Here is a 72,089-nt window from a genome sequence, read left to right as displayed (position 1 = left end):
AGAGGCCTAATGAAAATGTACTAAACCTCATCGCTTATAGGGGTCAAAGTAAAGCAAACCAAAAAGTAACAAAAACGTAAAACATACCAGACATAAATTATTATAACAAAGTTGTTGTAGTTATCATAATACTACCATGCAAATTATGCTTGCAATAATACCGCATATGCACAGTAGTTAACCATCACTAATTAAAATATCCCATTATTAGTAATTATACTGAAAAGAAAAAAGGGGGAAGGAATTTTGTCATTTATGTGGCATTTCTCAGTTTTCTAAAGAATAAATAAACAGTCCCTCAGAAACTTTTTCTCATGTGTGATCAAATGATATTTACAAACATTTTCATAATATAGATCAAGTTGATAAGGTATAATTAGAAGTGTAATTAAAGGTAATAAACTTAATTTTTACAGAATATGTTCCTAGGGAAAAGATAAATATTTTTTTCTTCTCTTAGCTGAGTATGGGATGAATGAATAAGAGATTCTTAGGTCTGCTAATACATTTTATTATATTAAATTCAATTTAATTGTATTAAGTTTGAGTTTGAAACAAAGGTAATACACCCAGGTATATATACGGACACATATGAATATTCGTGTCCGCATGTGTGCGCCCGTACAAACTGCATATCTAGACATTGACATAGTGCATATCCGCACATCGGCACACACACATAAAGAAACATATATACATATATACTAGCAGAACCAGAGTGGCTGAAGAAAACCATATTCAAACTGTAGAATTTTATTCATCTAAGTCAGAGACCACTAATAAATTAGTAGAAAGGTATCTCGTTTTGAACGAAAAAAGGGGCATCAGTCTATCAATTCCTGTTCACCTATGGGGACATGCAAATTAATAAGCACATATATATTATAAGTATATGCTCCTTAACTATATATAAGCAAAATTAAAGGTAAAAATTGATCAATTAACCTTAACCTTAAGGTGAAGATTGAGAGTGAAGAAAAAGGATATGGATGAAGGGATAGTCAAGGGTAGAAAAAGAAGACAGAAACGGGGGGGCGGGGGCATTTTGAGTAATATCAAACAGGGCGGGCCAGAAACTATTTAGCGAGCCATGTGATTCATGGTTAATTTAAATGAACACACTATAGTTTATATATTCATTCAGGCCTTCAGGTGTCAAGGTCCCAAGATTGAAGGTCCAAAAACTCTCTCGCTTTTTCAGTTCATTGGTCAGATCACCACCCCTAATGCCAAGTTGTATCCTCTCCAAGCCAAAGGCTTTAAAATTCCTGAGATCTCCTTTGTGTGTATAATGGAAATGTCTGGCCACCGTGGTGAGTTGCCTACCCCTACTTATATCTAGAGCGGCATTCCGGATAGTACCAACGTGCTCCAGGATACGTTGTTTCACCATCCTAGTGGTCATACCCACGTATCGCATACCACATTCACAAGAAATGCAGTAAATCACTCCAGTTGTTCGGCAATTGATGTAAGCCCTAATTATATTATTATTGCCGTATTTGTCCACCACTTCTTTCATTCTAGACATGTATTGACAGGCCTTACAGGCACCACACGGGAAAGATCCAGCTATTGTTGGAGGTTTAGGAGCAGTACGAACAAAGTGGCTCTTCACCAGATGGTCCCGTAGATTAGGGGCACGCCGCCAACTCATTGAACACCAATGTGTTTTGACAAATCTTTGTCCGACAGTAATATATGCCAATGTTTCTGAATACATTTTCTTATCTGATCCCAGCCCTGGCTGAAGTTCATAACAAATCTCAATTTGTCATCCTTGTTGGTTGAAATGTCCTTACGATTAAAAATGAGTGCTTGTCTGTTGGTCTCATTTACCGATTTCTTGGCTCTTTTTATAGACCTATGACTATACCCTCTTTCTCTAAGTCTGTTGGTTAATTCTTCACTTTGCTGTTTAAATATCATGTTTTCAGAGCAATTCCTCCTCAATCTTAAGAACTCTCCCTTAGGTATATTTTCCACAGTCGGTGGAAAATGATGACTGGTTTGATGTAACAATGTGTTCGTAGCTGTGGTTTTCCTAAATAATTTTGTTTCCAACTTGTTTTGTGAGCCCTTGTATATTTTGACATCCAAAAATGAAATTTCTGAGCTGCTGATTTCCGAAGTTAATCTCAAATTGAGGCAATTAGTATTTAACACCATGATAAATTCCAACAAGAGATCCAGACCTCCATTCCATATCATGAAGATATCGTCAATATAGCGATACCACATAGATATATGTTGGGTATAGGTTTCATTCCCATCACAAAAAACATGCTCACGCTCCCACCATCCCAAAAAGAGATTTGCATAGGTTGGGGCGCAAGCCGCCTCCATAGCAGTCCACCTTACTTGCAGAAATTTTTTTCCATCAAAAGTAAAGACGTTGTTGTTTAATACGAAGTCCAATAGGTCAATTAGGAATTCCTGGAATGCATCGTAGTCACCCATGCTAAGAAAATGCTAAGAAAATACTTAATGGCTGATATACCAGTCGCATGGTCAATGCTGGTGTATAATGATTCCACATCAAGACCAACTAGTAGTTGATCATTATCCAAAGTGGTCTCATCGATCTTTCTAAGGATATCCCTAGTGTCCTGTATATAGGAGGGTAATCCAAGAACAAAGTTTCTCAAGTGCAGGTCAATGAACCGACTTGGTTTTTCAGATATGCTGTTTACTCCCGATACAATCGGCCTACCTGGGGGTTTATGTGGATTTTTGTGGATCTTGGGAAGCAGGTATAATGTAGGTATTGTTGGATTTTCCGTCCATAGATACTCAAATTCATGTTTAGTTATAACCCTGTTGTTTAAGGCCTCCTCTATGATGGTTTTAAATTTGGATTTGATGTATTATATGGGATTTAGTAGCATTTGCTTATAACAGTTCTCATTGTTGAGCTGTTTGTATGCCTCCTCCATATATTGCTCTTTAGGCCAGATCACTACATTGCCACCCTTATCCGAAGGTTTGATCACCACGTCATTCCAACTTTTAATACTACTTAGGGACTCCCTCTCATCCTTACTGAGATTGTTATTCGATTTTTGCAGAGAACGATTATGATATAGGTGATCAAATTCTTGTGATACAAGATTGAAAAAAACCTTTACCTCCGGGCAGATTGTCTCGGGTGGAAAGAATGTGGACTTTTTCTTACATGATGGTTTGTTCCTTGTCCTATCCACCTGTTCTCTGCCTTCAGATTCATCATAGAGCTCTTCAAGAGCAACTAATGCCTCTTGCTCTTGTTGGATGATATCATCTTCAGTCTTTTTTGCTGCAAAAATTTTTTTAAGTAATAATTTACGTTCAAAGAGCTTGAGATCCTTTTCTCATTGGAATCGATCAAATTTAGTGCTAGGGGAGAAGGATAGACCCCTACTTAATACATCTTTTTCAACTTCTGTTAGCAGCCGGTTGGATAGATTAACAATCTGCAAGACATCTTTTACTTCTCCTTCCGGGCACGGATTGGGTATCTGTTTGGAGATGGCGATCCCCATCTTTCCCTTCCTCTTCTTCTTTGACCTCCGCGTCTTCCTTTTGGGTCCTGGGGTCCTCCCTTCGCCCCACGAGTATTGCCTAAAAAAGTCTCAGAATTCACCACACCCTTTCTATTAAAAAATTGTGTATCATATGACTCGTCTCCTGAGGACTCAGCTTCTGATGACGTGTAACTATAATTTGCACGGGTATCTTTATTATAGACTCTCTTCTGTGTATTGGTCCACTTGAAATTTGACCATTAGCAAAGTCCTTCTTATCCCTAAGAAACTTATTCTTTTTGCGCTCTATTATTGCCTTTTCATAATTATCAAGGTCCTTTTTGTTTTGTTCAAATACCTTCTGGAATTGACCATCCAATTCCCATTGTTCCAAGGTTTTACCCAATGCCTCAATTTCCCTCTCACACTCATCCAACATCAAATTATCATGCTTTAGTAGGATATTAGTGAGTTCATGCGAGCATTTAATTAAACATGTTTCCCATTCCGTTTTTAATGCTTCTGTTGATAGAGGAAAAGCCGGGAAGACTTTGGGTCTTAGACCTCTCGGGTATATGCGTTGCTTCTGGTAGTTTTCCAATGTGGTCAAATCCCAACTTGTTCTCAGCTGTTTTTGCAGTACATATTTCAATTTGTTGAAATCATCCTCCCACTTGGGATTTGTATCTGTATTTTGAATATCACTAGGGAATATGCTGTTAACGTCTTCATTAATTTTGCGCCTTATTGTTAATTCATTTTTTAGGCTAAAACTAGTCATTTCAGATGTAATACCGTGCAGTTTTGTAATAAGTTTGTATCAGGTTATAAAGGAAGACACCCTAGACACAATTATTAATGACCCCGTCAAAATATTAGAATTAATGTTCTGTGCTGGATCTTCAGAGAGCTAATGTTCACTAGCAAATGATATACAAGAAACAGACAGTTGAGAAGATCCGCGACAAGATAAAACCCCTTTGTTACCATAAATATGGTTAAAGAATAAGAGATTTATAAAAAGGGGTCTATGAACCAGATACCTATATTTGTTGTGGAAATACGTCACAATCAGAGGTTGGTGTTGCTCCCCAGAGTCAGAAAGTCAAAATAGAAATAGAGAGGAAAGAAGACTCTATTTTGGGGGCACTCTTAGAAATACAGGACAGGGTTATTGTTGTCCTAGTTGTCATAAAACATAACCTTTATTTATTCATTTAAAATATAACAATGTGACAAACATAACATAAAAAATTACACATTGAACTAAATACTATAGTATTACTGCAACACAACTAATCATATGTGTTGATTAACCAAACAATTTTGTTTATTAATAATTAAATCAATCAATACCCCCTGTAGGTATGCCACTACCATATAACTTGTTGTGAACTTCACAAATGTGGCTGCTCCCTAGATTATTATTGGTGATGATAAGCGTATATAAGAATATATCCCTCACTGAAAAAAGGTTTTATTATAGTTTGTAGGGAATGACCGTCTCAGCATACATAGACAGTAAAAATCTGCTATCAGTGTCACATGACAGGTTTGACACCTTCAATATCTTAATCTTGTTAATACAATTGCTATGAAGTGGTGATAATCAAGGGAAAGGAGAGAACCTAGATCCAATTTGTCAGAGATTGTTAAGCATTTCAAGTAATCACTGTGTAACTTGTTATTTTCCCTTATCAGCATGTAAATACATGAGGAAGAAATTAGGCAAAGATCAGCAACTCATGTACAGTTACTTCTGCTGTCTATCCGTCATAAGTTAAGACAGGATTGTCGACACAGCGGCCGGTAGATGAGAGAGCAACGGTCTGAGCTCTTAGCTGATTAGAAGAAAGATAAAGGTCGTACTGCTTTCCCCGTTAGGATGTTCACAGTGTCCTGATATCAACAGACATTGCAGAACACTATGCCATGATTCAGGAATGAGTGTTAACCGAAAGAAAGTAGACCACAGTAATTGTTAATTAGTATGCTTTAATAGAGTTTTTGGATCCACATAGATTGCAGTTAGCGTGGATTTAACAGCATGTAAAGACACGAATATCAATTTAGAAAAAGATCAGCAACTCATATATAGTCACTTCTGCTGTCTATCCGTCATGAGTTTGGGACAGGATTGTCGACACAGCGGCCGGTAGATGAGAGAGCAACGGTATGAGCTAATAGCTGATTAGAAGAAAGATAGAGGCCGTGCTGCTTTCCCCGTTAGGATGTACACAGTGTCCTGATATCAAAAGACATTGCAGAACACTATGCCATGATTCAGAGATGAGTGTTGACCGAAAATTAGTGGATCACAGTGGTTGCTAATTAATATGCCGTTAATGGGGTTTTCTGGAACCGCATAAATTGCATAAATAATTAATATAATGCCAGGTAGTGTAGAGATACTTTATCACACCATATCATAACAATGACAGCTGGTCAGAAATAAAAATCAAAACATTTTTTTAAAGAGATATAATAAGCATAAGACCAGCATATATATTTTTTTACAACATAAGATAAGGATCTTGGTACACAAATATGCACACTTTATCGACCTCCGTTTAAACAGGGCTGCTCAACTATAGTGAGAATGTTTAAACTATTTTGTTTGAAACCAGTTAGTGTGGATCACAACATAACACGGCTAAATTCCTCCTTGTTATTTTGTTGTAGTGCTTATATGGTGATTGACATAATTGTATCGGATCCAAGTACCAAGTATAAACAATTAAACAATAACACAGAGTTATTTAAGAGAACTCTTGTTAGCAAGGAAAAATAGACAGTAATTACAGCAGACCTGTCCACGCCATAATAACTGTTTTCCCGTCTTGAATTAAAATCTCTGTACCAATACAGTGGACGGTGAACGAGTGCACAGGGGCAGATCAAGTATTGTCTATAGGGAGAAGAGTGAGAGTGGCCGTACTGCTGTACGCGTTAGAACGGCTGCAGCACCTTAGTGTCAGGAGACATTATAAGGACGCTGTACCGCAACCGTGAATGAGAGCCGGCCGAGGTGTTACCGTTTATGCAGTTGGGACGAACGGTCCTGGGTGGAGCTGAGGGTATCAATTGAGCCAGTGGTTAGGCAGGTTCTTGCGGCGGGATTGCCATGATAACGCGTTTCACCCGTGGGGCTTGTTCACATCACTGCACCGTCTGACATCTGTTATAGAGCGTGATGACAGTCACTATATTGACTAGTTCCTCCTATCATATTCCGGTTAGCTTGATTGGCGTTCACATTAACCAATATGAATTGCGGGGGGAGGAGATAAAGGATGGGTGTTTAATTCTCATGGCTTGTTCCACCACACGCCTAACAATTTACACCTGTAGCGAGACTCATCAAAATTAACCCCATAAAGAACATAAGTAGAGGTCTAATGAAAATGTACTAAACCTCATCGCTTATAGGGGTCAAAGTAAAGCAAACCAAAAAGTAACAAAAACGTAAAACATACCAGACATAAATTATTATAACAAAGTTGTTGTAGTTATCATAATACTACCATGCAAATTATGCTTGCAATAATACCGCATATGCACAGTAGTTAACCATCACTAATTAAAATATCCCATTATTAGTAATTATACTGAAAAGAAAAAAGGGGGAAGGAATTTTGTCATTTATGTGGCAATTCTCAGTTTTCTAAAGAATAAATAAACAGTCCCTCAGAAACTTTTTCTCATGTGTGATCAAATGATATTTACAAACATTTTCATAATATAGATCAAGTTGATAAGGTATAATTAGAAGTGTAATTAAAGGTAATAAACTTAATTTTTACAGAATATGTTCCTAGGGAAAAGATAAATATTTTTTTCTTCTCTTAGCTGAGTATGGGATGAATGAATAAGAGATTCTTAGGTCTGCTAATACATTTTATTATATTGAATTCAATTTAATTGTATTAAGTTTGAGTTTGAAACAAAGGTAATACACCCAGGTATATATACGGACACATATGAATATTCGTGTCCGCACGTGTGCGCCCGTGCAAACTGGCATTAGGGGTGGTGATCTGACCAATGAACTGTTAAAGCGAGAGAGTTTTTGGACCTTCAAACTTGGGACCTTGACACCTGAAGGCCTGAATGAATATATAAACTATAGTGTGTTCATTTAAATTAACCATGAATCACATGGCTCGCTAAATAGTTTCTGGCCCGCCCTGTTTGATATTACTCAAAATGCCCCCGCCCCCCCGTTTCTGTCTTCTTTTTCTACCCTTGACTATCCCTCCATCCATATCCTTTTTCTTCACTCTCAATCTTCGCCTTAAGGTTAAGGTTAATTGATCAATTTTTACCTTTAATTTTGCTTATATATAGTTAAGGAGCATATACTTATAATATATATGTGCTTATTAATTTGCATGTCCCCATAGGTGAACAGGAATTGATAGACTGATGCCCCTTTTTTCGTTCAAAACGAGATACCTTTCTACTAATTTATTAGTGGTCTCTGACTTAGATGAATAAAATTCTACAGTTTGAATATGGTTTTCTTCAGCCACTCTGGTTCTGCTAGTATATATGTATATATGTTTCTTTATGTGTGTGTGCCGATGTGCAGATATGCACTATGTCAATGTCTTGATATGCAGTTTGTACGGACGCACACGTGCGGACTCGAATATTCATATGTGTCCGTATATATACCTGGGTGTATTACCTTTGTTTCAAACTCAAACTTAATACAATTAAATTGAATTTAATATAATAAAATGTATTAGCAGACCTAAGAATCTCTTATTCATTCATCCCATACTCAGCTAAGAGAAGAAAAAAATATTTATCTTTTCCCTAGGAACATATTCTGTAAAAATTAAGGCCCTCATTCCGAGTCGTTCGCTCGTTCTTTTTTTTCGCATCGCAGTGAAAATCAGCTTAGAGCGCATGCGCAATGTTCGCACTGCGTCTGCGCAAAGTAATTCTGCTATGAAGAAAGGATTTTTACTCACGGCTTTTTGTTCGCACCGGCGATCGTAGTGTGATTGACAGGAAATGGGTGTTACTGGGCGGAAACACAGCGTTTTATGGGCGTGTGGCTGAAAACGCTACAGTTTCCGGCAAAAACGCAGGAGTGGCCGGAGAAACGGGGGAGTGTCTGGGCGAACGCTGGGTGTGTTTCTGACGTCAAACCAGGAACGACAAGCACTGAACTGATCGCACAGGCAGAGTAAGTCTGGAGCTACTCTAAAACTGCTAAGTATTTTTTGTTCGCAATATTGCATATACTTCGTTCGCACTTTTAAGATGCTAAGATACACTCCCAGTAGGCGTAGACTTAGCGTGTGTAACTCTGCTACATTCGCATTGCGACCGATCAACTCGGAATGAGGGCCTAAGTTGATTACCTTTAATTACACTTCTAATTATACCTTATCAACTTGATCTATATTATGAAAATGTTTGTAAATATCATTTGATCACACATGAGAAAAAGTTTCTGAGGGACTGTTTATTTATTCTTTAGAAAACTGAGAATTGCCACATAATTGACAAAATTCCTTCCCCCTTTTTTCTTTTCAGTATAATTACTAATAATGGGATATTTTAATTAGTGATGGTTAACTACTGTGCATATGCGGTATTATTGCAAGCATAATTTGCATGGTAGTATTATGATAACTACAACAACTTTGTTATAATAATTTATGTCTGGTATGTTTTACGTTTTTGTTACTTTTTGGTTTGCTTTACTTTGACCCCTATAAGCGATGAGGTTTAGTACATTTTCATTAGGCCTCTACTTATGTTCTTTATGGGGTTAATTTTGATGATTCTCGCTACAGGTGTAAATTGTTAGGCGTGTGGTGGAACAAGCCATGAGAATTAAACACCCATCCTTTATCTCCTCCCCCCGCAATTCATATTGGTTAATGTGAATGCCAATCAAGCTAACCGGAATATGATAGGAGGAACTAGTCAATATAGTGACTGTCATCACGCTCTATAACAGATGTCAGACGGTGCAGTGATGTGAACAAGCCCCACGGGTGAAACGCGTTATCATGGCAATCCCACCGCAAGAACCTGCCTAACCACTGGCTCAATCGATACCCTCAGCTCCACCCAGGACCGTTCGTCCCAACTGCATAAACGGTAACACCTCGGCCGGCTCTCATTCACGGTTGCGGTACAGCGTCCTTATAATGTCTCCTGACACTAAGGTGCTGCAGCCGTTCTAACGCGTACAGCAGTACGGCCACTCTCACTCTTCTCCCTATAGACAATACTTGATCTGCCCCTGTGCACTCGTTCACCGTCCACTGTATTGGTACAGAGATTTTAATTCAAGACGGGAAAACGGTTATTATGGAGTGGACAGGTCTGCTGTAATTACTGTCTATTTTTCCTTGCTAACAAGAGTTCTCTTAAATAACTCTGTGTTATTGTTTAATTGTTTATACTTGGTACTTGGATCCGATACAATTATGTCAATCACCATATAAGCACTACAACAAAATAACAAGCAGGAATTTAGCCGTGTTATGTTGTGATCCACACTAACTGGTTTCAAACAAAATAGTTTAAACATTCTCACTATAGTTGAGCAGCCCTGTTTAAACGGAGGTCGATAAAGTGTGCATATTTGTGTACCAAGATCCTTATCTTATGCTGTAAAAAAATATATATGCTGGTCTTATGCTTATTATATCTCTTTAAAAAAATGTTTTGATTTTTATTTCTGACCAGCTGTCATTGTTATGATATGGTGTGATAAAGTATCTCTACACTACCTGGCATTATATTAATTATTTATGCAATTTATGCGGTTCCAGAAAACCCCATTAACGGCATATTAATTAGCAACCACTGTGATCCACTAATTTTCGGTCAACACTCATCTCTGAATCATGGCATAGTGTTCTGCAATGTCTTTTGATATCAGGACACTGTGTACATCCTAACGGGGAAAGCAGTACGGCCTCTATCTTTCTTCTAATCAGCTATTAGCTCATACCGTTGCTCTCTCATCTACCGGCCGCTGTGTCGACAATCCTGTCCCAAACTCATGACGGATAGACAGCAGAAGTGACTATATATGAGTTGCTGATCTTTTTCTAAATTGATATTCGTGTCTTTACATGCTGTTAAATCCACGCTAACTGCAATCTATGTGGATCCAAAAACTCTATTAAAGCATACTAATTAACAATTACTGTGGTCTACTTTCTTTCGGTTAACACTCATTCCTGAATCATGGCATAGTGTTCTGCAATGTCTGTTGATATCAGGACACTGTGAACATCCTAACGGGGAAAGCAGTACGACCTTTATCTTTCTTCTAATCAGCTAAGAGCTCAGACCGTTGCTCTCTCATCTACCGGCCACTGTGTCGACAATCCTGTCCTAACTTATGACGGATAGACAGCAGAAGTAACTGTACATGAGTTGCTGATCTTTGCCTAATTTCTTCCTCATGTATTTACATGCTGATAAGGGAAAATAACAAGTTACACAGTGATTACTTGAAATGCTCAACAATCTCTGACAAATTGGATCTAGGTTCTCTCCTTTCCCTTGATTATCACCACTTCATAGCAATTGTATTAACAAGATTAAGATATTGAAGGTGTCAAACCTGTCATGTGACACTGATAGCAGATTTTTACTGTCTATGTATGCTGAGACGGTCATTCCCTACAAACTATAATAAAACCTTTTTTCAGTGAGGGATATATTCTTATATACTCTTATCATCACCAATAATAATCTAGGGAGCAGCCACATTTGTGAAGTTCACAACAAGTTATATGGTAGTGGCATACCTACAGGGGGTATTGATTGATTTAATTATTAATAAACAAAATTGTTTGGTTAATCAACACATATGATTAGTTGTGTTGCAGTAATACTATAGTATTTAGGCCCTCATTCCGAGTTGATCGCTCGCAAGGCGAATTTAGCAGAGTTGCTCACGCTAAGCCTCGCCTACTGGGAGTGTATCTTAGCTTCTTAAAAATGCGAACGAAGTATTCGCAATTTTGCGATTACAAATTGCTTAGCAGTTTCAGAGTAGCTTCACACTTACTTGGCATCTGCGATCAGTTCAGTGCTTGTCGTTCCTGGTTTGACGTCACAAACACACCCAGCGTTCACTCAGACACTCCCCCGTTTCTCCGGCCACTCCTGCGTTTTTTCCGGAAACGGTAGCGTTTTTATCCACACGCCCCTAAAACGCCATGTTTCCGCCCAGTAACACCCATTTCCTGTCAATCACACTACGATCGCCGGTGCGAAGAAAAAGCCCTGAGTAAAAATACTATCTTCATTGTTAAATTACTTGGCGCAGTCGCAGTGCGAACATTGCGCATGCGTACTAAGCAGAAAAACGCTGCGATGCGAAGAAATTTACTGAGCGATCAACTCGGAATGAGGGCTTTAGTTCACTGTGTAATTTTTTATGTTATGTTTGTCACATTGTTATATTTTAAATTAATAAATAAAGGTTATGTTTTATGACAACTAGGACAACAATAACCCTGTCCTGTATTTCTAAGAGTGCCCCCAAAATAGAGTCTTCTTTCCTCTCTATTTCTATCCCTCTTTAAGTTTACGCCATCCTCAGAATGTGTGCATTTCATACCTATGGAGGCTCTGGTTACTGACACTGCATTAGAAACAGGCAGTACGGATGGTGTAACGGATATCATTACTGCCTAAAGAGCACTGAGGTCATGGGTTTAATACCCACCATAGCTCTTCCTGTGTGGAGTTTGTATAGTCTCCCTGTGCTTGCATGGTTTCCTTTGGGTACTCCGGTTTCCTCCCACAATACAAAAATATACTGGTAGGTTAATTGGCTCCTGACAAAAAATAAACCCTAGTGTGTGTGTGTGTGTGTGTGTGTGTGTGTGTGTGTACTGTATGTACATGTGTTTAAGGCAGACTAGATGGGCCAAGTGGTTCTTATCTGTCATCAAATTCTGTGTCTGTGACTGTGTGTGTCCCATCGGCTGCTCTGCAAACTCCTTTATCTTTCTTCCAAAACTCAATGCCCTGTTCCAAATCTACGCACCAGCACCAGTTAAATTACTATATATGGAAAATCCAAAGACGGTGTTGCTCTGCGCCTCAGCAAGTCTACTCTTCATAAATTAGGCATAGTTTATGCAAAATGGGATCCAGTCACGTTGTCGATAGTTACCATGTCAACATTCATAATATTTATCTCACAATGCCAAAACTAGAAATGGTTCAACATGTCAACAGGCACCCTATTGATATCCTCAGAATGTTGACATGTTCAAAATGTATCCCTGTAAAATGTTGACATTTTCAGGACGCTGATGGTTGGGTTTTGGCACTGCCAGGGGAGTTAATACTATGCACTAGGGGAGGTTAGGCTTAGGCACTGGGGTGGGGTAGGGATAGGCATAAAAAACTTACCAAAACTGCCATTCCATGAGACCGCTGTGCTGCTAGTGACAGTCATATGACCTGGAATTCATGCCGGAGCCTCTGAAGCAGTTGGAACCAGGTAAGTGACCTTTGGGCCACCAGCAGTATTAAGTCAACATGCTATCATGTAAAAATGCCATCAGTGTGGACATTTATGTTGACATGGTCACTGTTAGCATACTTAGTACGTTGACATGCTTCATGTCAACATTTTGACCATGTTGACGTTCTCATGTTAATCTGATGCTCATTGACATGATACTGTAACTATTTACCTAACATACCACACCCATGATAAACTAAGGTTTAGGAAAACTGTATAAAATGAATGGAATTAGCTGAAATAAGGGATGTGTCTCTATATGAACCGTGCTTGGTATTGAGTAAGCATTGGTCATCAACCTCTCAATGATCTGAGTTTTATATTGCACACAGTAAATTTACTGTCTCCTCTCTGACCCGATATAAATCTACAGTACTAATCTTCAATAACTACTAAATCCTTGTGATAAACTCTTTGTGATAAACTTTAATATCAAATGAAAAACATTTGATTGTCGTTGTACAATCTTCAAACAAAATGTGTTTTCTGTACCAGCCAATTATAATACAAAACAAGTTTTCCTCAAGCTGTACTGAGAGAGGAGTACTATAAACGCCAAGACGCTCACACAAGGACAGAGAGGTAAGTCACATTTAGAGTTAGTTCTGTAGGGAGATTACAACACATATAGAGGGTCATTCCGAGTTGATCGCTAGCTGCCGATGTTCGCTGTATAGCGATCATTTAAAAAAACAGCAAAACTAGGCATGCGTATGGAGCGCAATGCGCACGTGCGGTGTATGTGTACAAAAAGCATCGTAGTTTTGCACTGCTTATAGTGACGATTACATTCATACAGCTGATCGCAAGGAGATTGACAGGAAGAGGGTGATTATGGGTGTCAACTAACCGTTTTCAGGGAGTGTTTGGAAAAACGCAGGCGGGTCCGGGCGTTTCCAGGGCGGGTATCTGACGTCAATTCCGGGACACTCATCGCTGCAATCATCGCATAGAATAAGTAACTACAGGGCTGGTCTTGTTCTGCACAAAATGTGTTTGTACTCACTCGGCTGCACAGGCATTCGCACACTTGCAAAGTAAAAATACACTCCCCCGTGGGTGGCGACTATGCGTTTGCACGGCTGCTAAAAGTAGCTAGTGAGCGATCAACTTGGAATGAAGGCCATAGAGCATAATTAAGAGTGAGGAATAATCTCAGCTACAGTAAAAGATTATATTTACACCTGGGAAATAGATTTTGCATTTATGGAGATGCAAATAAAATTGTCATTCCATTTATGCTTTTTCAATTTTAAAATGTTAACTCAGGAATGGTGAAATGCAATAAGATAAGAACACTCAACCAATGTCAATTTTGTGCTTTGTACATCTGTAGTATTTTATTTCACTTTACGTTTTCCACAACTTTATTTATACTAAAAGTATCTAAAGGTCAACTTTTCTGTGATCTTTAGTTTTGCATTGTTCACAATTTTTTTACTTTAGTTTTAAGATAGATATATTATGTTACTAAAACAGACTGGAAATTACATTTGTCTACAGTATACTGGAGGTATTTAAGTATCGGGTGGCATTCTGTATGCCGGCGGTCGGGCTCCCGGCGCTCAGTATACCGGCGCCGGGAGCCCGACCGCCGGCATACCGACACTTATTTTCCCTCGTGGGGGTCCACGACCCCCATAGAGGGAGAATAAAATAGTGTGGCGCGCGTAGCGCGCCACCGTGCCCGTAGCGTGGCGAGCGCAGCGAGCCCGCAAGGGGCTCATTTGCGCTCGCCACACTGTCGGTCAGCCGGCGGTCGGGCTCCCGGCGCCGGTATGCTGGGCGCCGGGAGCCCGACCGCCGGCCAGCCGTAGTGAACCCTAAGTATCATGTTACTAGAACAGACTGGAAATTACATTTGTCTACAGCAGGCATGTCCAAACTGTGGCCCTCCAGCTGTTGACAAACTACATATCCCAGCATGCCCTGACAGTTTTGCTGTCAGAGAATGCTAAAGCTGTGTCGGGGCATGCTGGGATGTGTAGTTTCTCAACAGCTGGAGGGCTGCAGTTTGGACATGCCTGGTCTACAGTATACTGGAGGTATTTAAGTATCTTTATCAGTCAATGCATATATATTCCAGAATTACATGCAGTCGTGACTAGATCTCCATTTCCTCAGAATGTTAAATTACTTACACAAAACAAAACTGCATTGAGTGTGAGAGTGTGGGAATAAGAGTACTCAGGACTCCCCTTTTTTTTAGACAAGTAAGACTCCACAATATAGAATAGGTTACAGTATCCAGTTGATACATTTACTGAACAGTAAAGATAGACAGTCCTCAAATGATCGACAGGGCCAAAAGGTTGTCAGGTAAAAGGTAGACACTGCATTAGGTCAACAGGTTCAGAAGGTTGACATGATATTGAACACACAACAGTTTTATTTGTATTTATGTTTAACACCGTGCTTGAACACATAACTGTTTTTTTAATACAGTGCATAAGCATACAACACATTGCCTCTCAGAGCCCACAGTCCAACACCAAGCCCACAGTCCCACACCCTACTCCTCTAGTCACTGCCACTGGTATGTGTCCTTCAACCAGGGGTGGATTTAGGGGTCACCCATAGAGACAACAGTAATGGCTTATTATTTTCATTGATTGGTTGTAAGCCCTCATTTGATGATTTTCAACTTAATATACAGATGGAGCAACGCTCATCTGAGGCGGCTCCATTGCAGGCGTGCATTCCCGGCGTGACTAGGCAATTCGTCCACCTAGTCACACTGGGAGTGTGCAGAGACCCTCCCATCCTAGTGAATGGGGTGCATCTCCATCTCGGCATGCATGCCCAGATGGAGATGCTCTCCCATTCACTAGAATGGGGTGCATCTCCATTGCGGGCGTGCAAGCCCACCCGGAAGGAGATGCTCTCGTCGTTGGGCTCGCCCGGAGCCAGGGTAGCATGGCTCCATCTATGATAATAATAATAAAGCAAAGAACTATGGCATTTTGTTTTATTTGGAATTATTTATGCATTTTTACTACGTAGGACAGTTTACAAGGGGAGTCCTACCCTAGGACAGTTTACAAGATGCCACATGGTACAGTAGGGTGGAAAGATTTTTGCAGTTACTGGCAAATTTCGGTCTAACAGTACTAAATCAAGTATCCAAGTGCCTCCACTCAACAAGTGCCACCCCTAGGCACCTGCCTCATGCGCCTAATGGGAAATTTACCAATGAGTCTCACACAGAACCCACAGTCCCACACATTCTTCCTCTGGCCACTGACACTGGTGTGTGTCCTGTCTCTCAGTCCCACACCCTCTTCCTCCAGCATCTTGTGTGAAATGGCACCCGAATCATGAGGAAGGAACATTATGCAAACCAAAATCTGTGAGATCCGATGCCGGGAAGATTACATTTTTCCTTGTTTTTGGATCCAAGTTTGGCCGGAAGACCCAAAGCTGGGGCTCAGTTTGACTCATATCCCCTAAGTTCGGGTGGTTTTGTCTTGTAGAAATCCAAACCTTCTCATCTGCACACAATATTCACAAACATAGAACTTGAATATTTAATATGAATGTACAGTATCATATGGCAAATTCATCCGCGACTTGATTACAAATGTGTACTGCTTAGTGTCATTTTTATTGTTTTTTTTTATTTTATGATTCCACTTACAGTGTAAAAGAGACCAAGTGGAATCCTGGTTTGGATAATAGAATGGTATATCAGAGTGAAAGGGAATATGACTATGATCACACGTAAGTATAGTATCACCTCTTGTTTCATATATAGCTATTTTATACAGTATCTACTATATTAAATACACTTTTCAGAAATAATTTTCAAAAATTACAATATTGTCCCCATCAAATGCACTAGCTGGGATTACACTCATTATGCAATTTTTGTTCTGCACTTCCATGTCACTCTGTGCCTGTATCCCGATTGGGTTAATTCAGAGTTGCAGTTGTGCTTTCAGATACAAGCACAGAGAAATACATTGAAGGTGTATTTGTCATTCCTGGGCAGTGACTGGGAGGTGTTCCATCTAATGGGTGTGTTATTGGAGTATCTCTGAAGAGTTTGTGTAGACAGACACTAAATCGCTGACATAGGCGGCCATACTCAGATGGAAAATCTGCACCTGCCGTAGGGCTCATGCAAGTCATGTCCCCGTGACCGATGATGAATCCAAAGTGCTATTTCACCATCAGTGGCATCTCAGTCCTTGCACACTTATTCACATGGATGTACATCAGGAAAGGGCTTTGTAGCAGCATTTGCATAATGTCGTAGATGTGCGACCGGAAGAAGATGCACTCAAAGATGCAGCTTCGTCCAACTCAGAATGAGCCACTGTAACATTATCAGCCCAACATCATATCTTAATTGTAGAAGTTTAAAAGATTATGACGTTGCCCAGATATTGGTCGAATAAGTATGTCTGCCTACAGTATTTATGTGTTTAAGTACACTACGCTAAAGAATCTATCAATGAAATTCTGTGAGCTAAGATGGCACATATACTATATGTGTAACAGAGAAAATGTGGGACTATTTCAATAGTGGATTATCATTTAAACTAGTAACAGTAAAAAACAGGTGTTAGAAGTTAACAATTCAGGTTTCTTGAAAACTGAGCACATCCAAACTTTGGGGATCTGAGTAGAACCGAGTCCATGCTCAGATCAATTTTGGAGATCCGAATAGACTAAGGGGGCAATTCAGATCTGATCGCTGCTGTGCGTTTTCGCACAGCATGCGATCAGATATGAACTGCGCATGTCTGTGAGCCGCAATGCGCCAGCACATTGTACAACATCACCGGGCAACAGTGGCTAGTAACGGGATGGTGCGAAAAATCTGAACGCACGGACATTCGCTAGCAGATTGACAGGAAGAGGCCATTCGTGGGTGGCAACTGACCGTTTTCAAGGAGTGTCTGGAAAAACGCAGGCAGGATCAGGTGTTGGAGGGAGGGTGTCTGACGTCAGTTCCGGCCCTGATCAACAGGAAACAATTGCAGCGGCTGAGTAAGTCCTGGGCTGCGCAGAGACTGCACAAACTTATGTTTGTGCAGCTCTGCTAATGAAGCGATCACACACTTGCACAGCTTTTTCCCCTCAACCTGTAGGCGGCGACTATCTGATCGCAGCCCAGCGATCAGATCTGAATAAGGGCCAAAATGCCGAGTTGGGTCTTCCTTCAAGTCCAGAACTCAGATTTTACAACTGAATCTCGAGGGTTGTGTTGCATGTAAGTGCGTCCTTCAGGATTTCAGATACCATTTCACTTAGGACAGTGTACTGTATGGTGAAGTGGTAAAATGAACTGGAAAATAATGTTACTGATGTTATTTATGCTACAGGAACAAAACGAGGTCCAAGATACATGGTTTTAGTTGTTTTTATTGATTTTTATAGAACCCAAAAGAAAAACCAAACCCAAAAACATACCCAAATTACTTGAGAGTGGGTTTGCAAATCCAAAACAAAAACACAACAATGAAATAATGAGAAAGGACTTACGTGCCATTTAAAACAGATGAGACACAGTTTGTAGATCCGAGATTAGAACTTGGTGGGATTACCTGAGCAGGACTCGATTTGACTCAAAACCCCAAAGTTCGGGTGTGTTCAGTTTTCAGGAAATCCAAACCACTTATCTGTATACGGAAGCACCAGGCACTTGACATCAAGTTTCAAATAAATTTACCAATGTTTTATTGATTTAATGAAGACATGAAATAGGACAATTATTTTGTGATATTTCTTTCATATGACTTTCTATTTATTAATAGGAATTACACTAAGTACAGACGTAAAGAAACGTACATAAGTGGTCTCTCATGATGTGAATATAGACATATGTGTTCTCATACATCTTACCTCAATACTTCATGCAGCAGGAAGTGCCTAGCGTGACTCAGCAGGCAGCTCTGCTAACGTCGGACTATGATATGACTATAAAATGATATGTGGCATGCCTATATTCTGTGTGTGACTGCTCCTGTATCTGCATATGAAATGCTACGTTACAGTGATTTCCATGAAAACACTGTAATCAGTGGCGTATCTATAATGGGTGCAGTGTGTGCAGTGCACACAGGCCCCTAGGTTCAGAGGGGGCCCACACTGCACACACTGCACCCATTTCTTCTATACTCACATTTCCGGCGTCCATCGGTGACTGTGTGTGGGACACCTCCTCTCCCATAGCCGTCACCGTCACTGCTAGCGCACTGAGCACTAGAGACTCCCGGCACAGTGCAAGAGTCAACAGCGCATGTGCAGGACTCCGAAAAATAAATGGCGCGGAGGCCATTTTTTGTCAGAGTCCTGCACATGTGCTGTAGACTATGGCACTGTGCCAGAGTTTCAGTGCTGAGAGCGCTAACAGCGGTGGTGATGGCTACAGGAGAGGAAGGGTCCCACACACGGAGTCCTCTCCTCCTTAGAAATGCCTCTGACTGTAATATACCATTTTGTACAGTATGTAGATATAGCTACATTGACGCACAGAATATAGGCATGCTGCATATCATTTGTAATCAGCATAAGCTTCTAGTGCATCTTAATCACATAGCAATGTGATTAAGATGCATTTAAATGGAACAGTTGCACAAAATGACGCTCAGCGCTACCGAGTCACATGATGGCATGACTAGAATGGCTGTATCACATGACTGCAGCAGATCTGTATGTTGCAATAAGTGGTGAAAGGGGTTGGTGTACAGTGGCATAACATACTCCCAAATCTATTAATGCTTTGATTGTAAAACTACTTATTCCATTCACTTACAACATCCACAGCGCTAATTTAAAATTTGTGTAAAACAAGAAATGCTTAAGGATTTTTTTTCAACTCACACAAATTTGTATTCATTATGGACATAGAAAAGAAAAAGTAGAGTAAATAGTTTCCTTATGCTGAATATGAGGAATGGAGCGGTTTCATCTTAGATTCACAATATTCCTAAGCTAGTGGTTCCTAAACTGGGTGTCATGGCACCCTGGGGTACTACAGAGCACTTGCAGGGGTTCCTTTGGTTGGTTGTCCAGGACCAACTTAAATTATTTATGGTCAATACAATAGGTAAAACCAGTTCTGGTTGCTGTTATTCAATGGAGTGGACAAACAGATTTGCAACCATGTTCACCACCACAGGACTCACTCTAAGAATGACCAATAAGTTAAATTTACTTAATGCAATATTTTTTGCTGAATTTCTTAATAAGAAACTTTGGGCCTAGGAGGTCCATGGAAAAAATGCTGATACTCTAGGGAACTGTGACTCAAAAAAGTTTGGGAACCACTGGCCTAAACCACTATTTTGTCAATATAGCTACAGTACATAGCAAAATCTCAAAAATCTATAGTACTTGTTCAATTATAGTAATGAAAGTAAATGTCAACTTACACTGTTGAGTAAATTTGTCCACTATTTTTGTAGGAATACTACTGGAGACAACTGGTTCAATTACAGCTATCCCGATGATGACTATTGGCTGTCTCCACGAGATACTTCCACTGTAATAAATATTATCAGAGCAATGTCCATCATATGGTACAGCTTAACTATATTTTTGGGGACAATTGGGAATGGTTTGGTCATCTGGATTGCCGGCTTCAAGATGAAGACAGTCAGTGCCGTGTGGTTCCTAAACTTGGCTTTTGCTGACTTTTTCACATGTATTTCTCTCCCTTTACGTATATCTGAGTGGGCTTTGTATTGGGACATTCCTTATGATCACTTCCTATGTAAGGCTGGTATAACAATTCTCTTCATAAACATGTTGAGCAGTGTCTATTTCATGACCGTCATCAGCATTGATCGACTTGTCTCCATTTGTTGGCCAGTTTGGACCAAATTACACAGAACGCCCAGGTTAGCCACCATGATAGCTGTACTGGTTTGGTTGCTGTGTCTACTTATTAGTATCCCTCATCTGGTGTTTAACCATGGGCTTGATGATGTCACTGAGTGTTTTCCTAAATATCAGAATACTAAAGAAGCCAAACTGGCAAAAAAGAAAAAGGCAATGTTTATCACAAGAAATATTTGTATGTTTGCATTCCCATTTGCCATCATTGTAATATCATATGGTCTGATTTTATTAAAGATAAGAGTAATTAGGAAATCAAATCGGTCTCACAGACCTTTCCGAGTTATCACTGCAGTCATAGTATGCTTCTTCGTCTGCTGGTTTCCATATAACACATGGCCATTAATAAATATAAAATACCAGCGAATTGATATTATCCTTACAGAAATATTCATCTGCTTGGCTTACTTCAGCAGCTGCATCAACCCCTTACTCTATGTCTTCTTTTCCCATGATTTCAAGAAAAACTTTCTAAAGTCCTTACCAGCCGTGTTGGAAAAGGCTTTTAATGAACGGTCTGACCTTAATTATATAGACAATACTGGCACCACGTCTCAAAGTTTAAATTTGGATTCATCACCTTTATAAAAAAAAAAATTTTGATGGAGAACATGAAAAGGCTTGCTGGATGATATTCTTAAAAAATAAGACATTCCCAAATGTTCTATATTGCTTATTAGAGATATCTTACAAAGCGACATAGTAGCGAATTGTACGTCAGTTTCTCTGCTGTACAAAGATTCTTACCTGACAATACCTATATATCATACATTAGACCAGCGACAGCCAGAATGTGGCTCTGCTAAAGTTAAAAGTCAGGACACACAAGTGTGTGTTGTATATCCCTGCAGGGATATGTGTTTATTCCATATTTTCTCTGTGATCCTTAACATTGCACCTATAAGTTATGAAGTTAACAGCAAACCCATGTTAATTTATAAGCAATGGCATTATAATTTACTAATATCACACCTAGGGGTCTATTTACTAAGACTTGGATGGAGATAAAGTGTACAGATATAAAGTACCAGACAATCAGCTCCTAATTGTCACTGCAACATATAAATGATTGGACTATTATGGTGTTTGCAAAACCCCCGTACCATATTATAGTAACTAACCCAATATTTGAGAATGGGGCTGCAGCTTATTTACAAGTGTCGTAATTGATTGTTCTAATCTTACTCACTTCTTAAATCTAACATGCATTGTGTAGAGTGCATTGAATGTTATACATTGGGACACCAACTGACCAAAAGGATGTGAATGAAAATGAACACCTGGGATTGTTTATTTAAATACTTATGAGAACTGCACCTCATATTTTTCAATTATTGGAACAACACTACAGATAAATAATTCAGAAAGAGCCACACTACTGAATATTGTCATTCTGTTCCACCTTCTCCAACAATGAAGTGCAGAATTAATTTTTTTATATGAACATCATCATTTATTTTTGTTAGAAACACCAATTACTTTAGTGGGATCAGAAAACACTTGTCAGGATAGTATAATCAAAACAAAATATTACTTACACAACATCCCCTGATTGCTTGGAAATATTAAGCCTAAAAACATATTCACTCCTAATAAGAATGAATCTGCAACATCTGACAGTTGACATTGAAAGGATACCGTTTCCATTAATATATGGCTACAACTTACTGGGGGGGGGTAGGGATGCAAATGGTGCAGTTGCCCCCACACCATAATTTATGATGGCAGGGCAAAGACTGTGTTTTGTAGTCTCCCCATGAGCTTCTACACAAAAGCATATGGGGATAAATGAAATGAAAATGTGGATGAAGCAATAATAGCTTTAATTGAACTCACCAAATGTTGTTGTTTCTGTTTACCAAAATTGAAGTTAACTTCATGTTTGTTCTGCAAACATTATCTTCTTGCAAAACTTTTTTTTCTCTTAGAAGCCCCACTCATTTTGCTATCACAATTACCAGTAAGCTTAAGCAGACACATGAGTACAGGAAGCTGCACTTCCCATTGACTGAAGATTGTCTTAGTATACAGTGCATCCGGAAAGTATTCACACCACTTTACTTTTTATTATTATTATTATCCTTTATATATGTGGCGCCACAAGGGTTCCGCAGCACCCAATTAAAGAGTACATAAACAAATAATCAAACAGGAAAACAGCAACTTACAGTTGATGACAGTATAGGACAAGTACAGGGTAAAAATAAACATAGCTACATCAGCAGATGATACTGGAATAAGTATCAGGTGGCAGAAGACTGCTGGATTTGGTGCAGTTGAAGATTATTAAAGTAAGAAAGGATAACACATGAGGGAAGAGGGCCCTGCTCATGAGAGCTTACATTCTATAGGGGAGGGGTAGACAGACAGGGGTGACACAGATGGGGTACATAGAGAGCGTAGGACAGAGGGTTAGGATGAGATTTGGCTGGGTTTGGAGAAGAAGTGGGTCTTGAGAGCCCGTTTGAAGTTTTGTAGAGAGGTGGAGAGTCTGAGGGGGAGAGGTAGGGAATTCCAGAGAAGTGGTGCAGCACGTGAGAAATCTTGGAGGTAGGAGTGGGTGGAAGTAATCCGTAGGCAGGAGAGTCGGCATGCATTAGCAGAGCAAAGAGGATGGGTGGGAGTGTAAAGGGAGATAAGGTCAGAGATGTAGATGGGAGAGGAGTGGGTGAGGGCTTTGTAAGCGAGTGTGAGAAGCTTGAAATGGATTCTGAAAGGGAAGGAGAGCCAGTGAAGGTCTAGTAGGAGAGGAGAGGTGGACGTAGTGTGTTTGGTGAGTAAGATGAGCCAGGCAGCAGCATTGAGGATAGATTGGAGTGGAGAGAGGTATTTGTCAGGAATGCCAGTCAGAAGGAGATTACAGTAGTCCAGTATGGAGATGACCAGTGAGTGGATAAGAGTCTTAGTAACATCCTGGGTCAGAAGGGGTCTGATCCTGGAAATAATTTTCAGATGAAATATGGCAGGTTTGTGAGAGGTGCTGAATGTGTGGTTTGAAGGAGAGTGAAGAGTCAAGGATTACTCCAAGACAGCGCACTTGGGGGCTAGAGATAGTAGTGCCATCAATAGATAATGAGATTGTAGGAGGTGAGGTTATGCGGGAGGGAGGGAAGATGATCAGCTCGGTCTTAGACTTCTACGTTTTGTTATGTTTTACAGCCTTATTCCAAAATGGAATAAATAATTTTTTTTGCCCTCAAAATTGTACACACAATACCCCATAATGACAATGTGAATTTTTTTATTTTTGCTAATTTATTAAAAATTAAAAACTAAGAAATCACATGTACATAAGTATTCACAACCTTTGCTCAATACGTTGTTCATGCACCTTTTGGCAGCAATAACAGCCTCAAGTATTTTTGAATATGATGCCACAAACTTGGCACACCCATCTTTGGGCAGTTTTGCCCATTCCTCTTTGCAGCACCTCTCAAGCTCCATCAGGTTGGATGGGAAGTGTCAAGGCACAGCCATTCTCAGATCTCTCCAGAGATGTTCCATCGGATTGAAGTCTGGGCTCTGGCTGGGCCACTCAAGCCAATCCTTTGATATCTTGGCTGTGTGCTTAGGGTCGTTTTCCTGCTGAAAGATGAACCATCGCCTCAGTCTGAGATCAGGAGCGCTGTGGAGCAGGATGTCTCTGTACATTGCTGCATTCATCTTTCCCTCTATCCTGACTAGTATCCCAGTTCCTGCTGCTGAAAAACCTCCCCACAGCATGATGCTGCCACCACCATGCTTCACTGTAGGGATGGTATTGGCCTGGTGATGAGTGGTGCCTGGTTTCCTCCAAAGGCTATGAATACTTATGTACATGTGATTTCTTCATTTTTTATTTTTAATAAATTTACATAAATCTAAAAAAAAAAAACTTTTTCACATTGTCATTGTGGGGTGTTTTGTGTAGAATTTTGAGGGGAAAATGAATTTATTCCATTATGGAATAAGGCTGTAACATAAAATGTGGCAAAAGTGAAGTGCTGTGAATACTTTCTGAATTCACTGTAATTACCAAATGTTCTTTAATATTCTTTCTTCATTTGATCCCACAAGTGAAGATGAAGTATCATCACTCTTCTCATCCTGCTTCTCTACTACCTCTCCTCTTGATCATTTACCCTCACAAATAAGTAAAGCTCTGTCTCTGGTGCTCATTCCTACCTTAACTAACATTTGTAATCTATCTCTCTCTCTACTGGTATTTTTCCTTCACTCTTAAAGCATGCAGTGATTACTCCCATTTAATAAAAACAAAATTCTGACCCTAATGCTCTCTCAAACTACTGCCCTATCTCTCAGCTCCCCTGTCTCTCTAAGCTTCTTGAGAGACTTGCCTACACTCGACTCACACACTTTCTTAACTCACACACTTTATTGGACCCACTTCAGTCAGGCTTCCATTCCCAACACTCCACAGAGACAGCATTGACTAAAGTGGTTAATGATTTGGTCACTACGAAGTCTAAAGGCCATTACTTACTACTTATTCTTCTTGATCTATCTGCTGCAATTTACACTGTTGACCACTCTCTTCTCATACAAACACTACAACCCCTAGGTCTTAAAGACACAGGCCTTTGTTGGTTCCTATCCTACCTATCTAATCACTCCTTCAGTGTTCGCTTCTCTGAATCTACCTCCTCTTTGCTATCTCTTTTAGTTGGAGTACCGCAAGGCTCAGTCTTGGGTCCTCTGTTTTTCTCTATCTATACCTCATCTCTTGGTAAACTAATCAGTTCTTTTGAATTTCAGTATCATCTGTACGCAGATGATACTCAAATCTACCTATCCTACCATGACTTGTCCCTATCTGTACTGGGCCGTGTCACTGAATGCCTTTCTGACATTTCATCCTGGATGACATCTCACCACCTCAAACTTAATATTTCAAAGACAGAGTTAATTATATTTCCATGGGACAATAATAGGTACCAACCTGATATCTCTATCACTTTTGAAAACTCGACTATCTACCCTACCTCACAAGCTCGCTGCCCAGGTGTCATCCTCGACTCTGATCTGTCCTTTGCTCCCCACATTCAATCTGTCTCAAGACCATGTTACATGCATCTAAAAAACATATCCAAAATACGACCATACCTTACACAAGACACTGCTAAAACTCTAATCCACGCTCTCATTATCTCCCGCATTGATTATTGCAATAGTCTCCTATCTGGTCTTCCCAAAACAAGACTCTTACCACTACAATCCATTCTGAATGCAGTGGCGAGGCTAATCTTCCTCGATAGATGTTCATCGTCTGCAGATCCACTCTGTCAGTCCCTCCATTGGTTACCTGTATTCTACCATATTTAATATAAAATACTTAAACTCACACACAAGGCCATTAACCAAACTACACCAACGTACATCACTTCGCTTATCTCAAAATATCTCCCAACCCGACCTCTGCGCTCTTCACAAGACCTGTGTCTCTCATCCACAATCATTACTCGCTCCCACTCATGATTGCAGGACTTTCATCGGGCTGCACCCAGTCTGTGGAATGCCCTACCATGCACAATAAGACTCTCCTATAGTCTTCAAGCGTTCCCTGAAAGCTCACCTCTTTAGGCAAGCATATCAAATTACAGAACCGCCCACATAACTTTCATAAACCTTCCTATAAAATTGCATCCACTCTGTACAGTCCACACATATCCTCACATGTCTTCTCATTCTTCACTTTCCCTTCCTCTCAAACTCGGTTCAGCAATGCTGTATGACCTTTGCAATCAGGCGGACAACTATGCAAAAGATACATGGCTATTTCCCTATAGATTGTAAGCTTGCGAGCAGGGCCTTCCTACCTCTATGACTGTTTGTTATTACCCAGTTTGTTATATCAGTGTTATTTCCAATTGTAAAGTGCAATGGAATTTGCTGCGCTATATAAGAAACTGTTAATAAATAAATAAATAATATACAGTAGATTGCCTTGGTATACGGATTGATTAATCGATTGATTGATTTAAAAAGCTCTAAGTGTTCCATTCATAAACATTTAATAAATAACCAGTAAGGTAGTGACTATAGATTTAAAAATACTCCCAATCAAATGAGATAGATTGGCAATGAAATCTGAATAAAACCTGGATTTTTCACTATGATTTTTTTTTTTTTTTTTTTAAGATGAGCAACATAATTTGTACTGATTGGTAGTTAATATTAATAATAATATTTAGATAATAATGCATAACTACATTTTTATAGTAAAATAAACAATTAAACGGGTTGGCCAACACCAGAAACAGTGACAAAAATTAACATAGAATTGGGAGTCTTTGTATATCTGCAGTTACTGTTGTAAAATGAAATACCAAACGTGAAAAAAGGGGCTCCAGGACCTAAAATAGTCCTTGGCATTTTGCCCCCCGAATCCCATTCCCCCATGAAGCTTTTCATCCATATGCCCCTGTTGGTTAATATCTCATTTTGAACACAAATAGATAGAATAGGAACAGTATAACAATACGATAATATTTACTGTAGATTCATTTTTGGTTTATCCCACAGGCATCAAACCCATGGGTGGGGATTATTAGATCTACACTAAAAAGGTCTACAGTCAATAGGTCTACAACTAATGGTAGACGTGCAATAGGTCGACAGAGTCAAAAGATCGACAGGGTGAAAAGGTCGACATATAATAAGTAGACAGTGGGGAAAGGTCGACAGGGTGAAAAGGTCGACATGGAAATGGTCAAAACAAAAAAGGTAGACACAATTTAGTTTTTTTTGGGTGGGGGGGGTTTGTCACTTTTCTGCCACAAAGAAGCCCCATTAACGTAAAGCATCCACCCGCATTGGCCAAGGTGCCTAACTCCACTACTGCAGTGTTAGGCACATGTTACTATTCCCAATCGTAGTCCACATGGATGGTAAAGAATGAAAAAGTTTTCAAAAAATAAATAGAAAAACTTGTATCTACCATATGTGTGTCAACCATTGTCATGTCAGCATTTTGACCCTGTAGACCTGTTGAATTGTCTTCCTTTTGTAAGTTGACATTTTGGTCCTGTCGACCTAATGTTTGTCTACCATTAGTGGTAGAACTATGGACTGTAGACCTTTTTTTAGTGTAGATCTCTAGACTGGATACCAAACCCTACACTGGTATTAATAATGGAATGTGCTCATCAATCTATTTAAAGACAGTAATGCACACATTTTGTTATACAAATATATGTTAATTGATGTACACATGAAAACATGTAATTTACATGAACACAGGTCATAATAAATAATTGAATTACTGTAGGTAGCTTAAAAAAATCATTTACAGTTTAAGTGGTGTGCAAAAGTGTCTTTTTAAACAAAAATTCTAACTGCTCTCATACTTTTCTAGATCTATATTTTTTAAATATTTAGCAAATTGATGTGTTGTGTATATAAACAATATTTTAAATATGTATTAAAAAAAGGTGAAGATGTGGCCAATTCACCATGTGTTGATCAAATCAATAATACCTTTGTACAGTAAGTGTTTTATTTTTACATAGCTTAGAGACACAGCTGTTTATAACCACAAAGGTGTTTTGTAATTCCCAACTATGGTTCTGGTGGTTGACAGGCCCAAGCTACACAGCATTATTAATAGTTCCTTGCTGTAAAAAACTAATAATATATATTTTTTTTATTATATCTGCATTAAAGTGTTTCTTTTTCTTGATTTGATTGAATGGAGAAACACAATCCTATGATTTAATATTGTAATTGATGTAAGAAAGTGTAATGATCCCAGGTTCATTTTGATGGTGAGCTGCTCCACTGTAGCATGGCGGTTGGCTCTCATGCACCTTTGTAGCTGACGTTCACCTCTCACATCAATGGCACGTGGTGCTCCGCAGTTTCCAAGTTGGTTATTAATGGTGCCAATTGTCCACTCATGATACACCTTCACCACAGCAGCATGTAGACAGTTCACAAACTGCGCTGTCAGAAATACTGCCACCCTGGGCCCAAAAGGCATAAATCATCCTTTTTTGCAATTCAGATAAATTACCCCTTTAACCCATGACAGCAACCAGTAATATGTGTGCAGACGGACTATCGCACACATTATATACCTACCAAGCCAGTGCACTATTTGTGACAAACTTCATGAGATGCCAAATTTAGGAGGTGGTCATAATAATGGACTCGACCGTGCATAAACAAAGACACAGACAACCAGAGTTGGACATATTTTAGGTCAAATTTATTTTGACATCAGCCACTTAAATTCTTGCAATTTTCTGAGTATTAAATTAAGTTAATTAAAATGAGTATGGTGGAAATCATCTAGAATACATAAAGACAGAATACAACAAGAACATGCATGCAAATCATCCGGTGGTATTCAACTCTCCTGAGAAGCACGCCTGGATGGGTCATTTTCCAGCTGGCCTATAATAAGTAAAGAGTGCACCCATCTAAACACCTAACCAATCGCAAAAACTTAAATTCTCTCCACCACAGCACAAACAAATAAGCTAGTAGTGAAATTCATATAGGCACTACACGGTGCCTGGGGCACTGGGTCCTGTGGCTTTTTATTAACTATCTTTCATGTCCAAAATGATTTGTCTGACCTGAAAATTTAATTGCACAGCGGAGTAACAGCTTCACATTGATTGTACCCATTTTACATTTCAGTATATGATGAGAAAGAACCCAAATGCACACTGTGACAATGAGGGACACTGTTCTATTATAGCCAATGGCATAACTACTGCCCCCACAGTCCTCGCGGTGGCTTGGGGGCGAGGGGCTGCGGGGGCGCTGCCACTGATTTAGAGCAGATTGACATGCAGACGAGCGTCCGCATGTCAATCTGTTGTCACTAACCCTCCCTGCTGTATGGAGGGACATGGAGGGCACAGCGCGCGCCTCTCCCATGTCCCTCCTGCATCTCTGGCGGGTCTAATAAAGGAAGTGCCGTTCGTGAGCTCTGATTGGCTCACGAACCAGCACTTCCTTTAACAGACCCGCAGGAGGGACACAGTAGAGGCGCGCGCTGTGCCCTCCATGTCTCTCCAAAACAAAACAGCGGGGGGCGGGCATTGTGGGGGAATATCTGGCACTGGGGGGGTATATGTGTACCTGGCACATGGGGGGTTTATATTTGGCACTGTGGGGGAGTATCTGGCACTGGGGGCATATGTGGTATTGCGGGGGTATATTTGGCACTGTGGGGGAATATCTGGCACTGGGGGCATATGTGGCACTGGCGGGGGTATATGTGTACCTGGCACATGGGGGGGTTATATTTGGCACTGTGGGGCAATATCTGGCACTGGGGGCATATGTGGCACTGGGGGGGTATATTTGGCACTGTGGGGGAATATCTGGCCCTAGGGGCATATGTGGCACTGGGGGGGGGGGTATATGTGTACCTGGCACATGAGGGGCCTATATTTGGCACTGGGGGCATGTGAGTACCTGCACCGTGGGGGAATATCTGGCACTGGGAGCACAGACTTAGCAACAAGCACTACCCCCTAGCAACAAGCATGACACCCAGTGCTTGAAACCCCTGGCAATGATCATGACACCCAGTGCATGAAACACCTGGCAATGAGCATGACACCCTGAGCATGAAAATCCCTTGCACCGTGCATGGAACCAAGAGCATGAAACCCCTGGCAATGAGCAGGTAATTTAAAAGTAATTAGAAGCCTTACTGTTGGACTTAATGTGTAATGGGCATTACGGTGTGTGGCATAATGTATCACGGACATTGCAGTGTGTGTCAGAATGTGTCACAGGCATTACGGTGTGTGGCATACTATATCACAGGCATTGTATGTGGTATAATGTCTCAGGGGCATTGCAGTGTGGCATAGGGTATAACGGGCATTGCGGTATGTGTCACAGGCATTACGGTGTGTGGTATACTATATCACGGGCATTGTGATATGTGGTATAATGTCTCAAGGTCATTGCAGTGTGTGGCATAATGTATCACGGACATTGCGGTATGTGTCATAATGTGTCAGGCATTACGTTGTGTTGTATACTATATCACGGGCATTGTGGTATGTGGTATAATGTCTCAGGGTCATTGCAGTGTGGCATAATGTATAACGGGCATTGCGGTGTGTGGCATAGGGTATAACGGGCATTACGGTATGTGTCAGGCATTACTATGTGTTGTATACTATATCACGGGCATTGTGGTATGTGGTATAATGTCTCAGGGTCATTGTGGTGTGTGTGTCATAATGTGTCACAGACATTGTATGTGCTATAATGTATCAGGGGCATTGCAGTGTGTAGCATAATGTATAACGGGCATTGCGATTCCTGTCATAATGTGTCACAGGCATTAAGGTGTGTGGCATAATGTGTCACAGGCATTACGGTGTGTGGCATAATGTGTCACAGGCATTACGGTTTGTGGCATAATGTGTCGGGGGCAATATGGTGTGTGCATATTGTGTCATGTGCATTATTGTGTGTGGCATAATGTCTAAGGGCCATTGCAGCATGTGGCATAATGTATACTGGGCATTACTATAAGGAGGAAAAATGACAAATAATGTAAGGGGCATGAATCAAGATTATTTTTCTTTCCTGTGGTGGCTAACGTCTGGGCGTGCAGGTTGCATAACTGGGGTATAAGGAATTATTTTCCTGCAGTGCAATGCCTCTTTATGAAGCCACGCCCCTACGGCGCACGCATTTTTATCACTTTAATAGTGCGAATGATGGGGGGAGGGGCGCCAAATAATTTTTTGGCTTGAGGGAGAAAAATTTCTAGTTACGCCACTGATTATAGCCATTTTCCTATATTTACACTAGCTCAATACTATAAGCCCTGTGAATTTTATTCTCACATCCAACACAGTGCATTGTTTTTTTTCCATTCATTTTTATTGATTCATAGAGAGTCAGTACAAATTACATAGCACAGTATAAGGAATTTCAAAGTTCAACATATCAAATCAACAAGAATATATAAAAGCCAATAACAGGAAGGTAGTAACAAGACTGGGAAAACCGGAATAATAAAAAATCGAGACTGGATGAAATATGTTTAACAAAATAGGCATTTAGAAAGGCGCACCCTTATCTATAACTGTTAGGTTATATCAAGTTGTCAGCTTAAAACTTTGTCTAAGTGAATTTTTAACATCAGGGGGAGTGTATGAAAATTAGGTAATCATGTGTCAAAAAACCTTTCCACCAAACCTTCCTTATTAATTGAAGTATCTGTCCAGTCCATATAAAAATAAATGGGACAGTCTAGGTGTAAACAAGGAAAGTAAAGGAATGGATGGTTCTATCCATTGAGAAAGAATTGTTTTTTTTTTTATTGCATAATGATAGCTTATTACCTTTAGATAACATAGAGAAAGGTAACCCTGGAAACAATTCCCAAAATATCCAAATTGGCAACAATGGGATATATATGTGTAAGGTATTGGTAATATAAAGGTGAATTTGGTTCCAAAAATCCGCTACCTTGGGACATAACCAGAGGCAATGAAATATATCTACCTCAGATGAACCACATTTGAAACAGTCGGAATTATCGGATTGTCCAGTTATACATTTTAATTTAGGGGTAGGATTTTATAGTTCATTTCTGAGTACGAGGTGGATATCAATTTCTTGTTGAAAATTCTGGTAGCTTTCACTGTTGGAGGTAGTGAAAGTTCTGGAAAAATAGGCTTCCATTGTTCTAGACCTCCTGTGACATTATACAAATCTAGAACAGGTCGAATATGAGCATAAATATTAGCGGACGAGAGAGGTACAGTAGGTCCGCTCCACAGCATAGCATGCAGTCTACTTTGTCTCTCTTAGTTAACTGTGAATGTTTAACAGTAGGATCTTTATTAACAATAAGTCCACCTTAGACACAGGGCAACAATATGCTGTATAAGAACCTATGGTATTAGACAAATTACTTAGAGATGAGAAAGGGTTCGGTGGTCGGGATGCTGGTGGTCACATGACCAACAATGGCATCCCGACACTGAAGATCCTGACATCTGAGGGTGTAAGTATTTTACCCTCCCCTACTCTAACCCTAACCCTCAGGGGGTGTCAGCTAGGGCCAACCATCCCCCCAGTGCCTAAACCTGACGCAAACCCAGATACTTACCTAAGGGATGTCAGCTGTCAGTGTTCTGGCACCGGTCTCCTAAGTGGTGTCAGTATTCCGGGGCCAGTTATATAACCACCGGCACCCCGACGCATCCCATGAAATACTACTTCTTTTCTTCGCTTAGTAAATATAGGGTTCTGACACAAATGCGTTTTAACAAATGAGGGGGCCCGTGTGCACCTCCGGGTTGGCCCCCTTCTCTGTACGTCACAGTAGTCACTCACATTGTGTTGGAGTCTACTGCGCAGGTCTCCAGAAACATGAGGCCCGCCATGTTTCGGAGACCAGTTTGGCTACTGCACATGCGCAGCGACCATTGTGGCGATGATTTTGACCGTGACTGCAGCTCCAGATGCTGGACTTCAGAAAGGTAAGTTTTAAAAATGGGTGCGGTGAGGGCCCCCCCTGGACCCAGGAGCCTGTGTGCACCATACACATTGCACCCATTATAGAAATGGGAGTCATTCTGAGTTGATCGCTCACTAGCAGTTTTTAGCAGCCGTGCAAACGCTATGCCGACGCCCACTGGGAGTGTATTTTAGCTTAGCAGAAATGCGAACGCATGTGCAGCCGAGCTCTGCAAAGAAACAGTTTGTGCAGCTTCTGAGTAGCTCTGAACCTTCTCAGCGCTTGCGATCACTTCAGCCTATTCATGTCTGGATTTGATGTCATACACCGCCCAGCGAACGCCCAGCCACGCCTGCATTTTTTCTGCCACGCCTGTATTTTTGCAAACACTCCCTGAAAATGGTCAGTTGACACCCAGAAATGCTCCCTTCCTGTCAATCTTTTGGCTCCCATCAGTGTGAAGGAAAACTTCGCTAGAACCTGAGCACAACCACAAGGAGCTTTATACCTGTATGTCAGCGTGCGCATTGCGACCCATACGCATGTGCATAAAGCCTTGTCGATCGGCCTGGGGGCTTAACCCTATATCTGCAGATATACGCAACTAAGATCTCCGTATTATCTGACTATTATTATATAGTAATATTATTCACTCGGTGTGCATTAGGGAACACAGTTTTTTTCCTACACAGAATTACCCCTCCCCTTTTAGCACCTGAGTGACATTACAATCTGATTGAGCAGCTTCCCACCTTGTGTATTGTATATAGAGAGGCACAAATGGGTCAGCATTAGGAAGGATTGCTGACTCTAGTAGTGCCATAGGGGAAGTCAGGGGTATCCCCAGGTAAGCTGGCTCTCAGATGCTGTAGGTGCCATTACCATGTGGCCTTACACTGGGAATTTAACCCAGATATATATATGTAATTATTTATGGGGTGGGTGTGGGGTGCAGTGGCCCCTGTGTCGGTATGGGTGGGCTGTTGCAGGTCGGCACACCCTAACACTTTATTAACACTTATTATTTTTCCTATCACTTTGTATATATTTTTTAATCACACCACTTACATAGCACTTCTGTGCTTCTTATTAACCCCTATTAATTTTCACCTGTGTGCTGACCTGGGGTGGCCGGCCTGTGCCGACATTGTGGGGTCCTGCACCCCAGGCCCATACCTAGTATTAGGGACCCCCAGTGACGGAGAAGCCTTGTCGATCGGCCTGGGGGCTTAACCCTATATCTGCAGATATACGCAACTAAGATCTCCGTATTATCTGACTATTATTATATAGTAATATTATTCACTCGGTGTGCATTAGGGAACACAGTTTTTTTCCTACACAGAATTACCCCTCCCCTTTTAGCACCTGAGTGACATTACAATCTGATTGAGCAGCTTCCCACCTTGTGCATGTGCATAAATGCCATTTTTTCACCTGATCGCTGTGCTGCGAAAATCGGCAGCGAACGATCAACTCAGAATGACCACCAATGTTCTGACACCATTTAGATCATGTATAAGTGCATTTTAGAACTGACTGACAGGCTGGTGCAACATAATATCCACTAAGATATACAGTACTTTCACTGACACATGTTACCAAACATCAGACATTGCTGTGAGAGAATATGGAAACACTTTTAGAATTGTAAATATTGTTTACACAACATTCTATTGATTATGTGAACATTCCGAGACCAGAAACCCCCCCCCCCCCTATCTATGAATTGAATATTTTAATGGAATCTCAATATAAGAGTCAATATAAATATTGCATTACCGATAGACAGTGTCTCAAGCAAAAATGCTACATGATCACCCAAATATCAATTTTACACCTAATAGTATAATATAATTAGAATTTAGTTATTATACTACGTCATAGAACAAAGTGATATGATATTAACTTTATAGTTCAACACTCTCACTATGAGGATTCATTATCATAACATTCAGCTGGGTTATTATGCAACTACCTGAGTCATATTGAATACAATTCCAGTCTAAATTATATGTTATATATAGCATGTTTATTATTATTATTATTATTATTATTATTATTATTTATTCACATCTTTTTCTTTCCCTCATTATTAACAATTTAGCTGGCTTATGAATTATTTTTAATAACAATGAAGATATTTTAATATTTTGTCACCTAGACTTCCATTATTTAGGATACATTACATTTAAATTACATTTGATCTAGTGAGTCCCACATATAGGAATATTTTTTTATTTCTCTTGTTTACATGTATTTTTAAAGCAGCAACCAGGTCTTGCACCTCCGGGTGCTCGCAGACTATTACATTTAACCTGTGGAATTGTTCCTAAAGAATCATGTAATTGAGCATCAAGTAACCATTGTGTACCATCGAGAACAATATGGTGTATGTAAGAAATTAATGCATATCACACAATAATGAAGAAAGCCAGATGTACTATATGCTGAAGGATGCGGGCCTAAACAATCAATGTTGGCCAGATTAGGGTGCACAGCAATTTATCTGAAGAATCGTTCTCCCACATTTGCCTTACAAGGTAAAACATCAATTGAAGTGTGGTCAGGATAAGGGCTAAGCGTAAAATATCTCAGAGTTTTTGGTAGTACCACCTACTGTCCTGTATGTACACAAACCAAAATACAAAAGACTCAAGATAGATTCAAAGTCCTGCTCGGTTATTGACATGGTAATAAATGAAGCAGTCTCTGGAAACCAAGTACTAGAAAGCTTGTCAAGTCATGAGATATCATATGTAAAGAAACAGCACATATAAAAGAACAGCTGGAACTCAAAGCACAAAACAAGTATATGTCACTGGAAATGCCAGCAGCTGGAGACATATCTAAGCAGAGACTACCAGTGTGGACATCCAACTGCAGAAAAGAACTTCTTTGAGATCAAATATTGGAAAACCATGAAAGAGATACGATGAGGAATTTGCGCATATTGTGTTTGGTGAGCCTCTAGATATCCGAGAATTGAAGCTAAGAGCTGACTGGTGTGATTGGAAGTCCAAAGTAGGCAAAAAAAAATGTCCACGAATTGAGTTTCGTAAGTATGGAAGATATCAACAGTATTGAGAGTAACAGCAGTAATGAGTTTGTGAAGAAAGAGACTGTTGATATGGATGCACAGTTAGTGAGAGGAGTCTTGCTGATGTCCATACCAAGAAATGTGGACAAGACTAATTTTACAGGTTGTTACAAGAAAGCAAAAAGTGAAAAATGTTTATGAAAATGGAGAAGCTTGTAGTGAGTAGGGGTGTGTAGGGGGGGGCGCTACTGCACAGACTACATGCTGGCTCCTTTTGGGAGGCTTCATTCCCTAACCAAGATGGCTGCCATTTAGTCTCCAGTGCATGCGCTGCGCCATCTTGCCACTATGTTAGAGTACCATAGTTGAATCCAGATGTTTTCCATTTAGCTTAGTTAGACCCTGTGATATACTGCATTCCATACTCCATTATTTTCCTTGTATTCTGCACCACTACCACATATTTAGGAAAAATATGCTGCTTCTCTGTAAAATTGTATCTCTTCACTTCAACAACCCAAGCGCTTCCCTGAAAATCTATGAATAATAGCAAATGCAAAATTAATGTTTGGGAAAACCGCATAAAATTAATTGAATTACGGTAGTTAAAAAATGTACTAAACTTACTATAATTCTGATGCCATAATATTCATTTAATACAGGACACCTCTGAATTACAGTATACAGGTTCTGTGGTTGATTAAAACCACGTCAAATGCAGACTTTAATATAGCCAGCCCCAGAAACTGTGTAATTCATAGGTGTCCCTGATTACGGAATATTATGGTAATCCTTACTACAGTATAAAATAGTGTTGGCTTCTGACTAATAGAAATGAGATTCTGAAGGCCTGCAAGTTAACTCACTTTCTGCTATCTGATGAGATACAAATCTATAGAGCTAATCTTTAAGAACAACTAAATCTGATAAACTATCAATCCCTTCCGAGGAACGCTCATAAAATAATAGAATAAAAACATGTTTTCTGTACCAGCAAATTACTGTAGAAAAAAAAACACTGGTCATTCTCATGTTGCCTAGAGAAAAGAGAGCTATGAAAGCTAAGAAGATCACGCAAAGACAGAGAGGTAAGAAGAAGGAACAGGGAACAAATTTACTCCAGGGCACACCAGGGAGCAGTGACCATACCAATATCATACTGACCAAGCTGGTCACTGCTCCCTGTTACAGACGGCATACTACATTGGCAGTAGTGAAGTGAATTAGAGCGGCTCGCTGTCAAAGCCGGTTCCTGGTGAGTGCACACATCAGGTTTATTTTGGATCCAGAGACTGCACTGTTGCACCAAATAATTACGTGGTCCATAATAATATTATCTGGCTTTAGCAACTGCTATATATCCATACATATGGTACATTTCCAGGATATATAAGAACAGCTGGACAGCAGCATTACTGGCCACGAAAGTGAAATATACAGTTAAGGTATTGAGCCCATTCTAGGCTCATGAGCGGCAACTAACAAAGAGACATAGATACAGTCAGTGCCGTAACTAGACATTTTGGCGCTGTGTGCAAGAAACAGCATCGGCGCCCCCACCCCTCAACATAAACCGGCGGCAGTGCGCGCCGTAGGCGTGCGCAATATAATATAGGGACAGGGGTGTGGCCACAAAATAATACCAATTCATATAATGGTGCACAGTAGTCTCCATTATTCAAATTACGCCACACAGTAGCGCCACTACACCAGGTAGAGCCGCTTTTTCACATTACGGCAGACAGATTCACATTTTTACACATTACGGCAGACAAAATCCCCTTTTAATACATTACAGCAGACAGCGTCCCCTTTTACGCATTACGGCAGACAGCGTCCCCCTTTTTACACATTACGGCAGACAACGTCCTCTCTTTACACATTGCGGCAGAAAGCGTCGCCTTTTTACACATTACGGCAGAGAGCGCCCTCTTTTTTACACATTACGGCAGACAGTGTCCCCCTTTTACACATTACGGCAGACAGCAGCCCCCTTTTTACACATTATGGCAGACAGCGTCCCATATAAACATACGTATATATATATATATATATATATATATATATATATACACACTCACACACACACACTTAACATACATAGACACACACAAAGCAACACAGAGAGCCAAAAATTCCAATTTTATAAACCGCAGTATAATAAAAAAAACTACATTTTAACAGCAGGATGATTTAAACAAAAAAATAAAAAAATACAGCTAGCTTACTTTTTTTTCTCTGCAGCTGGCAAGCTGCTTGTGGCACTCTGCTGGCTGGCTCCACAAACTCTTCTTTCCTGCAGCCTGCGTGCCCAGCCAATGACTGAGCCGCAGGCTGCACCTTAACACCATTGGACAGCTGAGCCGTCGCTCAGCTGTCCTGAACTTCTGTGCGGCGCTGGAGCCTCTGCTGTTCGGTTGCCAGGGCAACCTACAGAGAGCCGTCGGAGGAGCGCAGTGCCGGAGATCTGAAGCTCTGACCGCGACCGCCGCCTGCCCAATCACCCGCCGATCAGTGAGCCGCTTTCTCAGGGACGGGAAATGGGATTGCAGCCAGAGGGAATATGCGCTCTAACTAGGTGTGCGCTGTGGGCAATGCCCCTTCAGCACACACCTAGTTACGGCGCTGGATACAGTATATGGGCATGGACTGTTCTGTCATATATGAACTTTGAAAGCACTCTGGAGCACTATAGCGCATCAATAGAAATTGCAGTGTTTCTATAGCCCATAAAGTGCTAAATATGCATCTGAATGAATAATGTATGCTTATAAATGCATTTTATTTTATATAAAGAGTTTTTTAATACGCAATAAATGTGATTGGAATTTATGCGCTCTCTTAATATATACATTTGTGATACGAGTATAGTGTAACCTTAGGCTATCGAGTGGGAGCAGCTTGTTTCAATTGTATGGTGATCAGTATAGCATCTAGGTATTTAAAGATCGGGATACCTGTTGATGAACATATCATTTATTTATGTATTGACTGTTGCGCCTGGATTATTGTTCGTGCACAGACGCACGTAGAGGTGTCAGTTTTTAGATTACCCTCCCGAGCACCTGTGTGTGCACAAAAAAGTTTTATATTGATTACCATAAATACAGCTTCATTGATTTTGTAGTAGTCATATGTATATTAGTAATTGTCACCTATTAAATTAAAAAAATGGACAAGATCATAAGCATAAATATTCTCAGAAATAACAGCATCATATAATTGAGACATAAGGGAATTCCAAACACGTAGGTTTCTTCACAGTAAGGACAATACATGTTTGGAATGGGATCCGGTGTGAAGATCGACAATGTCTAGGTCGACAATGTTTAGGTCGACCACTATAGGTTGACAGTCACTAGGTCGGCAGATAGCTACTCCACAGGTGTGAAAGCATCGCTGCCGTGTGGGTGTGACCTGTGCTGTGTGGGTGTGGTTAGTGCCCTGTGAGTGTTACCTGTGCTGTGTGGGTGTGGTCAGTGCCCTGTGAGTGTTACCTGTGCTGTGTGGGTGTGGTCAGTGCCCTGTGAGTGTTACTTGTGATGTGTGGGTGTGGTTAGTACCATGTGGGAGTGACCTCTGCTGTGTAGGTGTGGTCAGTGGCCTGTGGGTGTGACCTGTGCTGTGTAGGTGTGGTCAGTGCCCTGTGAGTGTTACCTGTGCTGTGTAGGTGTGGTCAGTACCCTGTGAGTGTTACCTGTGCTGTGTGGGTGTGGTTAGTGCCCTGTGAGTGTTACCTGTGCTGTGTGGGTGTGGTCAGTGCCCTTTGAGTGTTAACTATGCTGTGTGGGTGTGGTTAGTACAATGTGGGTTGGACCTGTGCTGTGTATGTGTGGTCAGTGGCCTGTGGGTGTGACCTGTGCTGTGTAGGTGTGGTCAGTGGCCTGTGGGTGTGACCTGTGTTGTGTGGGTGTGGTCAGTACCCTGTAAGTGTTACCTGTGCTGTGTGGGTGTGGTTAGTACCATGTGGGAGTGACCTGTGCTGTGTATGTGTGGTCAGTGGCCTGTGGGTGTGACCTGTGTTGTGTGGGTGTGGTCAGTGGCCTGTGAGTGTTACCTGTGCTGTGTGGGTGTGGTTAGTACCATGTGGGTGAGACCTGTGCTGTGTAGTTGTGGTCAGTACCCTGTGAGTATGACCTGTGCTGTGTAGGTGTGGTCACTGCCCTGTCAGTGTTACCTGTGCTGTGTGGGAGTGGTTAGTGCCCTGTGAGTGTTACTTGTGATGTGTGGGTGTGGTTAGTACCATGTGGCTGTGACCTCCACTGTGTAGGTGTGGACAGTGGTCTGTGGGTGTGACCTGTGCTGTGTAGGTGTGGTCAGTGCCCTGTGAGTGTTACCTGTGCTGTGTGGGTGTGGTCAGTGCTCTTTGAGTGTTAACTGTGCTGTGTGGGTGTGGTTAGTACAATGTGGGTGGGACCTGTGTTGTGTATGTGTGGTCAGTGGCCTGTGGGTGTGAACTGTGCTGTGTAGGTGTGGTCAGTGCCCTGTGAGTGATACTTGTGCTGTGTGGGTGTGGTCAGTGCCCTGTGAGTGTTACCTGTGCTGTGTGGGTGTGGTTAGTACCATGTGGGTGTGACCTGTGCTGTGTAGGTGTGGTCAGTGGCCTGTGGGTGTGACATGTGTTGTGTGGGTGTGGTCAGTACCCTGTAAGTGTTACCTGTGCTGTGTGGGTGTGGTTAGTACCATGTGGGTGAGACCTGTGCTGTGTAGTTGTGGTCAGTGGCCTGTGAGTATGACCTGTGCTGTGTAGGTGTGGTCACTGCCCTGTCAGTGTTACCTGTGCTGTGTGGGAGTGGTTAGTGCCCTGTGAGTGTTACTTGTGATGTGTGGGTGTGGTTAGTACCATGTGGCTGTGACCTCCGCTGTGTAGGTGTGGACAGTGGTCTGTGGGTGTGACCTGTGCTGTGTGGGAGTGGTTAGTGCCCTGTGAGTGTTACTTGTGATGTGTGGGTGTGGTTAGTACCATCTGGCTGTGACCTCCGCTGTGTAGGTGTGGACAGTGGTCTGTGGGTGTGACCTGTGCTGTGTAGGAGTGGTCAGTGGCTTGTGGGTGTGACCTGTGCTGTGTAGGTGTGGTCAGTGCCCTGTGAGTGTTACCTGTGCTGTGTGGGTGTGGTTAGTGCCATGTGGGTGTGTACACCTTTACACTATCAGCTTAAATGTCTCTAACTATGTAAAATTATACAAAGTACATCATTTTGTGAGAATAGAAATACAATTTTAATAATTAAGATATATGGCCAACTGTGTGGCCAGCTGGGCAGCTGATGTTCAACATTCTGACAATATGACAGGCCCGATTTTATGCGGAGGCCTGGAGCTGAAGATCCATCTGCTGCTATTGTCAATCTGGCCCTGTTGGTTCGGGGTAGGAAATCACGTTTTGCCAAGACATTTTATTTAAATGATTTTTAATATGCATAAACTACGTAGTAAATAGTCTCTGAAAAGATTTAATCAAGATGGCCATAAACTGCATGATTGTGTGGCAGGCCAACCAACAGGGACAAGGGTGGACAGGATGAAAACCAAACAAAGATACAGACCATTTTTCAGCCCTGACCAATGGACAACACCATGCATGATATTTATTCATATACCGTAAGTCATTTAGATGAATATCTTACAGTGTATGGACAAATTCATTGTATCATTGTATATGATGAGTCCATACTTTGAACTGTTTACTTTTTTTTGCAAATATATCTATGATATAAAGTATACATTGTTCCTATTAGAGTTATAAAGTTTATTATAAATGCTATAATTCTGTTTACAGTGGAAAAGCAGTGATGAAGACCCCTTTCAACGATAATGGGACAATCACTCCTACTTTGGAGAATAGGACCTTATATAACATGACAGTGGATTATTCCTCCACGTATGTTTTTACATTTATTTCCTAATTATTACATACAGAATGTTTTTCCTTATTTTATGTAATCATCCTATTCAGGTGGCTGCTATTTGATATAGTAAAGGCAAAACAAGCATGCATTCACCCAAAAAAATATTTATGCTGTGAGAACATATTTTGCAGCATTGCAAATTATATTTTTCTAAATATAGATTATAAGCTTGCAAGCCGGGCCTTCTTACCACTACATCTGTCTGTTATTACACAGTTTTGTGTTATCACTGTTGTTACAATTGTAAAGCGCAATAGAATATGCCACGCTGTAGAGGAAACTGTTAAATAATTAAATAAAATATACAGTACACTAATACAGTGCAGTACAGTAACACAGTACACTAACACAGTACACTAATATAGTACCCTAATACAGTACACTAATACAGTATACTAACACAATACACTAATACAGTACACTAACATAGTACACTAACACAGTACACTAACACAGTACATTAATACAGAACACTAACACAGTACATTAATACAGAACACTAACACAGTACACTAACACAGTACACTAATATAGTACCCTAATACAGTACACTAATACAGTATACTAACACAGTACACTAATACAGTACACTAACATAGTACACTAACACAGTACATTAATACAGAACACTAACACAGTATACTAACACAGTACACTAATATAGTACACTAACAGTACACACAAATACAGTACACTGACAAAGTCCTCTAACACAGTACCCTAATACAGTACCCTAATACAGTACACTAATACAGAACACTAATACAGTATACTAACACAGTACACTAATACAGTACACTAACATATTACACTAACACAATACACTAATACAGTACACTAACACAGTACACTAATATAGTACACTAACACAGTACACACTAATACAGTACACTAACAGAGTACACTAACAGTACACACTAATACAGTACACTAATACAGTACACTAACACAGTACACTAATATAGTACACTAACACAGTACACTAATATAGTACACTAACACAGTACACTAACAGTACAGACTAATACAGTACACTAACGCAGTACACTAATACAGTACATTAACTTAGAACACTAATTCAGTACACTAATGCAGTAAAATAACACAATACACACTAATACAGTACACTAATACAGTACACTAAAGTGTAATGCAGAGGTGAGTGAAGTCCTGGTGAAGTAGAGCACAGGCTGCTTCTGAATTTTCTGTATTTCCTTGCCATTCCCTGAAATAACATTACACACTGTGGGCCTGATTCAGAGGTGGACACAGAAGTGCCCTCAGCTACATCTTTTGGTGGCCTCTTGTCAGTGACTTATGCAAATGCCACTACACAGTCCTTCCCATGTGTGCATCCATGCTTCTGAATGTGCAAGGGCTGAGGTGCCTACTTTCAGCATCTGTACAAGCAGTAATACCTGCCCTCTTTTAGATTTGGTTGGAGTTGCTAGCACTTCTGCTTCTTTGGAAGCAACAGTGGTAGAGCTGCATGGTAATGTAGCAGGAGGCTTCTATTACAAGTAGAAGCCTCCTGCTGCGGAAGTGATCTATTACAAGTAGAAGCCTCCTGCTGCAATAGTGATCTAAGCTTCATCCTAGGACACAGCTGCGGATCACTGTGACACCATCGGGTGGTTGTGGCACCCATGGGGTTACGTAAACTGCATGCTGCAGATCCTCATAAGAGGCCAGGAACTTCAGACCCCTTAAATGCAGTGACACACCTCCATTTTTACAGAGGCAGTTGCCACCTCCTTCCCCATACCCAACTAAAATAAGACTGTAAATCACTGAAATACAATTAGCTTACTATCATGGCCCCAGAATAAAAACTAGTTAAGTTGTGGTTACATATATATATATACTAGTGACTATGCCCTACAAGCCCTAGCTATCATCCGGCTGCTAGTCAGCATTAGAAGCCCCGCCCACCAGCTCCTACAGTCCTTTTATCGCTTACACATATACCAGACCAATCATTCCCATGTAGTGTAGCTGTGTGTGAAAACTTTCCTGTCTTCCCCTTGTCTTAGGGAGTATGTCCTATTCTGGACATTAGAAACTGGCAAAGTACCCTCTACCCACTAAGAATATTCCCCTTAGCTTTGCCATACTCGGTGAAGTGGAATCTTTACCCGGAAAATATTTTCCTTTTCCCAACTCCCATCTTAGCTTTGCCAACTTTACTAACTAGACAGCCATGGGAAATGCAGACTTTTGGGACAGGACATTGGCAGAGCCCCAGGCCTAAATTCCACTGCAGTATAAAATTGAAAGGTTGCAATGCCATGAACCAACGTGTAACCCTGGTATTTACCTCCTTATTCATATATATCCATGTCAGCAGGGTGTGGTTGGTGACGAAGGTGAATTCCCTGCCAACAAGATAGCACCGAAGACCTCTACTGCCCACTTAATTCCTGTTCTAATGTAGCATACATTTTTTTTTCTCGGGCGGATTTTACCACTGAGGAAAAGAATCGGTCTCATCCCCATTTGCAACAATACTGCTCCCGGACCTGTCCTAGAGACATCTGTTTGCAAAACAAACATTTCTCTGAAATAAGGTACCTGTAGCACTGGTGCCATACAAACTGTAAGGCTTCTTTCAAATCCCTCCATGCAGCATCTGAGGATTCTGACCAATCTAACCTGTCTGATTTTTTTTAAAGTAAGTCTGTCAAAGGAGCGGGCCGAGTAGCACAGTTTTGAATAAACCATTGATAGTAAACTAAACCCTTTCTGACTTAGGCCAGTCCCTCACAGCTTCAACCTTATCCATCTGTTTTGTGTTTCCCTGACCAATCATAAAGCCTAGTAACTTTGCCTCTTTCATGGTTATTACATATTTGACTTCAGAAAAGCCTCCACCTTGGGAAGATGGGATTCTGAGTCTTGACTATGGATGACTATGTCGTCAAGCTAAGCTATGGCATATTCTTGGTACAGTATTAGCAGTTTATCCATTGCCTGCTGAAATGTGTCTGGTGGCCTATGCAGGCTAAACGGTAATACCTTAAACTGGAACAGCTCTTCTGGTGTTGAAAAGGCTGTTTTGGATTTGGATGAGGCAGTGAGTGATATTTTCTAATACCTCTTTGTTAAATCCGGGTTAAGCAAATACTACTGGACAAATTATCCACCAGTTATCCATATGTGGCATCAAAGTCATTGCAGAAGCAAATGGCTACGGATAGCTTTGGCATGAGCACTGTCGGATTATTCCACTCGTTAGTGAATTCTTCCACTACCATGGGTTTCAACATGTTCTCCATCTCACACTTCACTGCAGCCTTTAACTAAAACTTCTGGTGAAGTAACAATATCATACTCAATTAACTTGGTACACTCTGGAATAGCCAAAAAAAATTTTCTTCCGAGTTACCATTTCCAATGCTTGTTATCTTTAAATGATGACAAGGGAGACTCTCTGGGAAGTAAACAGCTCTATGTTATCACCAGTCCAACCAGAGCTGTTTCTAGACAATTTGGACCCCGCTGCGAACATGTGCCCCCCAATAGACATACTAAAATGCACCCCACCATATACATAAAAAATATAAATTTTGCATGCACCTTCATGGCCTCGTTAACATGGGCATGGCCTCACTAAAATGGGTGTGGCCTCACAGGAAAAGACTACCTTACACCCCAGTTTTTGACCCTGTACCAACAGACCTTGGCCAACACAGGAAAGAAAAATATTCCACCATGTTTAGCCACACACATTAATGCCCCATGCACCATATTATTCCCACTGCACCATATTATGCCATATACCGCAATGCCCCTGATACATTATGCCCTACAGTAAGGCTTCTAATTACTTTTAAATTACCTGCTTGTTGCTAGGGGTTTCGTGCTCAGGGTTCCATGTTTATTGCCAGGGATTTCATGCTTTTGGATCCATACTCATTGCCAAGGGTTTCATGTTTTGGCTTTGGGTGTCATGCATGTTACCAGGGATGTGTAATGCTCATTGCCAGGGGTTTCATTCTCTGGCTCTGGGTGTCATGCTCAATACCAGGGTTGTGTAATGCTCCTTGCCAGGTGTTCTAATGCTCATTGCCATGGGTTTCATGCTTTGGCTCTGGGTGTCATGCTCTTTCCCTGGGGTGTGTAATGCACCTTGCCAGGGTTTATTATGCTGTGGGTGTAATGCTTGTTGCTAGGGGTAATACTCATTGCCAGGGGTGTATATTCGCTGGTGCCAGGCCACCAGCACTGCTATCCTGCTCCTTCTTCTCCCACCTATAGTACTCCGCTCAGAGGACGGAGTTTCACAAATTGACATGGTTGCATTGTGACATCAGGACACAACCACACAATTTTGCAAAACTCCAACCCCCTGAGCAGAGTACTATGGGAGGAGGGGGAGCAGGATAGAAGCGAGCGAATGCTGTGGTGTGTGCCTAGTGCAATTTCATGGCTCACCGGCCACTAGAATTGGCATTGGCCCCAACGTTAGTGCCCGAGTTTCCTCCACCCATATCTTTAACAGGATGACATGATAAACTTGCTCTACTCAACGTCTTCCTAGCTGCCATACTCGATAATTCAAAGGTCCTATGGCCATTATAACTTCATAAGGGCCTTGTCAATGTGCATGCAATTTACTTTCTTGAGTGGGCACCAGGACAAGCACCTTGTCACCTGTATTAAAGGTGCATATGGTGGCTTGGGTATTAAAACCCCTCTTTTGCCACACTTGTGCTTCCTTTAGGTGTTGCTTAAGCAATTAACCTTTAATCAGTCATGCGACTGGGCCACACAGTGTACCACATTTGGTTCCCTGTATGACTGCCGTTCCCACTCTTCTTTGAGAAAATCCAAGATTCCTCTAGGTTTTCTCCCAAATAAAAGCTCAAAGGGACTGAAATCTGTTGAAGCCTGAGGCACTTCCCATACTGCAAACATGAGGTAAGGCAACAGGATATCTCTATGCTTTTTCCACTGAGCCATGGCTTGCTTAATCATTTGCTTAAGGATCCTATTGAACTGTTCAACCAAGCAGTTAGTTTGCGGGCGATAGACAGAGGTCTATAGCCCCTGTACCCCTACCAACTTGCACAATTCCTTCATTAAGCTTGACATGAAAGGAGTGTCCTGATCCATTAGAATTTCCTTTGGGATACCTAGACAAGTGTACAACAATAGTAGTTATTTAGCTATTGTGTTTGACTCAATTATCTAAAGAGGAATTGCCTCAGGATATTGTGAGTTAATAACTACCAGAACATGTTGTTGTCCTCAAACTGACTGCCCTAACGGACCCACTACAGAGGGCTGACGAAGTCCATTGATGAAATGTTTCAGGGCGGAGCTCTGTGACATCACAATCTTCCGGCGCCCACGGTCCCGACATCAGTGGCTACTGTGATCTGACTTGCGGCGATCTCCATGGGCAGTTAGCGTCTGGTGTTTGGAGTCCGTGTCTCCCTGTAGTGGTGATCCTGGTTTGCCAGTTGGAAATTGTGTGATATCATGTGGTACTCAGCACACACTGGTTACATTTTGGTACAAGCAGTATAGATTTTTACCTTGTGCAGTGCTTTTTAATGCTTTAAAATTAAAATGACTATGCATTATGGACCCCCTCTTTTTGCTTTTTTCACAGATGTGTGTGTTTGTGTGTGTGTGTGTGTGTGTGTGTGTGTGTGTGTGTGCTGTCAATATATATATACAATACCGCTGGTCAGGATCTCAGAGGTCACAATGCAGATGCTAGAATCCAGACTAGCAGTGAAATACTGCAGCCAGAATACCGGCGCCACAGGCTTTTCTCCCTCTGTGGTTGTACACGACACACATAGAGGGAAAATATAACCTGGCTGCCAGCATACTGGTTACCGGGATCCTGCTGTCGGTGTGCTGACGGCTGGGATTCCAGCCACCGGCGTTTCATACAGAACCCCTGAAGAAAACCAACTGGGATTTGGTTGAAACGGCTGTCAGGTGGGCTGCTGCCACTGACCTTTTCTATAGACTATATGTGATTCTGCATTGCAATAAAACTACTAAACGTGAGTGCTGGTTCTGTGTTGCTTCTTTTGAAAAGTGATTTTGAATTGAACCTGGCACCACCATCATTATCCCTTTGTGTCTATGAGTGCAGTCTTGTCCATATATATATATATATATATATATATATACACACACACACTGCTCAAAAAAATAAAGGGAACACTCAAACGACACAATGTAACTCCAAGTTAATCACACTTCTGTGAAATCAAACTGTCCACTTAAGAAGCAACACTGATTGACAATCAATTTCACATGCTGTTGTGCAAATGGCATAGACAACAGGTGGAAATTATAGGCAATTAGCAAGACACCCCAATAAAGGAGTTGTTCTGCAGGTGGTGACCACAGACCACTTCTCAGCTCCTATGCTTTCTGGCTGATGTTTTGGTCACTTTTGAAAGCTGGCGGTGCTTTCACTCTAGTGGTAGCATGAGACGGAGTCTACAACCCACACAACTGGCTCAGGTAGTGCAGCTCATCCAGGATGGCATATCAATGCAAGCTGTGGCAAGAAGGTTTGCTGTGTCTGTCATCGTAGTGTCCAGAGCAGGAGACAGGCCAGTACATCAGGAAATGTGGAGGAGGCCGTAGGAGGGCAACAACCCAGCAGCAGTACCGCTACCTCCGCCTTTGTGCAAAGGGGAACAGGAAAAGCACTGCCAGAGCCCTGTAAAATTACCTCCAGCAAGCCACAGATGTGCAAGCCACAGGGCCCGACGTCCACAGGTGGGGGTTGTGCTTACAGCCCAACACCGTGCAGGATGTTTGGCATTTGCCAGAGAACACCAAGATTGGCAAATTTGCCACTGGCGCACTGTGCTCTTCACAGATGAAAGTAGGTTCTCACTGAGCACATGTAACAGACGTGACAGAGTCTGGAAACACCAAGGAGAACATTCTGCTGCCTGCAACATCCCCCAGCATGACCGGTTTGGCAGTGGTTCAGTAATAGTGTGGGGTGGCATTTCTTTGTGGGGCCCGCACAGTCCTCTATGTGCTTGCCAGAGGTAGCCTGACTGCCATTAGGTACCGAGATGAGATCCTCAGACCCCTTGTGAGACCATATGCTGGTGCGGTTGGCCCTGGGTTTCTCCTAATGCAAGACAATGCTAGACCTCATGTGGCTGGAGTGTGTCAGCATTCCTGCAAGAAGAAGGCATTGATGCTATGGACTGACCCACCCGTTCCCCAGACCTGAATCCAATTGAGCACATCTGGGACATCATGTCTCGCTCCATCCACCAATGCCACGTTGCACCACAGACTGTCCAGGAGTTGGCGGATGCTTTAGTCCAGGTCTGGGAGGAGATCCCTTAGGAGACCATCCACCACCTCATCAGGAGCATGCCCAGGCATTGTAGGGAGGTCATACAGGCACGTGGAGGCCACACACACTACAGAGCCTCATTTTGACTTGTTTTAAGGACATTACATCAAAGTTGTATAAGCCTGTAGTGTGTTTTTCCACTTTAATTTTGAGTGTGACTCCAAATCCAGACCTCCATGGGTTAATAAATTTGATTTCCATTGATCATTTTTCTGTGATTTTGTTGTCAACACATTCAACTATGTAAAGAACAAAGTATTTAATAAGAATATTTCATTCATTCAGATCTAGGATGTGTTATTTTAGTGTTCCCTTTATTTGTTTGAGCAGTGTATATACATGCAAAAAGCCTGGCACTCTTTCCAAAACAATAGCAACGTCCTGGTGCCTTTCCTAACCAGACATGGTAAATATATGAATAGCAAATGGATGGCACTCCATGGATGGAAATAAGACTCCAAACAAGTTCTATGTGGTCAATTTTTCAGGGACACTATTCCTGTTTATCAAGACATGAAAGATGCAAGTGTAACAAACATTTAAATAAACAAACCCACCCTCACCAGTGGGATACCATCCACGCGCCAGCTCCGGGCCACTTACGTCATCACTGCGCCACTGCAGGGACGCTCTGGCGTGGCTGGGTAGGCGTGACAGCTGGTATTCAGAGTCTCCTAGCAACCTCATATAAACAAAAACAATCCCGTGTACTAAATTAGAAATACTCAAAAGAATGTAAATCAGGAACAATGTATCAAAGCACCACATATATATATATATATATATATATATATAAATGGCAAATGGCATAAAAATCTGAAACAAAATGGATTAAGTAATCACAGCATACAAGTTAACCCTATATACAGAGAAAGGTCTATATATATATATATATATATATGTAGATGGAAAGATATGGTGAATAATAAAAGCAAAATAATACTATCAAAAGATAAATGCTACAATTATATCAACTAATGGCTTCTCATAAATAGAGAAAGGACAATATGAAAACTTATGGCCCATGAGGATTATAAAAAGCAATTGAGATTTAAGGTCTCGTTTAATCCAAAGGGTTGGACTGTTTGAATCCTTAGAACCTTTTTGAAGACTTATTTCATCCATGGAGTGCCATCCATTTGCTATTCATATATATATATATATATATATATATATATATATATATATAAATAGAGCAATAATGGAGGCACTCTCCAGATTTTCAAAATGTGCAAAAAATGTTGTAATTTATTATGATATACGTTACATAGTCCACTTGGATAGAATCCTCGATAGATTCTATCCAAGTGGACTATGTAACGTATATCATAATAAATGACAACATTTTTTGCACATTTTTAAAATCTGGAGAGTGCCTCCATTATTGCTCTATATTTACAATGCTTGGTCATTGGAGTGGACACCCCAGTCGTTGCCTTTTGAGGATTTGAGTGCGACCTTCTTTGGATATATATATATATATATATATATACTGTGTGTATCTATCTATCTATCTATCTATCTATCTATCTATCTATCTATCTATCATCTATCTATCTATCTATCTATCTATCTATATATATATATACTGTGTGTGTGTATATATATGTATACTGTATATATATATATATATATATATATATACTGTATGTATATAACTTTATAACTTTAATATACTAATGAGAAAATTGGTATTTTTATTTTTAGGGATTTCACTGAAGACACCAGGCTAAATTCCAACTTCACCTATGATGACAATGAACTTGACAATTTAATAGACTTTATAAGAACAATGTCCATCATATGGTACAGTGTGACTTTAATATTGGGGATAGTAGGAAACGGATTGGTCATCTGGATTGCCGGCTTCAGGATGAAGACAGTCAGTGCTGTGTGGTTCGTACACTTGGCTATTGCTGACTTTGTCACATGCATTTCTCTACCGTTACGTATTTCTGACTGGGCTTTGTATTGGCAAATTCCTTATGATAATTACCTATGTAGGGCTGGTATAACAATACTCTTCATAAACATGTTGAGCAGTGTCTATTTCATGACCGTCATCAGCATTGACCGATGTGTCTCCATTATTTTCCCAATTTGGACCAAATCACACAGGACACCTAGGTTAGCCACCATCATAGCTATACTGGTTTGGTTGTTGACCCTACTTTCGAGTATTCCTTATCTGGTTTTTAACCATGGGGTTGATGATGTCACTGAGTGTTTTCCCAAATATGATTTACCCATTGAATCCAATCTAATAATGAAGACAAATGCCATGTATATCACAAGAAATGTCTGCATGTTTTCATTCCCTTTCGTCATTATCCTAATATCTTATGGCTTAATTTTTATCAAGATAAGAAGAATAAAAAAATCAAAACGGTTTCAAAGACCATTCCGTGTTATCACCTCTGTCATAGTATGTTTCTTCATCTGCTGGTTTCCATATAACACCTGGCCATTAATATCTTTTGGTATAAGTTACTCAAGAACAGATATTGTCATTACAGAAGTTTCCATCTGCTTGGCTTACTTCAGCAGCTGCATCAACCCCTTACTCTATGTCTTCTTTTCCCATGATTTCAAGAAACGTTTTGTAAAGTCCATTCCAGCTATTTTGGAAACTGCTTTTAATGAGCGGTCTGATCTTAACTGCATGGACACTCCCGCTACTACATTTAAAGCTGCAAATTTGGATTCTTCATTATAGATATTTTCCTGAGCGTGCACACTAAAATGCTATATAGATGATAGTCTTAAAAAATATGTATATGTGTTGCATGTTACTTGGGGGGAGTTTTATCAAAGCTCGGAGAAAGATTACATAAACAGAAGCATTATCTCCCTTTACCTTATCTCTATCCAAGCTTGAGACATCTCCCCATAATATGAAACATAACTGTAATTCTATGTACCTCTTCAAGTCCCTTCCTGGAATTCTTCATCATTATTCTCACACAGCCGGCTTATAATGAACATTATAAAAGAAAATAGAAAAAATGTATTATTTAAAAATAATTAATGTCAGCATGATGGGTCAGGGTGGTATCAGCCCATGTATATTCACAGACAATTGCTGAGTATACATTACACCACTGTGACCATTAGCTGCTTTGTGCTGTAGTGTGGATTAAAATACACTTGATTGGTGCACAGAAATATTGATAGTTGCATATGGTATTAAGAAAACAATCAAATAATACAGACATTTAGCGGCATATTCATCAATATTCCCCTAAGGCCACCTAATAGCCCTGTCACGCTGCAATCCTGGGTCCAGCCCAGATCACTTTACATGGATTTCAAGCTGTGTCACAGTCACTTGAACCCCATTCACACCACCATATCCCGGGGGTTGTCCTCTGCCGGCACTTGGAGATGACATTGTCCTCTGCTGGAGCTTAGAGATGACATCATCTCCAGGAGCCGGTGAGCCAGATCTCCATATTTATTGAACAGGACCCAGATCGGATGACCTGGGCAACTCGATCACAATGCCCTCTAACAACAGGATACCTGAGTTGGATTCCCCTGGACACAGTATGACCCATTCACACTGAGAAGCAGCCCAGATTAACCTGTCAATAACCTGGGTTTTTGTGGTTTTGTGAAAGGGGTATTATACTGTACTTTAATATCCAATTCAATGCAAACTGAAGCATCAGACACTATATTACCAAACAATTTAAGTAATGCTCCAGTGCCGGGACAGGTTCTTCAAAAATCAGCCATCCCATTGGGTCATATCCCTACTTTTTCTATCACCAATTACTATCAGCAGAATTTAATTTCATCCAAATATTAAAATTGTACATTAATGAAAGTTTCCTTACCAGCTTCATGAATAAGATTATTTTAAACCCTCATGACCAGACCAAGTTTCACCCATTCCTGTGTTGAATAAATTGGTAATAACTTTAAATCATTCCTGTTTACTTATTTAAATGTTACTGTTTTTTCTCAGAACGAACAGTGCTTTCTATCTGTATCACACAAAGGCCTTAGCTTCTGTTGTGACATTGATGGGATATGAATATATATTTTCTAGATACAGTAGGAAATTTTTCAAATATCTTTTAATCACATACAGATGTAGCCAACATTAAAAGGAAACCGTGCACATTACAGTTTAATTGTACTGTGTCATTCATTTTGTATTAAGTTACGGTAATCTCCAGTGGCTGGAAAAAGTTGAATTTCCAGACTTAGTTTCATGTTAGATTGAACAAAAATGCATAAATATGGCACAAATGTACATGCAAAACTGTGTCTGCCCACTTGCGGCTGGATAAATTATACTTCAATCATGAAAATGTCTACCATGTATAGTTGATGCGGTACTGGGAGAAGCTATTGATGGTGCCTATCACATGTTTCCTCCAGCTACATTTTTATACCAATATCAAGTTCAACCCATTCATTTCAATGCACAGTATGATCTTTGGTGGTGGACAACAGTAGAGCATAAGGATTGAGAATAGGAGTAATGTAAAGTTATAGGAAAATCCAGGTGTTGGCAGGATGGAGGAATGTAGCTCAACTCTAAATTGTAGCTGCATTGTAACTTAACTCTGTAGCTCAGTAGTTTGTCCAATGAACATTTGTCTAGTTTAGGTTAAATTTCCTGTTTTCCCAAATTCTAGGCACTTAATGCTTTGGAAAACACATACATCAATTTTTTTTTTTTTTTTAATAAAGTGTCACAGTACATTCACATTGGTAAATTTCAGTTGAGGTTTTGTGGTTCCTTAAGTAATTATAAATGAATGTTTTCTTGGTTATATTCTCTGTACACTATACAATAATGTTGAAAAACAATTTTAGATCCTCGCAGTACTGCCATTGTGTTACTTCTCACACTTCTTATTGTGTTGTGCTGTTCTTCATATTTGTTGCTCTGTATCATCCAATTGCCATTTTCTGTTATATAAAGTAGTAGTCTATTATGTTTGTATGTGATGTTACAAATAAAAATAAAAAACTGCCTATATACTGTATCATTCTAGCAATTTGTGCCCAAAATATTTTACGTTAAAAATTACATCATTTATCAGCCGGTGTTGACAGCTCCGCCCCAACTTGCAAATAATATAATTTTTATTTAGGAGTTGAGATACATATTATTTTATTTTATTTTTTTAAAGCAACAAAAGTGGCCAAAATTTCCCCTGGAAAATTACAATAAGATAAACAAGCAATAAAATAAAAAAGGGGATAAAACAGACAGGCATAAAACAAATAACAGAATAATTATACAAGATCAGATTATACGGATCAGTAGCTCTACAGTTAGAAGGTCTACAATCATTAGGTCAAAATCATACGGTCGACAGTGAAAAAGTCGACATGGCTAAAAGGTCAACATGGTCATTAGGTTGACCGATGAAAGGTTGACACATGAAATGGTTAACACTGAAAATTGTCAACAAAGAAAAAAGTTGACACAACAATTTTGTTGTTTTTTCTGGTGTCGTTTTTGCTGTCTAAGCACTTGGACCCCCAATTAGTGCTCCGTGTCCCCTTGCATGGCTCACTTTGCTTGCCATGCTTCGGGCATGGTGCCTCGCCCTGCTAACGCTGTGCCTGGCACAGGCTACTGTTTCTTGTCAATGTCCACATGTATGGCAAAGTATAAAAAATTTGAAAAAAGTGAAAATAAAAATCTAAATTTGTGTGATGACCATTGGCCTGTCAACCATTTGAACCTGTCAACCTTTTGTACCTGTCAACCAATAGCACTGTCGACCTTTCATAGGGTGACCTAATGACCGTGTCAACCTTTAGTCCATGTTGACCTAATGCTTGTCGACCGTATGGTGTCGACTAATTGACTGTCTAACTGACACTGTAGACTTATTGACCACATACCAATGAAATACAGGTATTAACAGAAGTACTCATTGACCCTGTAACTCTGGGGGTGCATTGAAGACAGGAATAGTGCAGGGAGAGAACCAAGAGGGTGGAGGTCCTTGTCCATGAGAGCTTATAGTCTGACATAGTCATCGTGCAGTAGTAGTCTAATGAAAATCTGAATATGTAACCATAGTGCGGTGTTAATTTCTGTTTTTAAAACAATCACTTTTTTTCTGTATGTACTAGGAGTGTGCAATAACTTTCTGGATTTGCAGTGCATATGTAGAATAGGTACAATCTGACTGGATGGTTGTGAACTGTAATCTCTGAGACTAAAGTTCTTGTGAAATGTCAAATCACAGAACTGCATTTAGACCATACATACCTACTCTCTCAGATCCTGCGGGAGACGCCCATTTTTTTGGGTAGCCCCCAGTAGCCCTGGAAGAGTGGGCACACCTCCTACATTATACCCACTTCTAAGGGAAGTTGGTAGTACGGGTATATAGTGATACATGAAGAGAAACCATGATCCAGCAGAGGGGACAGGTCCTAATGTTGCTATTATATGCTAATCACATCATTTTAGCCCCAGCCCTATGCAAATAATAGCCAATCCCGGCATTTTTCCTGTGATGGGGCGGGGACTAATGTCACTACTATTCCAGCCCCACCCCCATCACTGCCCATCTGCTTCTGCTCTCCGGGCATCTCCTGGAGAGAGAATATGAGATATAGGCAAGTATGAGCAGCACTGTACACCAAAGAAATCAGCACTTCCTTCACAAACTTGTTATGGTGCTCAACAGATGCTTCTGGAGAGCCATGATCTTCTACGACTACAAGAGTGGTCTGCAACAGCAGGAGAGTTTTAAACAACTCCAAGTTGCTTTTGGAGAGGAAGCACTGTCCTGAGCAACTGTGTTTGACTGGTTTGCAGAAAATGTTAACATGGGAGATGGTCCCTGGAAGATGAGGAGTGCTGTGGATGACATGTGTCCTCCATTACCAAGGACAATGTTGCTACCATGTGGGCCACAGTTGAGGTGGATGCCAGGGTGAACAAAGCTATGGGCTTACCCATTGTGTCCAGTTAACCTCATCATCTAGTATAATCTTCCGCTAAACTATGCTGAAGGAGTCTATTTGCTTTTTAAATGTACATACACATACACAATTTTTTTATCAGCATAACATTTTCCAAACACTTTTTTCACTCCAATAACACTCCTAACACACAGTAACTAACACTCATTAACACTTTAATTGCTATATATAACTGGTGTGGTGCCTTGGGGTGGTTTGGTTGGGCTGACTTGTGGGTGTCCCAAACCCTTAACTTGAACCCTTAGAATGTTAGGGACTTAATTCTATAATAAGGTTACCTGGAGACGGTGGTTAAGCCCATAACTTTGTCAAGATTATGCAAGAACCCTCTCTCTTTTGTTAAAAAATCCCAACAACGCCTGTTTTTATTGAGGAAAATGCATATGGCGGGAATACGTAAGGAGATTTTAGTAAACTTTTATTCAGCAATTTTAGAGAGTGTCCTCACATATGGGATTATGGTATGGTTTGGAAACTGTACTGCTGTAGAACGTAAGTCCCTTCAGAGAGTGGTTAAAACTGCAAGTAGAGTAATTGGAGTCAGCCTGCCCTGTATTCAGGATATATATGAAAAAAGGCTCCTCACTAAGGTGAGAAGTATTTTGGGAGATCTATCTCATCCAAATGGGGGGATGTTTTCTGTGTTGTCATCTAATAGGCGTTACCGTTCTATTCTTTGTCGGACAAACCGGTTAAGGGGTAGTTTTTTCCCAAAAGCAATAAACATGTTAAACCAGATAGGACCGAGATAAATTGACAATTGGGAATATCTTGGGTTCAGGAGTGCTCTCTTCGTTCTGTTCTTATGGTCTCTGTATATGCTTGCTTTTTAGTTTCGTTGATTGTTCATTGAACTATTGATGACAATAAAGTATTATTATTATTATTATTATTATTTTACTTGATATATAGTTGCAAATTTACAATTCTCATCAGTAATGTTTGGAAAGTGCACCTGCATTCTTTCTTTCTATGTCTGATCATTTACCTGCAGCCTTCTCTTGGGTGATGATTACATGTTGAACATATGGAACATGGTTCTTTGAGATGAACAGCATCTACCTTTCCAAGATGGCCCCTGTAAATGAATCTGCACATATGCAGATAATGTAATCTTGTTTACTGTGGTTGTGTGCTGCTGTGGTACACACACATGTATCCTACTCAGCTCTGAAGGGATCCTGACATACCTCTGCATCTTATGATCCTGCCTACATACATGATTGGCTGGTCATCTGTATGCTCTGCACCACCTCCATTGTATTCAGCACCTCAATGTTGCTATCTGTGTATCAGAACTGTGAGTATGACTGTACCATCACTGAGTACTGCACATAAAGACTATTGATGGTTATGTCTTTCTGCCTGGTGTGTCTACCAAACAATTATGAGGTTGGGTATGAAATCCCGGCGGATGGGATGCCGGGTGTCAATATCCCGACACCGGCATCCCACCCACCAGAATGCCGGCAGCGGGGTGAGCATTACGAGTCCCCTTGCGGGCTCACTGCATTCACCACGCTGCATACTCAGTGGCTCGCTGCTCTCACCACGGGATCTATTCCCACTTTATGGGATGTGGTGGGAATAGCCATGGCGATCACCGTCAGCATTTTGGCTTCATGTAATATTTCAGTTTGTACTGTGTCAGAACTGGGTTTATAAGTTTATCTATAGTAGTTATATTTTGTTTTCATTTCACTTTGAATGATGTGTAATGAATTTTATAAGTAAAACTGATGTTGGGAAACCTCTGCACCCCAGCACTGAACACAGACAAGGCAGTAAATAAGTATAATCAGTATTATTATTGAATACCAAAATTCATTTTCTTAATTTTGTTTCACATAATGGGTCGGGGCCATTGTCATGGACACCCATGAGTGGGAATAGCCATGGCAATTGCTGCTAGCATTTCGGCTGTTGGGATTTCGACGTCAGTATCCCGAAACGCTGGGATCCCGACCGCTGGGATAGTAACTACATTCCCTATTATGTGCTTGTGTCTACTACTAACATCTAGTATACACATATCAACAGTATGCAGTGATGATGATGATAATGATGATGATGATGATGATGATGATCAGAGCTGCCTACAAAGGACTGGACCCAGGTAATCCATACCCACTCCACCTCCATATGCACCCCTGCTGATGAGAATAATGACAATGATCAGAACTATACTATGTGAAGTTGCCACTGTCTATTCACATTGCTTCATGTAATATTTCAGTTTGCCCTGTGTCAGAACAGGGTGTATAGGTAAAAACACTATGGGGGTCATTCCAAGTTGTTCGCTCGTTATTTTTTTCTCACAGCGGAGCGATTAGTCGCTAATGTGCATGCGCAATGTCCGCAGTGCGACTGCGCCAAGTAAATTTGCTATGCAGTTAGGTAATTTACTCACGGCATTACAAGGTTTTTTCTTCGTTCTGATGATCGGAATGTGATTGACAGGAAGTGGGTGTTTCTGGGCGGAAACTGGCCGTTTTATGGGTGTGTGTGAAAAAACGCTACCGTTTCTGGGAAAAACGCGGGAGTGGCTGTAGAAACGTAGGAGTGTCTGGGCGAAAGGCTGAGTGTGTTTGTGACGTCAAACCAGGAACGACAAGCACTGAACTGATCGCAGATGCCGAGTAAGTGTGGAGCTACTCAGAAACTGCTAAGAAGTGTCTATTCGCAATTTTGATGATCTTTCGTTCGCAATTTTGATAAGCTAAGATACACTCCCAGTAGGCGGCGGCTTAGCGTGTGCAATGCTGCTAAAAGCAGCTTGCGAGCGAACAACTCGGAATGAGGGCCTATATACAGTAGTTATATTTTGTTTTCATTTCACTTTCAATGATGACTAATGAATTTAATAAGTAAAACTGCACCCCAGCACTGAACGCAGACAAGGCGGTAAAGAAGTATAATCAGTATTATCAGTGAAGACAATAATTTCTTCATTATGTTTCACATAATAAACTAGCTCATTTGTTCTACAGGATTATAGCTGCGCAGGAGACAGAAAGTAAAACATGTCCGCGATCTCACATAATGGGCATTTTTATACTTTTAAAAAAAGAAAGTAAAAAATAGTTATCTCATAGTCTGTTTTTGCATTGTTAGACTCTTATCTTTCTGTAGCCTTTGTGGGGTGTGGAGAATGAAGAGATTGGGTGTAAAATACACTGTATGACTTTTGTGACACTTAATCCAATATACTGTATAACCGCTACTAGAGAATTGTAATCTGAACCATCAGGAGACACATATCTTTTAACTGAAATAAAGATCGAAATCATCATACTGTAGGGCAATATGTAACAAATATACATGTTCTGTATATGAACCTTTCATCAAACTTTCAGAAATGTATCAACATGTTGCTAATGGAACCTTCCATCTTATAATGTCTAACTCAAATTAAAAGAAAACTGATGCCAGACTTATCATATGTGTACTAGGGGTTTCACTATCTATTTGCTATTAACTATTTTGCCTTTAAATGTATAGAGAAAACTGTCTTAATGCTTTAGTACTGTATATGTAAGAAAAGCAAGGCAGTTCTGCAATATCAAATTATATTCTTAATAGGTTATAAATTGTTTGCAATGTGGTCAGAAGTTGCATGAAAGAACAATATTATTCGAAAGTACTTCTAATGAGTTATTACGCGTTAATAAGTATCAGTTATTATTTATATTACAGTATTAGTTGCAAAAAGAACATTAAAATGATCAACTAACCAGCCTAAATATGGAGACATTAAGGAAGCATTACATTTGGTAGGTAGTCCTGGGTCAAGAACAAATTAAATAGACATTTCTGTATCTTACTTAATTCACCAATTATCACCAGCACTGTACATTGTTATTATGCTGAAGTGATGACTGCATCATGGTGCTTCACAATAATTTTAATAAAGTCTTTTCTCAGCAACGACCACAGACAACATGGTAAAAAAAAAGTATTTGGTTTCCCCCAGAACCCTGAATGATAACAGTAACCAGATATAAATCCCATATAATAATAGAATTCAGAGATCTTCGTTACACATATTTGCGCAAATGTGTGGTTAAGCCCCAAAGCCAAATAAAGGCATCTCTGTATATTTGCGGTCCCTAGCGCTATATCTAGGTGTAGGGTGTGGCACCCCAAATAACCAGCATAAGCCAAAAAGCCAGCATAGCATACCAGTGAAAAAAACTATAGTGTTACTAAATTAGTATTTAGGAAGCCGAAGCCATAGAGTGGGTGATACAAACATGAAATGTAATTAAAATAGAGAAATAGTGTTAAAAAATTAATAAGTGAAAAGTGTTAATAGAATGTAAAGGTATGCCACACTAAAGCCATCCAGCTCAGCCAGTCCAGAGGCACCACACCTCACACCTCCATTACCCCAATCTGGGTCTAATATTAACCAGCAAGGAGCCACATGGTAATGGCTCCTTACTACAATATGTCTAAGCTAAGAGCTACCTACCTTGGAGCAACCCCATAATGCTCCATGTGGCATGTCAGGGCCTGCACCTCCTCCCAATGCAGGAACCTCTCTGCCTTAGCTGAGACATATTCATTCAGGGTGCTGGGGGAAACCAAATGCCTTTTTTTAAGGTTCAAATAAGGTTTGAGATTAAAATATGGTAAAAAAAAGGGGGGTAGTCTAGATAGGCCAAGTAGTTCTTATTTGCCATCAAATTCTGTGTTTCTATGTAACCCAGGGTGAAAAATTTGTGAAAAACACAGGATTTTTATATTTTTTCTTTCTGAAAGTGGTATTATTAGTATTATTGTACTATACCATTTTCATTGTGTTTTAGATTTAGTATGTTGTTGCATTACATTTTTCATAAGTTTTATTTAAAATGTCTGTTTCTTTATTTCTTCATGCAGTACTTGGTTGTTATAAGGAGTAGCTTTCATTGACGTTTCTATTTATTTTGGTATGATTTTTATATATATTTTTTTCATTACGCTATAAACTATGTTAAAAAAATCTTCACAATGCGGAACATTTTGGTATATAGCCTCCAACTCTATCTGGGGCAAATCCCACATTTTCATCATCCCTTCATTCTAACAACAACTACAGTGCAAAAAAAGGAACTACAGGAGAACAATCATTAACAGCAAGACTACATCAATGATTAACATACAGGTTTTGGATACCTGCGCTCACCCTCTATTTGGTGTTTGTATGTGAGAAATGATGTATCTCTATGATCTGTAAATACCTTTATAAGTCACAATGCTTAGTATAACAGATGATACAATAATTCATATATAATTGATGATATTGTGATTACACATAAATGCCCTTATTTGCAAATAGTAACATGCATATTGTGTGAACATCCGATGTATAGGGAAATTAAACACAAGATGAAATAAAATATGGTATTGCCGCTTGATGAATATCCTAAAAAAAAAAAAAAAAGTCTTGTGAGAAAAAGTGTATCTTTATTCCAGATATATAGGAGTCAGTCTTTATCTGAAGGGATTTCCTTTCCCCTCAGTGTGAGTCTAAACAGTGTGCCCAGAGGCGGTTCTTTTGTCGATAATTGATAGTAGGCGGAGGTCGTGTTCTGGGAGGCCGGCGTCCCGGCCTGCCAGGTGCAACTTAACCTCACATAAAAGTAAAAAAGTCTGGCACACTACTGTTTGAAATGAACAGATGCACTAAGTGAAGCATTTCCATGGAAACATCAATCACCCATTTGGAACCACACCCACCACAATATCAATCACCCATTTGGAATCACACCCACCGCATCCGATTGGTCAGAAAGACCAATAAAAGAACCCCATGGGACAGCACTCTGAATCCTTGAAGAAGGCCAGTTGCGGACGAAACGCGTTGGAAACAGATCCATGCAGACACCTCAAGCTTGCCAGCACATCACCGCAAACTACATCCACAAGACTCCTCGCCGGCCGGCGAGTGGAGCGGCTGTTGAGACCGCACAGGACATAGGAAGAAGCGGAGCGTTGCGGCAACGCAACTTCCGGTTGTTCAGTGTGGCATCCGGCGGGACCCGGCAGCCTAGCAGCAGAGCCAGGAAGGCTTCCAGCCCTGTCTGCTGAGGAGCACCACCGGGGACGGATACAGCGGAAACAGCGCAAGTGGCCACATCATCACTCACCACAGAGTGAACAAAGAGAACTAAACATCACATCGTGAGGGTAAGTTGCACCTGGCAGGCCGGGACGCCGGCCTCCCAGAACACGACCTCCACCTACTATCAATTATTGACAAAAGCACCGCCTCTGCGCACACTGTTTAGACTCACACTGAGGGGAAAGGAAATCCCTTCAGATAAAGACTGGCTCCTTACTACAATATATCTGGAACAAAGACACTCCTTTTCTCACAAGCTTTCTTTTTTTTTTTTTTAGGATATTCATCAAGCGGCAATACCATATTTTATTTCATCTTGTGTTTAATTTCCCTATACATCGGATGTTCACACAATATGTATGTTACTATTTGCAAATAAGGGCATTTATGTGTAATCACAATATCAATTATATATGAATTATTGTACCATCTGTTATACTAAGCATTGTGACTTATAAAGGTATTTACAGATCATAGAGATACATCATTTCTCACATACAAACACCAAATAGAGGGTGAGCGCAGGTATCCAAAACCTGTACGATAACACTAGCCCTAGAGTCTGGACAATTCTCCGGATACCAGCAGCCCCCTTGAACAAGATACACATACTGTGCGCTCCACGCAAACCCCTTGATTCCTTAAGCTTTTTTTAACTTGTATGCTGCCAGCTATTACATAGTTCTGGGTATGGACAAAAAAAATTAGCTACTATTTAAAATTGCAAAAATTTGGGGCATGTGTTGCATCTTATTTATCTTTCTCTCCTTACATAATAAGTTCACTTCTTGAATTCGGGTTGGGATTGCAATGCCGGCGGACGATATGCCAGCGGGTCAGAATACTGACCGCGGCATCCCGATGATCATAATCCCCTAATGGCTCCCTAACCCTTCCTTGCAGCAGCCTAACCCTCCCCCTGCCCCAGCCTAACCCTAACCCTCCCCATGGTGTCTAAAACTAAACTATGGTAACAGTCTGTATACTGAAATGCTTTGATTCCAGTGTGTTTCTGGAAATGCAGAGTAAATTTGTTTGAGCCGGCAAACTGCCACATGCAACCTTCCCAAGTACACTGATAACTAATGCAGCAACATTAGCATAGAGGCACAAACACAACTGCAGCAAAACATGCAAGGCAAGCCACAATTGCCTCCAATTTACAGGGAGTATACCTCCACCCCCAGACCCCATCCTCTCAACAGACCCAACCCTTTTAGGGCTGCATCCAGAAATGTTTACAGGGCCAGTGTAACCCACTCCCTGGCACCCTAACCATAACCCAAACCCTAATCCGCACCCTAACCCTAACTTCCCGCAGCCTAAACCTCCCCTCAGTCTAACCCTCTCCTCCTGCAGCCTAACCCTCCCCTCCCGCAGCCTAACCCTAGCCTTCCCTCCCCACAGCCTAACCCTCCCTCCACTCAGCCTAACCCTAACCCTCCCCTCCCGCAGCCTAACCCTAACCATCCTTCCCCTCAGCCTGACCCTTCCTCCGCTCAGCCTAACACTAACCCTCCCGCAGCCTAACCCTCCCTTCCTGCAGCCTAACCCTCCCTTCCTACAGTCTAATTCTAACCCTCCTTGCAGCCAAATGCTAACCCCCCCACAGCCTAACCCTAACCCTCCCCCTGCCCCCGCAGCCTAACCCTTCTCAGCATACTTACATTCAGGATTCCGGCACCGGCATTCTGACGGTGTCAGGATTCTGGTGCTGGTCTCCTGATGGCCGGCATCTGTATGTTGTGTTGACAACTACATCTTGCTGATATTATGTTTATCCTTACTACTACCCCCAACCAGTACCTACCACTATTATGATCACATAGATTACAGATAATTTCTATTGAAGTGTTGTTCCCTACACATCTGGTGTGCAGTGGGGGTGAGAGCTTTTTTTATGTATGGCATCCTGTCTGTTCCCAGAATTGGCTTAAGCTTTTTTTAACTTGCATGCTGCCAGCTATTACATAGTTCTGGGTATAGACAAAAAAAATTAGTTACTATTTATAATTGCAAATATTTGGTGCTTGTGTTGCATCTTATTTATTTTTCTCTCCTTACATAATAAGTACACTTCTTGAATTCGGGATGGGATTGCAATGCCGGCGGACGGTATGCCAGCGGGTCAGAATACTGACCGCGGCATCCCGATGATCATAATCCCGACAGGGGAAGGTAAGTATACTCACCTTCCACTAATGGCTCCCTAACCCTTCCTTGCAGCAGCCTAACCCTCCCCCTGCCCCAGCCTAACCCTAACCCTTCCCGTGGGGCATAAAACTAAGCTATGGTCACAGTCTGTATACTAAAATGCTTTGATTCCAGTGTGTTTCTGGAAATGCAGAGTAAACTTGTTTGAGCCGCAAACTGCCACATGCAACCTTTCCAAGTACACTGATAACTAATACAGCAACATTACTATAGAGGCACAAACACAACTGCAGCAAAACATGCAAGGCAAGCCGCAACTGCCTCCGAAGTATACTGCAACCCCCAGACCCCATCCTCTCAACAGACCCACCCCTTTTAGAGCTGCTTCCAGAAATGTTTACAGGGCCAGTGTAACCCACTCACTGCCACCCGCTACAGTAGGCATAATGTGTATACGGTGCACTACTAGCTGTTGGCATTATGTGTATAAACGGCACTACTACTGTGAGCATTATGTGTATAAGCGGCACTACTACTGTGAGCATTATGTACAAGGGGCACTACTGTGGCATCTACTGTATAAGTTGTTATGTGAATTAGATTGTGCTACTGTGAGGAGTAAATTGAAATGTCTGTGTTATTGTGTGGATAAGTCCCTTCCTTGTGAGACCACATCATTTTTTGCAGCACATTATCCCTTTGCAAAGTATGGGAGGGAGGGCACAAACACCCTAGCACCGCCCTGATTGTACTAGAACATGAATGTCATGTGATACATACAAATCTATTTCCTATCTTATTATTTAATATTTAGAGCACCTTCTACTGATGGCTTACGGTCATTAGGTCGACAAGACTTCGGTCGACAGTCATTAGGTTTACCACTTTGGTTGACATGCACTAGGTTGACAGGGTCATTAGGTCGACATGGTCATTGGGTCGACATGAACAAGGTCGACGTGGAAAAAGGTCGACATGAGTTTTCACTTTTTTTTCCTTAATTTTTAGAACTTTTGGAGTACAATTAGCAATGGTAACCTGTGAAAAGTGCAGCGGTAGCGGAGAGGACACGGTGCACTGGTTACTTTACAAAGAAAACTACACCAAAAAAAGTTTAAAAACCTCACGTTGCTGGCAATGTAGCAGGGGCATGCATCAGCGCTCAACACCGGGGCATACACATTGGGTGGTTTTGAGCTACATTCAGCTCAAAATCGTCCAGTGTGTATGGGCCTTTTGACTTCAGTTTGCTGCTGAAAGAGCAGTAAGAGAGTCGGCAAATATAAGAATAAAAATGCAATGAACACTTATTCCACAGAAACTTGTAGTGAGTACCCCAAAGCAAAATACTTTATTAAGAAAACAATATACAGTACATCATTAGAAATGTAACTAATATGGACATAAAAGGACTGCAGAAAAGGAATTACTGATTCTGTAGTACTTTATATAAATGGCTTAAAAGTTTACAAAAAAATTGCCACAGTGGGTTTCGACAATGGTGGGAATGTAAGTGCCATCTACATACAGCATATAGAAGATTCAAAGGATAAACTAATTAGGCATTTCAGGGGGGGCACTGCCCCCTTCTTCACACTTGTATGTGCCAATAACTTTTTTCAAAGTATACTTTTTAAGTATCATTTATTAAGTTCGAGCACCAGCTTCTCATTATCAGAATACTGTAAGTTCCAAGTAGGCTCTGGAACAAAAGCCCATTCAAGCAAAGTCTGGCAGAGTTGAATATGAGTGTACAATCGGGTAAATGGCGCTCGTGTGTCTGGATATTCTGCGTAGGCTGCAACCTGTAAATGAAGCACCTCCAACAATGACTTCACATAAACAAGGATAATAAAGGAATTTTACAGGTGTGCCTGAAAGGGATTGTGTCTGCAAAGAAATGTAAAATGACCTTTTTCCTGATTGAAAATATAATTGGTAGGTTAATGTGGTCGACCAATGAAAGTAATGTTATAGGTATAAAAATGCTGAAACAAAACTGGAGAGGGGGGGATTTTATAAGGACGATTAACAAGGAAGAGCTAAAATGGATGTTCACACTAAAGACCTTAATATGGGTATTTTAGATCATCGTGCAGGTAGAGCTACTAGGGCCAACCTAGTATTCTCACAACTTTCACATACCACAGAGACACATGAGACTGTTAACAAGTTTTGTGATATTTTTCTGAAACTACAGAAATTAGTGGCCAGGGAATCTAAGGTATGGTGGGATAGAAAAGCGTTAGAATGGTACTTAGAGAATGACTTAATTCCCAAAGGACTTAAAATCAAAAAAATCCCTACACAGAACAATGAAAATTTAGATTTCATAGGAAAGTGGGACTCCATTCTACATAACTGCTCTAAACAGCTTATAGGACTAATTCTAGAGACACACAAAAGCGAGTTGAACACCCTAGAGGCAGAAATAGAGACATTACAATTAGCTTTAGAAACACATAAAGAGGACAGTGAGTTCAAACAACTTGAAGACATATCACAAAAAAGATTGAGGAAGATCGAGGAAGAGATCATAGCCACAAAAAAATCAAAACTTCTAAGAGATAAGATAGGGAAGGGGAAAAAAGAAAAGATAAGTAGAAAGGGCACAAAAAGAATACTTACAACAAATAAGGAAGCCAAGACACCGAAAAAGGCCCTACTAAGATATAACTCAGCCTTGGGCCCCAAAACACCGATATATAAGAGGTTAAATTTAACCTATCAGCAGTACATGACTAGGTTGCATAATAAGACAAAAATAGACAGCCCAGACCATACAATACATAAAAAGGGTGGGCAGTCAGAAGATTTTGACACAACACAGGACACAAACTTTTCCACATATAGTTTGAGTGAAGAGCTCGACTACGAGAACTTAGCACGTTTCTCACTTGAAAGAGGTTTCCAGGTTTCTGCTAACCTGGAAGAAGCCTCCATCTCCTTGGACTCGGGAGAAAAACAGCTAGTATCACTATCTACAGACCCAACAGGATGTGCAGGTTTTTTTTTAGGAAGAGTTGCGGGCCTGAAAACCTGCGACCAGAGACAGATGACACCGACAAAAAGAAAGTTAGAAGAACTAGACGAGGAGCTAGAGGGAGAGGAGGGAGGCAGACAAAAACGAAACAACCTGCAGAAATAGACCAGACAGGGATTTTCAACCTTAGTTCAATTACACTGAATAACGAACACATAACATTGTTGAACAAGGGCTTGAAATTTGCGCCCACAAAGAAACTTAATAAATTTGAGACTTATCTAGGTTTGCATAGGTTTACCCGCAAACTCACACTTGCTAAGTACTATAATAACAGTGCCATGAATATAGACCACAACCCAAACAAGGACACCTTCAGACATTCAGACCTGAGACCAACCTCGACATTCTACCCACAACACATGAGAGGATCCTTGATAGATACATTTGAGCAACTAGTCACCAGAGACTTGGACAAAATAGACACAAAAAATGTAAACTACAATTTAAGCGCTCAAGAAAAGGGTGCACTCAAAGAACTGACGGGGAACAAAGATATAGTCATTAAGGCGGCAGATAAGGGAGGGGGGATTTTCATCTTGGATAAAAGTGACTACATAGAGGAGTCCATCAGAATTTTGGGTGACACGGACACATACGAGACCTTAAAACAAGATCCCACAACAAAATACAAGAAAACCTTAGACCACTTACTCATGCAGGGACTGGAAAAAGGGATACTAACTAAAAAAGAACATGGATTTTTAGATACAGCGAACCCCATTACACCAGTCTTTTATTACTTACCCAAGATACATAAAAATCAAACAAAACCACCGGGCCGCCCAATAATTTCCGGGATAGGATCACTCACGTCGAACTTGTCACAATATATCGACACCTTCCTACAGCCATATGTACAGATACAGAAAGCATACATCAGAGATACTACAGACATCATCAAGACACTGGATAACATGACATGGTCAGAAGACTTTTGGATATGCACTAGCGATGTAACATCGTTATATACGGTAATTGACCAATCACAAGGACTAGACGCATTACAGTACTTTCTTGATAAGGATTTGACCTTAGAAAAAACACAGAGCACTTTCATTTCAGATTGTGTTAGATTCATCTTGCAACACAATTATTTTTGGTTTGAAGAGACATTTTACAGACAGACCACTGGTACCGCTATGGGGACTAGGTTCGCCCCAAGTTATGCAAACCTCTTCATGAGTAGGTGGGAAGATGAGTACATCTGGAGCGCGCATGATTTTGGGGCGAACCTGGTCCTATGGCGACGGTACATAGATGATGTAATTTTCATATGGCAGGGTACTGAGGAGCGACTACAGGATTTTTTGAAATACATCAACTCCAACACTAACAACTTGGTATTCACAACTGATTATAGCCAAACTGCAGTCAACTTCCTAGACATCACCATCTTTATAGAAGGATCCACCATCCACACCAAAACTTTCCACAAAAGTGTGGATGTTAATAGTTATATTCTCACTACTAGTGGACACCATCCCAATTGGCTACATAGTGTACCATCCGGCCAATTTAAAAGAATTAGGAGAAACTGCACAAAAATTGAAGACTATCAGACTCAGGCCAACAAAATGAAAACACACTTTCTAAATAAAGGCTACAAGGAAGAAACATTAGATAGAGACTTGAAGGAAGTAGATAAATTAGAGAGAGGAACACTTCTTACATATAAGAACAAAAATAAAAAGGAGCAGATGAAAGATTGGAAAGTCACATTTCAGACCCAATATAGTAGTAAGAACAAGAAACTTGAAAAAATTATCCAAAACCATTGGCATATTCTGTTACAAGACGAGACACTAGGGGACATATTACCAGAGAAACCGAGGGTGATATATAGGAAGGCACCAAACCTTAAATCTAGAGTGACACACAGTCACCTACACAAGAGAGAAACACTACAGACCACCCAATCAGGAAACAATCTCAGCAAAGGTTTCTTTTATTGTAATTCCTGTCAATACTGCAAATTGAATCACGTCTCCACTAAAGGTATTGTGAGCTTTCAATCAAATATGACACAGGAGACGTTTGACATCCAGGAACACATATCCTGCCAATCCAAGGGTGTCATTTATTTAATTGAATGCCCCTGTCACTTGCAATATATAGGGAGGACAATAAGGCCACTAAAAACAAGAACCTCAGAACACATAAGGAACATAAAGAAAGGTCTAGAGACACGCAGTCTCTCAAATCATTTCAGAGAGAAACATGAGCAGAATCCAGAAGGGATGAGAGTTATAAGTATAAAATTGCTGAAACAAAACTGGAGAGGGGGGATTTTATAAGGACGATTAACAAGGAAGAGCTAAAATGGATGTTCACACTAAAGACCTTAAGACCTCATGGGTTAAACCTAGACAATGAGGTAAGAGCAATAATTACAGGCAAGTGACCAGTGACCCAATTTTAAGTGTACTTGTGTGCATGCAGCTACACATATAGACGTAAAAGTGCATGCCAGACTATTTAACCTATTCATTTCTGATAGAATGATCATCTACTACATTTTTAATCTCCCTTCTTTGTTATTATTGATTGTTAAATCGCTTAATGATTAATGATCGTTCTGAATCTAAAGTGCAACACTGTAATAAGTGATATAAATATTACAGAATTCATTCACTAGTCTATGGACACATAGGAACAAGAGGTTTAAAACCCACTTATTGTAATTTTTTTTATTTTTTATTTTTTTATTATTATTATTTTATTTTTTATTTTATTTTATTTTATTATTAATTAATATTTTTTATTCTTTATGAATTTGAAGTGTAATTACTGCAATAAGTGTTATAAATATTACAGCATTCATTTACTAGTCTATGGATACATAGGAATAAGAGGGTTAAACCCCACTTATTCTAATCTCAATTTCTATTTTCTATTTTATTTTATTCTTAACTGCTTCCCCTAAAACACCTCCCACTTCCAACCTTACCCTCCCCCTTTCCAATTATGAAGCAAATCAACTCAGGCCACTCCCACTGGATGTGGGCTTAAATAGCCCACATCTAAGATAGTGGAAAAGGACTCCCTGACGAAGGCCAACACGAATTACACAACCCATCCACATTTATTTTCATTACTCCCGCTGGATGTAACAGAGCGACTGAACGGAGACCTGAAGGAGGAAGGAAGAAAGACACAAGAGACGGGACCTGGGGACACCTGAGCTTGGTCACGTGGACGGATTACCCGGAAGTGCGGGAGGACGCGACGCCGGGTGCAGCAAACACGGAGCAGACCACTGGCGGAGGGACAAGGAGACGGAGCAGAAGCTAGAAGGTAAGGGACTCTGTAGGAGAGGAGAAGGCGTGGCGGACAGCACTGACAGTGCTAGAAGCAGCCCCTACCTCTCTCTCCAAGACTCACGACCGATCCCCTTCTGCCCAGGGCACCACGCTGCGCTCATCAGAGCGACATCGGGGTGATCCAGGGCGTAGAGGGGTACGGTCTGTCCGGAGTCCTCATTACCCTAGCACCAGCCCTATCCTGACCTCTTATCACCAGTGGCAACTCAGGGGTACCCCTTACTTTCTTTTTGTTTTTGCTTTTGGATCCCACCAGTGCCAAAAAGACATTTATAGCCCCATTATCAACTCTGGACAGTTTTTCAATTAACTCAGACTCCACTCAGAGGTGGGACGCCACCATTCTGAAGTGAAACAACTATATTCCTATCTACACCTGTATACATTCAGGAACTTCATCGCTGCTACATTGATAGCAGATTAATCTCTCCCCAGCCCACCACCCCCTTACCCCCCCTCCTTTTCTCTTTCGATCCAAAGCAAGAGATATTGCATTATATTCTAAAAATAAAAGTACAAGTTTTATTTTCATCAATACTTTTTACTGCCTTTTTGTCATTATCAAGACCATTACTTTCATTGGTATACCACATTAACCTACCAATTATATTTTCAATCAGGAAAGAGGTCATTTTACATTTCTTTGCAGACACAATCCCTTTCAGGCGCACCTGTAAAATTCCTTTATTATCCTTGAATATGAGTGTCCCTATAAAGTAGTAAGCTGTAAAGTGCCAACACCATAAAGTTGATATATGAAAAGTACAGGGGGAATGGGTGTAGACTGCACACCCTAGTGGTTGTAATGAGAGGTACTATCTGCTGAGATTTTATAGTACTACAAGCGAAGGAATGAA

General features: G+C 40.7%; 2 protein-coding genes across 2 annotated transcripts; both read left to right on the top strand.

Moving 5' to 3' along the window:
* The first annotated feature begins 20,453 nt into the window (after positions 1–20,453).
* Positions 20,454–21,656, top strand: LOC134966993 (C3a anaphylatoxin chemotactic receptor-like). Its single transcript, XM_063943995.1, has one exon. It carries the CDS (start codon positions 20,548–20,550, stop codon positions 21,466–21,468), a length of 921 nt encoding a protein of 306 aa, XP_063800065.1. The 5' UTR covers positions 20,454–20,547; the 3' UTR covers positions 21,469–21,656.
* Positions 21,657–36,395: 14,739 nt separating this feature from the next.
* LOC134965172 (formyl peptide receptor 2-like) lies at positions 36,396–52,350 on the top strand. The gene is made up of 3 exons (XM_063941689.1): positions 36,396–36,472; positions 42,151–42,252; positions 51,342–52,350. Exons 1-3 carry the CDS (start codon positions 36,396–36,398, stop codon positions 52,348–52,350), a joined length of 1,188 nt encoding a protein of 395 aa, XP_063797759.1.
* The last annotated feature ends 19,739 nt before the right edge of the window (positions 52,351–72,089 follow it).

This window comes from Pseudophryne corroboree, chromosome 10 (genome assembly GCF_028390025.1).
Source record: "Pseudophryne corroboree isolate aPseCor3 chromosome 10, aPseCor3.hap2, whole genome shotgun sequence".
Classification (NCBI taxonomy): Eukaryota; Metazoa; Chordata; class Amphibia; order Anura; family Myobatrachidae; genus Pseudophryne; species Pseudophryne corroboree.
This window is presented reverse-complemented; position numbering and strand designations above follow the sequence as displayed.

Bases quoted from the DNA above. Each gene is read 5' to 3' on its own strand.
- LOC134966993 (XM_063943995.1), top strand. From the start codon at position 20,548: ATGTCCATCATATGGTACAGCTTAACTATATTTTTGGGGACAATTGGG.
- LOC134965172 (XM_063941689.1), top strand. From the start codon at position 36,396: ATGGAAGATATCAACAGTATTGAGAGTAACAGCAGTAATGAGTTTGTG. The intron at 36,473-42,150 runs GTTAGTGAGAGG...TTCTGTTTACAG, and splicing joins ACTGTTGATATGGATGCACA to TGGAAAAGCAGTGATGAAGA. The intron at 42,253-51,341 runs GTATGTTTTTAC...TTTTATTTTTAG, and splicing joins ACAGTGGATTATTCCTCCAC to GGATTTCACTGAAGACACCA.